The sequence below is a fragment of the Macaca mulatta genome, chromosome 13 (assembly GCF_049350105.2).
Source record: "Macaca mulatta isolate MMU2019108-1 chromosome 13, T2T-MMU8v2.0, whole genome shotgun sequence".
Lineage (NCBI taxonomy): Eukaryota > Metazoa > Chordata > Mammalia > Primates > Cercopithecidae > Macaca > Macaca mulatta.
In genome coordinates this window covers 71,793,109-71,865,197 of record NC_133418.1, presented here as the reverse complement: position 1 = coordinate 71,865,197, position 72,089 = coordinate 71,793,109, and positions in this window count along the sequence as shown.

Sequence of the window (72,089 nt, the reverse complement as noted above, 5' to 3'; positions counted from 1 at the left end):
GTTTCAGAGTGACAGAGTTCCCATCCATTTCTAATTTGCTAATAGCTTTTCAAAATTATGAATGATTATAATTTTGTTGTATCAAATTGATTTTACAAATTTTTATTTATTTGTACAAATGTATGAGGTACACATGCAATTTTCTATCTCTATAGATTTCCTTATTCTGAACTTTCCTAATGTTTCTGAACTTTCCTAATGTATTCTGAACTTTCCTAATTCATTCTTCAATTATCATAATGTTTTCAAGCTTTATTCATTTTGTAGTATTTATCAGTACTTCATTATTTTTTGTGGCTGAATAATATTCTACTTTAATAATTTACCAACCTTTGTTTATCCATTTATCTGTTATTGAACATTTTAGTAGTTTCCACCACTTGACTTTTATGAATAATGCTGCTATGAATATTTGAGTACCAGTTTTTATGTAGACAAATGTTTTCAATGATCTTCAGTACATACTTAGGAGCGAAATTGTTGGGTCATATGGCAACTCTATGTTCAATAATTCAAGCAACTGATAAACAGCTTTCCAAATTGTGTGTACAATTTTGCATTCCCGCCAGTAATGTATTATGCTTTTGATTTCTCCACATCCTTGACAGGACTTTTCACTTTCTTGATGGTCACCTTTGAAGCACAAAAGATTTTATTTTTGATAAAGTCAGATTCATCTGTTTTCCTTTTATTACTTATGTCTTTGTCTTTGGTGTCATATTTAAAAATCTTTTGATGAATCCAAGGCAAAAATATTTTACTTCATGATTTGAGAGTTTTATAATTTTATTCCTATATTTAGGTTTTTGATTCTTTTTTTAAATTTATTTTTTATTCTTTTTACTGGGATACATGTGTAGAACCTGCAGGTTTGTTACGTAGGCATACATGTGACATAGTGGTTTGCTGCACCTATCAACCCATCACCTAGGTTTTAAGCCCACATGTATTAGCTATTTGTCTTGATGTTCTCCCTCCCCTTGCCCCAACATCCCCGGTGTGTGTTGCTCCCCTCCCTGTGTCCATGTGTTCTCACTGTTTAACTCTCTCTTACGAGTGAGAACATATAGTGTTTGGTTTTCTGTTCCTGTGTTAGTTTGCTGAGATTAATGGCTTCTAGCTTCATCCATGTCCCTGCAAACAACATAATCTTATTCCTTTTTGTGATTGCATAGTATTCCATGGTGTATATGTACCACATTTTCTTTATTCAGGTCTATCATTGATGGGTATTTGGGTTGGTTCCATGTCTTTGCTATTGTAAATAGTACTGCAATAAACATACATGTGCATGTATCTTTATAATCTATGATTTATATTCCTTTGGGTATATACCCAGCAATGGGAGTGCTGGGTCAAATGGTATTTCTGGTTCTAGGACTTTGAGGTATCTCTACACTGTTTTCCACAGTGGTTGAACTAATTTACATTCCCATCAACAATGTAAAAACATTCCTATATCTCCACAGCCTCACCAGCATCTGTTGTTTCTTGACATTTTAATGATTGCCATTCTGATTGGTATGAGATGGCATCTCATTGTGGTTTTCATTTGCATTTCTCTGATGATCAGTGATGTTGAGCTTTTTTTCATATGTTTGCTGGCCACATAAATGTCTTCTTTTGAGAAGTGTCTGTTCATGTACTTTTCCCACTTTTTGATGGTTTTTTTTTTTCTTGCAAATTTGTTTAAGTTCCTTGTAAATTCTGGATATTAGACCTTTGTCAGATGGGTAGATTGCAAAAATTTTCTCCTATTCTGTAGGTTGCCTGTTCACTCTGACAATAGTTTCCTTTGCTGTGCAGAAGCTCTTTAGTTTAATTAGATCCCATTTATTAAATCTAGCTTTTGCTGTAACTGCTTTTGGATTTTTTTTTTCATGAAGTCTTTGCACATGCCTATGTCCTGAGTAGTATTGCCTAGGTTTCCTTCTAGCGTTTTTATGGTTTTGGGTTTTATATTTAAGTCTTTAATCCACCTTCAGTTAATTTTGTATGAGATGTAAGGAAGGGGTCCAGTTTCAGTTTTCTGCCTATGGCTAGCCAGTTTTCCCAGCACCATTTATTAAATAGGGCATATTTCCCCAGTCCTTGTTTTTGTCAGGTTTGTTGAAGATCTGATCCTTGTAGATGTACGGTCTTATTTCTGAAGTCTCTCTTTTGTTCCATTGGTCTATACGTCTGTTTTGGTACCAGTACCATGCTGTTTTGGTTACTGTAGGCTTGCAGAATAGTTTGAAGTTAGGTAGTCTGATGCCTCCAGCTTTGTTCTTTTTGCTTAGGATTTTCTTGGCCGTGTGGGCTCTTTTTTGGCTCCATATGAATTCTGTGAAGAATGTCAATGGCAGTTTGATGGAATAGCATTGAATCTATAAATTAATTTCTGCAGTATGACCATTTTCATAATACTGATTCTTCCTACCCATGAAAATGAAATGTTTTTTTCATTTGTTTGTGTATTCTCTGATTTCCTTGAGCAGTAGATTGTATTTCTCCTTGAAGAGGTCCTTCACATTCCATGTTAGCTGTATTCCTAGGTATTTTATTCTCTTTGTAGCAATTGTGAATGGGAGTTCATTCATGATTTGGCTCTTTGCTTGTCTATTGTTGGTGTATAGGAACGCCTGCAATTTTTGCACATGGATTTTGTATCCTGAGACTTTGCTGAAGTTGCTTATCAGCTTAAGGAGTTTGGGGGCTGAGATGATCGGGTTTTCTAAATAAAGGATCACGTCATCTGCAATCAGAGACACTTTGACTTCCTCTCTTCCTATTTGCATACACTTTATTTCTTTCTCATGCCTGATTGTCCTAGCCAGAACATTTAATACCATGCTGAATAGGAGTGGTGAGAGAATGCATCCTTGTCTTGTGCTGGTTTTCAAAGGGAAATGCTTCCAGCTTTTGCCCATTCAGTATGATATTGGCTGTTGGTTTGTCATAAAATAGCTTTTAGGATATGTTTCGTCGGCACTCAGTTTATTGAGAGTTTTTAGCATGAAGGGATATTGAATTTTATTGAAGGCCTTTTCTGCGTCTATTGAGATCATCATGTGGTTTTTGTCATTGGTTTTGTTTATGTGATGGACTATGTTTACTGATTTGCATATGTTGAACCAGCCTTGCACCCCAGGGATGAAACCAACTCAATCATGTTAGATAAGATTTTCAATGTGCTGCTGGATTTGGTTCGCCAGTATTTTATCGAGGATTTGTGCATTGATGTTCATTAGGAATACTGGCCTGAAGTTTCCTTTCTTTGTTGCGTCTCTGCCAGGTTTTCGTATCAGGATGATACTGGTCTCATAAAATGAGTTAGGAAGGAGTCCCTCCCTTTCTATTGTTTGGAATAGTTTCAGAAGGAATGGTACCAGCTCCTCTTTGTACCTCTGGTAGAATTTGGCTGTAAGTCCATCAGGTCCTGGGTTTTTTGTTGTTGTTGTTGGGAGGCTATTTATTCCTACCTCAATTTCAGAACTTGTTATTATTCTATTCAGGGATTCAACTTCTTCCTGGTTTAGTCATGGTAAGGTGTATGTGTCAAGGAATTTGTACATTTCTTCTAGATTTTATAGTGTATTTGTGTAGAGGTGTTTACAGTATTCTCTGATGGTAGTTTGTATTTCGAAGAGGTCAGTGGTGATATCCCCTTTATCATTTTTTTATTATGTTTATTTGATTCTTCTCTCTTTTTTTCTTTATTAGTCTAGCTAGTGGTCTACCGATTTTATTAATTTTTTCAAAAAACATCTCCTGGATTCATTGATTTTTGAAGGGTTTTTGATGTCTCTGTCTTAGTTATTTCTTGTCTTCTGCTAGCTTTTGAATTTGCTTGCTCTTGCTTCTGTAGTTCTTTCAATTGTGATGTTAGCATGCCAATTTGAGATCTTTCTAGCTTTCTGATATTGGCATTTAGTGCTACAAATTTCCTTCTTGACACTGCTTTAGCTGCATCCTAGATATTCTGGTATGCTATCTCTTTGTTCTCATTGGTTTCAAATAACTTCTTGATTTCTACCTTAATTTCATTATTTATCCAAGAGTAATTCAGGAGTGGGTTGTTCAGTTTCCACATAGTTGTGTTGTTTTGAATGAGTTTTTTAATCCTGAGTTCTAATTTGATTGCACTGTGGTCTGAGAGACTGTCTGTTATGACTTCAGTTCTTTTGCATTTGCTGAGGAATGTTTTACTTCCAATTATATGGTTGATTTTAGAGTAAATGTTCTGTGGCAGTGAGAAGAATGTATATCCTGTTGTTTTTGTGGTGGAGCCTTTTGTAGATATATATTAGGTCCACTTGATCCAGAGCTGAGTTCAAGTACTGAACATGCTTGTTAATTTTCTCTCTCATTGATCTGTCTAATATTGACAGTGGGGTGTTAAAGTCTCACATTCTTATTGCATGGGAGACTAAGTCTCTTTGTAGATCTCCAAGAACTTGTTTTATGAATCTGTGTGCTCATGTATTAGGTGCATATATATTTAGGGTAGTTTGCTCTTCTTGTTGCATTGATCCTTTTACCAACCATTATGTAATGCCCTTCTTTGTCTTTTTTAATCTTTGTTTGTTTAAAGTCTGTTTTACCAGAGACTAGGACTGCAACCCCTGCTTTCTTCTGCTTTCCATTTGCTTGGTAAATTTTCCTCCATCCCTTTATTTTGAACCTATGTGTGTCTTTGCACAGAAGATAGGTCACTTTAATACAGCACATTGATGTGTCTTGATGCTTTATCCAATTTGCCAGTCTGTGTCTTTTAATTGGGGAATTTAGCCCATCTACATTTAAGGTTAATATTGTTATGTGTGAATTTGATCCTGTCATAATGATGCTAGCTGGTTATTTTGCATACTAGTTGATGCCGTTTCTTCATAGTGTCATTGGTGTTCACATTTTCGTGTGTTTTGCAGTGGCTGGTACTAGTTTTGTCTTTCCATATTTAGTGCTTCCTTCAGGAGCTCTTTCAAGGCAGGCTTGGTGGTGATGAATTCCCTCAGCATTTGCTTTTCTGGGAGGATTTTATTTTTCCTTACCTTAGGAAGCTTATTTTGGCCAGATATCAAATTCTGGGTTAAAAATTATTTTCTTTAAGAATGTTGAATATTGGCTCCCACTCTCTTCTGGCTTGTAGGGTTTCTGCTGGGAGATCCGCTGTTAGTCTGACGGGCATCCCTTTGTAGGTGACCTGGCCATTCTCTCTGGCTGCCCTTAACAATTTTTTCTTCATTTCGGCCTTGGAGAATCTGCTGAGTATGTGGTGTCTTCAGGTTGATCTTCTCGTGGATTATCTTAGTGGGGTTCTCTCAAGTTCCTGAATTCGAATGTTGGCCCATCTTGCTAGGTTGGGGAAGTTCTCCCAGATAATATCCTGAAGTGTGTTTTCTAACTTAGTTCTGCTCTCCTCATCTTTTTCAGGTACTCCAATTAGTTCTAGGTTCTTTTTTTTTTTTTTTTTTTTTTACATAGTCCCATATTTCTTGGAGGTTTTATTTGCTCCTTTTCATTCTTTTTTCTCTAATCTTGTCTGCCTGCCTTATTTCAGCAAGATAGCCTTCTATCTCTGATAGTCTTTCTTCCACTTAATTTATTCAGCTATTGACACTTGTGTATGTTTCACGAAGTTCTCATGCTGTATTTTTCATCTCCATCAGGTCATTTATGTTCTTCTCTAAACTGGTTATTCTAGTTAGCAGCTCCTGTAACCTTTTATCAAGGTTCTTAGCTTCTTTGCATTGGGTTAAAACATGTTCCTTTACCTCAGCAAAGTTTGTTATCACCAACCTTCTGAGGCCTACTTGTGTCAATTTGTCCATCTAATCCTCCGTCCAGTTCTGCATCCTTTCAGGAGAGGCACTGAGATCATTTGGAGGAGAAGGGGCACTCTGGCCTTTCGGGTTGTCAGCGTTTCTTCATTGATTGTTTCTCATCTTCATAAGTTTGTCTAGTTTTGATCTCTGAGGCAGGTAACCTCTTGGATGAGGTTTTAGTGGGGATGTTTTGTTGATACTGCTGTTGATTTCTCTTTGTTTTTCTTTCAATAGTCACATCCCTCTTCTGTAGGGCTGCTGAGGTTTGCTGAGGGTTGACTTCAGGCCCTATTCATCTGGTTGTTTTCTGCACCTGGAGATGTCATTCAAGGAGGCTGGAGATCAGCAAAGATGGGTACCTGCTTCTTCCTCTGGGGCACTGACCTGATGTCAGTAGGAACGCTCCTGTATAGGATGTCTGACAACCTCTGTTGGGAAGTCTCACCCAGTTGGGTGGCATAGGAAGCAGGACCCATTTAGTGAGACACTTTGGCTGTCCCTTTTTGCAGGGGATGTGCTGTGCTGGTGGAAACCCACTTGTCTGGGCTGCCCGGGTTCCTTAGAGCTAACAGGAGGACAGAATTTGTCTGCTGCGCTGCAGAGACTACAGCCACTCCACCCAGTAGGACCACAGACCCAGGGAGATCAGAGTTCTGTCCCTGAGCCCCTGGCTAGAGTTGGAGTTCCTGCAGGGAGGCTCTGCAGCCACAGTGTTGGCTGCTGCTCCTCCCACAAGGAATGGAGACAGCTTAGACCAACAGCACTGGCAGCCAGCGTGGTGATGCCCCCCATTCCCCACCACCTCTGGGAACTCTACAGGCCTAGGCCAATTCTAGCCAAGTGGGTATTGAGAATTTATGCGGCTCTGTGGTTGGGGCCCAAGACCCGGGGTGGCATGGGCTCCCATGTGGGATATTTGGATCCGTGGGTTGTACAGTTCCGTGGAAAAAGCAGTTTCCCAGGCTGGGTAGCACGCTCACTCACCACCTCCCTTGGTTGGGGGTGGGGGCACCTCTGCCTTACGTGGCTCTCAGGTGGGCCACTGCTCCACACTGTTCTTCCTTCCTCTCCCTGGGTCACACCAGCTGCCTAGTCAGTCCTAATGACAGTACCTGGATACCCTGGTTGCCAGTGCAGGACTCCCAAGCTGTTTTGGATCTTTTCGATGGGAGCCTCTGATTGCTGCTGCTTCTAGTGGGTCATCTTGGCCCCACTTCCTGATTCATTTTGAGTTAATTTTTGTGCATGGTATAAAGTAAGGGTCTACCTTTATTCTTTTTTATCCAGATTTATAATTTAATTTTACTCTGGTCTCAGATAATATTTTTCATAATTTGAATCTTCTTAAGACTTTTATTTAGTTCAGAATACAGTCTATCTTAGTGAAAGTTCTGAATGTACTTGAAATAAAAATGTGTATTCTGCTTCATGCATTGTATTCTTTTTCCCCAGTCTTTATTTCTCTTTGCTTTTCAGTTTTGTGGTTTCATTGAAAAATCCTCAAACTCAGTGATTCCTCAAACTCAGTTCAACCATGCCCAGTCCACTAATGAGCCTATTAAAAGCATTCTTTATTTGTGTAACAGCATTTTTAATATCTAGCATTTCTTTTAGAGGTTTTCTTATAATTTTCATCTCTCTGCTTACATTATTCATCTGTTCTTGTATGCTTCTATCTTATCCATTAGACCTCTTACCACATTAATTCCTAGTCTGTTAATTCCCACATCCCTACCATATCTGAGTCTTGTTCTGCTGCTTGCTCTGTCTCTTCAAAGTGTAGCATTTTGTTTTGTTTTTTGCTTCAGTATGCCTTGAAATTTTTTCGTGACAACCAGATATAATGTACTCAGTAAAAAGAACAAGACACTGGTTCTTACATGAGGTGTGTACTCTGGTAAGTTATGATTCTCTATATTTGCCTTTCTGTCTCTCCAATTTGGGGGGCAGCAGTTTGCACAGTAAACTAATTTCTGAAATGGATCTAAGAATAATTGATTTTTCAGTTTGTTCAGCTTTTTACTTGCTAGAATGGTATAATAACTTCCAAGTTTTTTACATGCAAAACCATAAAGCAGAAGTCAGCCTCATTTATTTTGAAGCTCTGTCTTTAGGTAAACAAATATTCAAGATTATTTTGTACTTTTGATTGCTAGACATTTTTAGTATTTTTTAAAATCCCTCACTTACCTCTGATAATAATTCTTGCTCTGAAATAAATATACTTTGCCTCATATTAGTATCACTATTGCAATTTTCTTTTAATTCATGCTAGCATAGTATATTTTTTCATATATATATATAAAGTATGTATAATTTATTCTATATGTATCTATATATTTAAAGTAAGCTTCAGCTTCATGTTAAAAATACATAGGCAGGTCTCACTTTTTCATCTAATCTTGACTATCTCTACATAGAATTAGGTAGTTAAACAATTACTTCTAAGGCACTTATTGATTCATATGAGTTTAAATTTACCATCTTATTTATGTTCTATTCTTTTCATCATTATTTTTTGTTTTCTTTTTCCTGTTTTTCTGCATTTCTGTGCATTCAGTATTTTTTGTGATTCTATTTTACCTTCTTTACTGAATTACTAACTATACTTTTATTTACTTTTTAGTGGTTGCATTTTGGCTTACAGTTTACATCTTTAGTTTATCAAGTCTACTTTAAGTAGTAATATACACTTTCATCTATACCTTTTAAGCTTAATACAGTATACTTCCATTTTTCCTACTCTGGTCTCTGTACCACTGTTCTCATAATTTAACTTTTACATATATTATAAAACCCACAGTACATTGTAATTTTTATTTTAAATAATCAATTATGTTTCAAAGAGATTATAAAAATAAGAAAAGGTGTTTTTAAATTTATCCTTACTTTTACCATTTCTGCTAATTTTTATTTTTTTGTGTATGTATAGATACAGATTTTTACCGGGTATAATTTTTTCCCTTCATGAATCACTTCCTCTTGTAATGCTTGTGGTCTGCTAATGATGCACTAATCACTGGAAGACTCAGTATTACATATTTGCAAAAAATCTTTATAATCCAGGGATTGTGCTCTAGTTATTTACCCAGCTGGTATGAAAATGTATGCCTACACAAGAACCTGCATGTTAATGTTCGTAGAAGATTTACTTAGAATCACCAACCAAAAACTGGAAGCAACCAATATGTCTTTTAATGGGTAAATGGATAAATAAGTTGTGGTAAGTACCTAAAATGGAACACTACCCAGCGTAAATAAGCTCAGCCAAGAACAAATATAGGTAAATCTTAAATGCATACTGCTGATTGAAAAAAAATGTATATAAGGGGAACATAGCATGTGATTCCAATTTTGTGACATTCTGGAAAAGACATAGCTATAGAGATTGTAAACAGCTTAGTGATTATAACAGGCTCATAGGGGAAAATTTAATAGGTGAAGCAAAGAAGACTTTTGGTGAAAGTGAAACTATTCTATATGATATTATAATGGCAGATACATGAAACTATGCGTTTGTCAAGCCCTCTAAAAATGTACATCCCTAATGACTCAAATTAAAAAAAAAATGATTTAGATGGTCAGGGTATATGACAAATACATCTAATTCTATCATAACAGTAAGAATCAATGTTCCTTTAGAAGGTAGGGTTGGGGGAAGATGGTTGCTAAAACCCAACTTTTAAAATAAGTAGAGTCTGTAAGACTAAAAGGCAAATAAATGCATGTAATAAATATCATAATATAGTTGATAGTGTTGATGAACTGTGGGAGCCACGTTTCTCACTATTGTAGTAGGAGGCTACAAATAAGCGATGGAAGTTTAATATAGAAACAGATAATCACATATAAAAATATTTGTAGATATGTGTACATAAATATATAATTAGTTTAGAAAACACACACATATATTTTCTTGCTATGTCAACTGAGACAGCCTATGACAAATGACACCCCAGTAACTACAAGCACATCTAAAGTTCAGAACTTTTTCCTTGATACCATTCTCTAATCAAAAGAACCAGGTCTTCTTGTTGAAATGGTTTATTCCAGGACTGGGGCAGGAAATATACAAAATGAACTAATAATCCTGGAACATCTCGTGATACTAGAAATTAAGACAGGGCTTTAAAAAAAATAAAGAAAAGACTAAAACCTGCAATAATGGGAACATGTCAGAGTAACACAAGGGCCAGCTGAATGGGCTCTCAATGACTAAAGCTGGAACAATTTGATCAGAAAAAAAAGCTAATATTGCATTATAACTCAAAGCACAAAATTAATATCCATGAGTCTGTACTTATATAAATAAGTGAATACATAAGTATTCTTCTGTAGAGAAGTATGTATTAGTACATAAAAATTCCTAATAATTCTTCTATACAGAAGAATTGCAAATAATTTATAGAAATAATCTCCCCCTAAGAAGGTGGAGAAAACTTATCTGCTTTTTAAGCATAGGCTAAGCATAGAAAACTCCTTCCTAAGAATACAATACAGAAAAGGGGATGGGGGAATAGCTTTACGGTAAAGAAACCTGACAAAGCTACCTCAGCAAAGTGATAAAAGTAAATATAAGTAGTGATAAGTTATATTGAGTATATACCCTTGATATAATGTGATAGGTATGACACTTTATCGTGATCTTTCTCCCAAGAATACAAAACTGTAGTCTACACTTGTGAAAAACACCAAAGAAATACCACCTGGCAGTCATTCTATGAAATACCTGACTAGCATGCCTCAAAACTTCCAAGGTCAATACTTTAATTAATCACCCCACAATGTATAAGCATATCAAAACATCACATTGTATACCATAAATATATACAATTTTTATTTGTCAATTTCAAATATTTAAATTTAAATTTTAAAACTATCAAGGTAATCAAAAACAAAGACAGTTTGAGAAGCTGTTATAGCAGGATAGAGAAAGGATATTTATTAGGTAAAATCTACAGGATTCTGAAAAAAGCATACATTTTGTTAATAATGATAGTATTGGTTTATGAATTGTTACAGATGCACAATGTATTAGTCTATTCTCACACTGCTATAAAGAACTACTTGAGACTGGGTAATTTATAAAGAAAAGAGGGTTAATTGACTCACAGTTCCACAAGCTGTATAGGATGCATGGCTGGGGAGACCTCAGGAAACTTACAATCATGGAAGAAGGCAAAGAAGAAGCAAGCACATCTTCAGATGGCCAGCAGGGGAGAGAGACCGAAGGGAAAAGTGCCACACACTTTCAAACAACCTGATCGTGTAAGAACTCACTATCATGAGAACAGCAAGGGGGAATCTGCCCCCACGATCCAATCACCTCCCACCAGATCCCTCCCTGAACCTCCCACCAGATCCCTCCCCCAACACTGGGGATTACAATTCAACATGATATTTGGGCAGCGATATGAAGTCAAACCATATTACACAATAGTAACTTAAGACATTAATAATAATAAGGGAAACTGAGCATGGCATATAGGGGAATTCTTTACAGTATAGTTACAATTTTTATGTAGCTCATAAACTATTATGAATTTTAGAAATTTATTAAGAGACCTTATATCATTTTTCTTTTGGAAAGACATTTTACTGGGTATAGCATTTAAGGTTAACAATTTTAAAACTTTGAAGATTTCACTCTACAATCTTCTGACTTGCATTGTTTCTCAGAAGTCTGCCGTCATTCTTAGTTTTATTTTATGTATACATTGTGTCATTTTCCTCTTGTTGTTGTCTATTGCTGTTTTGTATACAATTTTATTATGATAAGCCTTGATTTATTCATTATAAGACTGTCTCTGAATGTAATAGCAGATATTCACACTTAAATGCCCATCAACAATAGACTGGCCAAAGAAAATGTAGTACATATACACCATGGAATACTACACAGCCATAAATAATGAGATTATGCCCTTTGAAGCAACATGGATGGAGCTGGAGGCCATTATCCTAAGTGAAGAAACACAGGAAGAGAAAACCAAGTACCACATGTTTGTACTTATACGTGGGAGCTAAACACTGGGTACTCATGGACACAAAGAAGGGAACAATAGACACCAGGGCTTACTTGAGGGTAGAGGTTGGAAGAAGGATAAGGACAAAAAAACTGCCTATCAAATGCTATGCATATTACCTAGGTGACAAAATAATCTGTACACCAAACCCCCACAACATGCAATTTACCTATATGACAAACCTGCATATATACCCTGAATCTAAAATAAAAGTTAATAAAATAATAATAATGCAGACATTTCTCCAAACCATAAATTTAAGTCTATAAACTAGAGCATGACGCAAATTAACATGACAGGAAACAGGAACCAAACATATTTTTATATTCACTGTGACCAACACATAAGATGGTAGCATTATTAGGCAAGAAAAGAAGTTAAACTACACATGGTCTCCTCCTTTTACAGATAAGGAAACTAAAGACCAAGGGTGACTTAAGCAATTTGTTTTAAATCTCATGGCAATTTAATAGCAGGAAGGAAACTCAACTTATTTTCCTGCTGGTTACTGGTGAGTACCCTAGCATCTCTACGCTAGAATATGCCTCCTCACCTTGGGTACTGAATATGTATCCAGGAGCAGATGCAAATAGCAGGATGTTCCCTGGGTTTGCCTTTCCTACCCTTCCTTCTGCAGAATTTCACACCTGTAAGAATGTAGGAAGTCAAAGACTTGCTGTGTTCTGGGTCCTCTGGATAAGGATACATTGGCTCTGTCTTCTACGACTTTTCTATCTGAATTGGCTCTGATTGTGGTATAAATTATAGATGCATCAATCCTTCATCTTCTGACTCTGACCCATGTCGTACTGCCTGGTTGAAGTTTGACTTTCACTTAACCATTGTCTTGGTTCTAATTTCTGACCTTGATCCTGCATTAGACTACCAGACAGAAATGATCTTCACCACATATGCCTCAAGTTCATTTCTTTTCCTTTTCCTTTTCTTTTTCTTTTTCTTCTTTTTCTTTTTTGAGATAGAGTCTTGCTTTGTCACACAGGCTGGAGTGCAGTGGAGCAATCTCAGCTCACTGCAACTTCCACTTCCTGAGTTTAAGCCATCCTCCCACCTCAACCCCCAAGGACTTGGAACTACAGGTGTGCATCATCACACCTGGCTAATTTTTGTATTTTTAGTAGACGGGGTTTCACCACATTGGCCAGGCTGGTCTCAAACTCCTGGCCTCAAGTGATCTGCCCACGTCAGCCTCCCAAAGTGCTGGGGTTACAGGTGTGAGTCGCTGGGCCTGGTTTCAAGTTCATTTCTTATAAGGGATGCAGATGTGTAGTTTTGATCATAAAACCTGACCTGTGAGGAAAGCTTCTGGAAAGCTTTCAATAACATTCTATACCTTGCTATGAGAAACAGCTCCGGAAAATTCACTACTACTGTGGTGCCATGGGATAAGTTACAATGTCTCTTTTTTCCCATAATCGCATTTCTAAAAATACCTCTTTACTCACAAAGAATAGCTATTTCTTTTTTAAAAATTTCAAAATTGGTATAGAACTACAAAAGATACCAAATAGCCAAAGCAATTCTGAGCAAAAAGAACAAAGCTGGAGGCATCACACTACAAGACTTCAAAATATACTACAAAACAGTAGCAACTAAAACAGCATGGTAGTGACATAAACACAAACACAGAGACCAAAGGAACAGAATATAGAACACAAAAACTAATCTATGTCTATAGCCAACTGATTTTTACAAAGGTGGGGGAAGGATAGTCTCTTCAATAACAGTGTTAGGAAAACCAGATATTCATATGCAGAAAAATGAAACTAGACCCCCACCTCACACTCTATATAAAAAACAACTCAAAATGAATTAAAAACCTAAATATAGGACCCAAAATTTTAAAACTACTAGAAGAAAACACAGGGAAAATGCTTCAGGACACTAATTTAGGAAAAGATTTTATGAACAAAGGTCTCAAAAGCACAGGCAACAGAAGCAAAAATAAACAATAGGAGTATATCAAATCAAAAAGTTTCTACACATCTGAGGAAATAGTTAACACTGTGAAAAGGCAACTTACAGAATAGGAGAAAATATTTGCAAACTACTGTTTCCACAGGGTATTTATACCTAGAGTATACAAGGAACTCAAACATCTCAACAGAAAAGAAATAAACAGTCCAATCAAAAAATGGTTAAATCATCTAAACAGATATTTATCAAAAAAAGACATACAAATGACCAAGAAATATATGAAAAAATGCTCAACGTCACTTATCATCAGGAAAATGCAAATCAAAAACACAATGAGATATCATCTTACCCTAGTTAGGGTGGCTATAATAAAAAAGATAAAAAGTAACAAATGCTGATGAGGATGTGGAGAAAAGGAAATCTTGTACACTGCTGGTGAGAATCTAAACTAGTGCAGCCACTATGGAGAACAGTGTGGGGATTCCTCAAAAAAACTACAAATAGAAATACCATAGGATTCAGCAATCCCACTACTGTGCATTTATTTACCCAAAGGAAAGGAACTCAATATATTGAAAAGATAGCTGCGCTCCCATGTTTAATTGCAGCACTATTCACAATAGCCAAAATAAGAAGTTCAACCAAGTGTCCAACAACAGATGAATGGGTAAAGAAAATGTGGTATATATACATAATGGAATACAATTCAGCCACAGAAAAAGAAAGAAATCCTGTCATTTGCAGCAACATGGATGAAAGTGGAAGACATTATAATAAGTAACGTAAGCCAGAAACAGAAAGTTACACACTACTTTCTTTCACTTGTATGGAAGCTGAAAAAAAAGTTGATCTCCTGGAAGTAAAAATTAGAACAAAGTTTACCAGAACCTGGGAAGGATAGGGAGAGGAGGGGAAAGGGGAATAGAGAGAGATTTGTTGAAGGACACAAAATTACAGCTAGATAGGAGGAATAAGTTATATTGTTCTATAGCACTGTAGGATAGTTACAGTTAACCAAAACATATCATATATTTTCAAATAGCTGGAAAGGAGGGTATTGAATGTTCCCAAAACAAAGAGATAATAAATGTTTGAGATGATGAATCTGTTAATTACCCCGATCTGCTCTGAATGTATCAAACCATCACCATGTAATCCATAAGTATGTATAATTATTACATGTCAATTTTTTAAAAATATAGCTATTTCTTATAAAAGTGGGCCTATGGGAAGTTTACTTGATATTTAACCAAAGGAATTTATTTAATAAGAAATGTATCTCTTTAGTCATCTACATACATTGCCTTTGCAAAAGATATTACATATACTAGGCACACAATAAAAGTCAAGGAAATAAATAAAAAGCAGATTGAGGAATGAGGAACACAACAATAAATCAAAATTGTTCTTGGGTAGTGAATAGCATAAATTAACAAAGTAAAAACTATTCTTAATAGGGAAATACTCAAAGCAGAAACATCTGTGCCTTTCCCGTTTTCAAAGAAATTCAGTCTAGCAACATGATACAAACTGAATGATGCAGTTTGCATGGATGCAAAACATCTGCAGCTCTTAACAGACCTACTTCTAAGAACTATATCTGGAGGTTAAGTGTTATGGAGCCTCCGGCTGCAGTCATCATTAAGTCCCAGATCTTTATAGAGAAAAAAAGTAAAAATGAAATTTGCATAAAATATTATTTATGTAATACTTTATTCATAATCACACATATAGATTTATAAGTACTTCCTATGCTGTGCTACAAAATTATTGTAATTAATCTTAAAGTAACCCTCTTTGAGCTATAAGTACTTATGCTCCATAAAGCAGAGAATTTTGTTTATTTCAGACAAAGGAGTGATTAAAAATGGAAATAAAAGAAATTTAGAGAAAAACAAAAGTGAAGTCAAGGAATTCATCAGCTAGAAATTAATATCTGTCTCCTGGCAGCTGCCCAATACTAAATTCCTAAGAATTGGATTTGTTACATTTACAGGCTATGTAGACAAATATCTATTCACATTGTGTGCATGTGTCTGTGTGTGTGTGTGTGTATGTGTGTGTGTGTATATATATATATATATAAACTTTGAAAAAAAAAAACAACAAAGAAATTCCTCTGCCTTGGAAACTCTGCAGAAATAATGTGAATAAACATATTGTCATGGGACTTGTGTTGCAGAACTCTGAAACTGATGAGTAATAGGCACCATATATAGCCATAAAAATACAGTTAGAAGTGGATTCAAAGAGATTTAACCATGTCTATAGATAGACAGCCTCATATACAACAGATAAAAACAGGCTAAAGGGGTAATGCTTGAAACAGTATTTGAATTTGAATTTTTAGCAAAATATCTCCCTCTGTGCAAAAAAAAAAAAAAAAAAATGGCACAAGTAAGGGAAGATAAGCTGCCTGGTGACCATTTCTAAGCCACACTGTGTAGCTGATCTGCACATTTTGAGCATGAGGATCATAACTACATATATAGACAAGGACCTCCAAAACTCTACCTTTTATTATCAACATGCACTCATATGTTCATTGCAACACTAGTCACGACAGAAAAGATCAACCTAGATGCCCAGTGATGATGGCCTGGATAAACAAAATGTGGTACATATACCCAAGGAATCCTACACAGTCATAACAAAGAATAAAATCATGTCCTTTCCAGCAACATGGATGCAGCTGGAGGCCATTATCTTAAGACAATTACTGCAAGAACAGAAATGCCAACTACATGTTCTCTAACTTATAAGTGGAAGATAAACATTGAGTACACATGGACACAAAGATGTGAATAGACACTAGGGCTTACTTGAGGGTGGAGGGTGAGAGGGTGAGAGTTGAAAAGCTACCTATCATGTACCATGCTCACTGCCTGGGTAGTAAGCTCATTTGTACATCAAAACCTAGCGACATGTGATTTACCCATATAGCAAACCTGCATATGTACCTACTGAACCTAAAATAAAGGTTGAAAAAGAAAAAAAAAATTGCTAGTAAGAAGCTGAAATGAAATGGCTACTTATTGGATATTTCTGGTCAGCAAGGTACTATGTTACATCCTTTTGTTATCTTTGCAAATTTTTCAAGATTAAATAAACAGAAACTACATCTAATCTATTCACTTCAGGGATGACACAGAAAGAAGAAAGAGGTGACACTTTAATGGGGTGACACAGAAAGCCATGCTTCTCCACTAAAGAAAATATTCATTTTCACTTTGATACCAATTAGGAAGCGACTCTCCCAATTTGCCAGATATCTACCATGAGTATATACAACATTAGTGAATTGATGATAACATTTCATGAGTGTTACAAATTCACAATTCCTTATCTGTACTTGTGAAATCCAAAAAGCTCTAAAAACAAAACTGCTTTATAACCTTTTTGGCAACAAAACCTAACCTGAACTGATATTTATATGTCCTTCTGAAAATTCTACTTCACATAACTATTCATTCATCTTGTCATAAACATGTTAAAATTAGATTGTGGGAAGCTGCTCCACACCTCACAGGAGCTGTTACACAATACACACTTTATGTCCATAATAATTTTCTAAAATCTAAAATATCTGCTTTTAAAACGCATTTATGTAACGAACCTGCACATTGTGCACATATACCCTAGAACTTAAAGTATAATTTTAAAAAAAATACACACACACACATTTAGCCCCAAAACTCTCACATAAGGGATTCTGGATCTCTACTACACATGATTTAAAACTCATGGAATCTTCATTTCTCTAGTAAAATTATTTTAAAGAAGGACAGTGTTCAGAAAAAAATATTTACTAAACTATCTAATCCATGTTAGATTTTTAAAAGGTTATATGGTAAAATAAGCTTTAATCCACAGATAATTTATCCCGCCTGCCAAATCCTTTATAATTATTTGTCAAGCCACCAAAAATAGTATTCACATGTTCAGACAAATATTAATCACATTTTTAATATTAACTTGCAATTTCTGATTTCAGATGGCTTGTGTTGAATTGGTTTATTGTCAAGAGCTGATTTTGTTTTAAGTGGCAAATAGTCATTTGGAAAATTGCTATTTATTTTCTTTAGGATGTAGACACACAGGGACTGGAGGCCAAATGATTTTTAAGCCAGGAATTACACTTCCTACTTAACCACTTTGACAATGAGACTGTCTCTGATGAGCATTATAGGCTGGCGCTATGGACCTTGAAGAAAACAAATGAATATCGACTTGTGGTGATAAGATGGCATGCCTCAGGAGGATCTCCAGTATTCACAAAAGACAGAAACTGAGAAGTAATGACATTGGCGTCACTCTGTGAATAAAAAGGAGCTGTGGACTGTCAAGGGAGGACAGGGATTGCTAAGTGGGGAGCACATCCTTCATGCTAAAAGAAATAGAAGAGATCTTTGAGCTCACTCCCTCTCAGACGTCAGAAAAGCAAGTGTGCAGTCCTCCAGACCCAGAGATTACAATGCTGTGAAGTCTCACCTGGAAAATACGGTCTTGAAGAACACCCGTGAATTTAATGAAATTGAGTAACATTTAACATTCTCGTCAAAACAACCTTGCAGGGATTTTTAGATTCTCGAATAATCCTATTTACTGACTTTTTCAAATGCAGCATGACTTACTTTGGAATAGTAACTTAGTTAAAAAGACAATACAGATCTTAATTTTCTTGGCTGTCCTTTCCTTGAAGTTTCAAAAGCAATTGCTAGCATCCAAATAGAATTGATTAAATGTGAGTCACTATAATGTGGACCATTAGACTTGATATTTATATTCTCTGGCAGCAGCCCTATGAATTATAGGTAAAAGGAATGAGACAACTTCAATTGTCTAGGAATCCAGTTTGCCTCGAACAAACACAAAAATGGTGACTATTGGAGCAGAATCTGAATTATCCCCACATTGTAAATTAGGGCTCAACTATTTCCAAATAGCCTGACATTCATTTTCCCTTTTTAGTTATTCTGTTTAGGTATACTGGGTACATCTATTTTTTCAATCAAAATATGCAAGACAGCTGGAAACTCCCAATAATAGCTCCACTTTGAGTTGAGCATTAGATGTAAATTGTCCTTTGTGGTTCACTGTGTGGCTTTTAACCAGAAGCAGCATCATTACCTGAGAATTTCATAGAAATTCTCAGGCCCCATCTGAGCTGACTGATTGCAGGCTTCAGGAGGTGAAACATGCCCTCCAGATGAAGGAGGCACGTTCAAGTTTGGGAACCACTGATTTGTATTATGAAACTTTATCAGGAACAGAGATGTAGATTAGGAAATTGTCTGACCTCAGGAATTATTGGCTGATTTGGGGTTCTCTCTGAAAATAATCCATGATGTGTTAACAAAAAAAATCTGAAGCCAATGTCCCCTCATGCCTTCTTGACTGGACACTCACCAGATGATCAAAAAACAGCGGGTGCTTTGTAGAACTGCCTAGCCATCCTTCTCAGAATGATATATGGATGACAAATTTCAGAAAGGCTTGGATATATGGAAAAGTGCTCTAGGCAGTGGGAAGCAAAGGGCCCATTTCTCAAAAAAACCACAAAGTCTGTGGCCCTGGGGGCCAAACTAATTAGAGGAGATCAATGCTCTCTAATTTACAAACTGGAAGATTACAGTCCTTGTAAATTCTGTATTTAACCTCCAATTAAGGGTCCTTTAGCATTTGAAATATTATTTTGTAAGTTTCAGCCTGTCTTCAACAGGTCAAAGAGAACTAAGGGCCGGAATGTAATAAACAGCCTCACCACCTCAGGCCAGCATGGTAGCGTGGAGGAAAAGAGTGTCACAAAACCTTAAGACAAAGTCAGAATTTAAGAAGGCAGGTGTCACAAAGTGAATGACCCTGATGAAGTAGATTTTTAATCCTGTGCCCAACCTTGTCTGTTCTGTTTTCTCCTATTTAATAGGAAAACATTCTCTAAAATCTGACAAAATCCAGTGAACCTGCATTCCCCAGTATTGATGGTTGAATCATCCTCTTAGTTTCAATGAAGAAGTAGAATTTGCAGTGAAGGAACTCAGCAAGAAGTTGAATGATGTAGCTTCATCCACTACCAGAGAGCAGGTCAGATTCCCACAGCTTACCATGACCTCATTGTACCCAGGTCCATGGCTGCTGGATGAATGGCCAACCCTCCCTAGATGCTGCCTGGTTAAAACTGACTCAGAGAAGAAGTGAGATTGAATCTATGGAGAAGTTGTGCACAGAAAAAATAAGAGAAAAGGGAGACACATCGACCCAAAAGGCAAAGCAGCCTTGAACCACATCACTTCAGAACAAAAAGAGCTCTTATACCAAAAGAACTTGGTGATATTATAGCATCACAGAACAAAAAAGCAACTCTTTAACAAAAATATGACTCTAATTAAGGTGACAAGAAATACAAATTACAAAATTAGAGAGGGGTATTGCAGCTCAGATGTAGGCTCCAAATCACCTTAATTCTAGAAAATTAAAGTTTTAAATTTTTATAATGTAAACATGATCTTGGTGTACACTGCATGTTTTATCAGGAACTTAATATATTTACAACAAATCATCGATATTAAGGTAAAATTAGGACCCAAAGAGAAATAACTTTTTCTAATTCTATTATTAAATGTGCTCAGCAGCACAGTATGTTTTTCTACCACCAATATTCATAAATGCACTCCCACACAGTTTTTGTCTTTCATTCTATTTTTATCAAAAGAAATCAGTGATCCTTGGAGAGTAGTTGCTTCAACGTCCTGCTAAGAAGAAAAATCAAGATGATCCTGGAGTATTTTATTATTGTCATAAAGCACAGAAAACATAATCTTGTACATGTTTGGAAAGCTGCCAAAGTGAAGAGTGAACTAAAGTAAATGGACACCCACTGGTCGACTTGACCATTTGTATATACACTTAATTAGAGTAGTTATCTGGACAAAAGCTATCAAAGTGGCAAATGAAGGAAGGGCAGGTAAAAGTTTCCAAAATATATTTTACAGGAAAAGCTGGATGATATGCAAAAAAAATTATCAGTATATCCTGTTCACTTTTTGGTTAGTACCTATGCCTATAAATCACAGAATTCAACCTACTGCCTTTAAAATAAACTTAAACATTAGGTCAGAGTTATATATAAATGACAAGACCCTGAGTTGTATAACCCTGATGAAGTAAAATCTAAAAGTACACTATTTCAAGAAAGAGAAAATAATGCAATTGACTAAGACTAGCAAACCTCAACATAAGGTCATCGCTTCAAAACTTACATTTTAAATTACTTTGCGGTAAGTAGGGAAGTCAGATATACAATGAATCATCTTGAAATTATCCTTGATCTAACATCAGCAAATCTGAGATAATGAGAATTCTTTCTCTGTGGGAATCGATAAGATTATTGTAACACTAAGCCTACACACACTCTCACACACACAATCAGTCTGAAGGCAATAATATTTCTGTTCTATATTTTTGCCAATGCTTTGGAAATTATTGTCAGATTTAAATGTTTTCAGGTGTTTGAAATACTTAAAATATATTTTATTAGTTTTGTAAGACTAATCTATTTACTTCATGAAATATATTTAAGTATTCACAGTTAATTTTAACTGATAGTTTTGTAAGTTGATTTTTAAGGATTTAAGAGTAACAGAGAATCTTACAGACTTATGATTTTAATTTAGCAGGATTTTATTAGTTAATTTAATAATCAGAGCTTAAAATTTAAGAAAAACTGATGTATTCGCTACATACTTAACATATTTTAATAATTAAACTATTGTTTACTGAAATTACAAGTCAAATTCATTGACCGTAAATTAAGATCCAAGTGTTTACAAAAAGCCCTCTGTGATGTACAAAAAGTCTTTGGCAGTAAAGAGCCTTTACCAGACCTGAATCATGAAGCAGAGTTTAGACTTCCTTATAGCTTGTTCTTTAAAGGATACAGGAATGTAGAATATGTTTTTGAAAAGCAATTCTATAAAAAGTAATGAAGACAGCTTTTTTTGTTGTTGTTCTTAAAGGAATATGTGTCAATTATTTGGAAAATGCATGCATGTGAAACACTTCATTCCTACCAATACGAGATAAATGAAGTGCTGCTGTACTGATTGGTTGGTTTGTTGAAGGCATCCATCATATAACGATGCTTTCTTAATAAATGTGCACATCTGAAATAACAACCTGCTACTTCTCTAGCGATTTTCAGACATAGCCTGAATTTCCAATGTGAACCAATTATGAAAAGCATGAACAAAGGTTTCTACTGAGAAATCAAGGTATTTTTCTAGGCTTGTAGAATCATAAAGCCGGAAGAAACTTTAGAAATCCTCCTAGCCTGATAACCTTATTTTACAGGTAAAAGAACTAGACAGGGGAAATTGATTAATTTATCTGTTTTTACACCTAGTTAGTAAAGAGAAGACCATATCAATATCTTATAACTCCCAATCTTATGGTTTTTTTCCAATTAGGAGTCCTCATTTTAGTTTATATACAGGTGTCATTTTAGTTCACAAGATTCTACTTCTCTCTATTGACAAGGAAAAAAAATCTGTGAGAAAATATCTACTCTGAAAGAGACTGTCTTTATAGCTCTTCCCTCCTGAATTGCATGTTCAAATTGCATTAGAAAAAAATGAGGTAATCATACTAGTAATGATGGTAATGGTTATTACTATTTATTTCTACGGACACTGCGACATTGTGCTTCCTTCATGCAATTCATGTTTCTGACATCCATCTTTGGATTTTAGCCTTCAAAATGTCTCATGAGATCACTAGCAGGCCTCATTATCCTCAGTTCACATAGGACACCAAGGCAGGTGGGCCTTTCTAAAAGACTTTACCAATTCATATGTCTATGGGGCCACAGAGTTAGAAATAAATATATAGTAACTCCAAGTGAAAGAAAGGGGCAAGTGATAGAAACTTGGCACCTGAAGAGTTTATGTCCATGTAAAATACATTCAGTCTAATTAAATATACATATACTCTGTGTGTGTGTGTGTGTGTGCATGTGTGTGTGTGTTTATGTGTGTGTGTGTCCACATAAATACTCATGGACCACATCACTATGCTTCAGTCAAGTGACTGATAGGGGATTTACAACACTGGGCCCTTAAGGTTGTAATGGAGCTGGAATATTCCTATCATCTAGTGACATCTTGTTGATTCTGACCCTATGTAAGCTTAGGCTAATGTGTGTGTTGGTGTCTTAGTTTTCAATAAAAAGTTTAAAAACTAAAAAAAGTTAAAAATGTTAAAAATATAAAAAAGCTTATCATATAAGGATGTAAAGAAAAAATATTTTTGTACAGCTGTACAATGTGTGTTTTCAGCTGTTACCATAAAAGAGTCAAAACATTTTTAAAAATTTAAAATTTAAAATGTACAGAATTTGTAGTAAGCTAAGATGAATTTATTATTGAAGAAAACAATTGTAAATAAATTTAGGGTTACCTAGGAGTACTGTGTTTATAAAGTCTACAGTACTGTACGATAATGTCCTAGGCCTTCGCATTGACTCACCATTCACTCACTGACTCATCCAGAGTGACTTCCAGTACTGCAGGCTCCATTCATGGTACTTGCCCTATACAGGTATACTATTTTTTCTTTTATCATTTATAGTTTTTTTTTTACCGTATGCTTTGTGTGTTTAGATATGTTTAGATATTCAAATATGTATCATTGTGCTATAATTGCTACAGTATTCAGTACAATAACACTGTGTACAGGTTTATAACCTACAAGCAATAGATTATACTCGACAGTTTAGGTATGTAGTAGGCTGTACCCTGCAGGTTTGTGTAAATGCACTTAATGGATGATGACATTGCCTAATAACTCATGTATCAGAATATATCTCTGTCATTAAGCAGCACATGGCTGTATGTAGATATGTTTATATATACATACGTATGTATACATTAAAGGTATATTACACAGAGAGAAAGATACAAAGATAGACTATATAGACTGTTCAGACCAAACGCTATGGTTAGCCTTTTCACACATGGTCTTCACTTTCTGCTTTAGAGTGTTATCCGAGAATAGCAACTCTCAATGTTTTTTTCCTCAAGATCTCTTAAAAATTATTGAGGACTCCAAAAAGCTTTTGTTTATATGGGTTACATCTGTAGATATTTACCATAGTAGAAATCAAAACTAAGAAACTGCAAAATATAAATTACTAATATATTTTAAATTATTAACAATTTCACATTAACACAAATAACAGTTGATGAGAAGTAACTATGTTGTTGAAAACAAAAACAAAGAAAAGTTGCATTGCATTGTTTATAGTTTTGTAAATCTCTTTATTTTTTAATTTTTTGTTTGTTTTTTGACGTAGAGTCTCACTCTGTCACCCAGGTGGAAGTGCAGTGGTGGCATCTCAGCTCACTGCAACCTCAGCCTCCCAGGGTCAAGTGATTCTCCTGCCTCAGTCTCCTAAGTAGGTGGGATTACAGGCACATGCCACCACGCCCAGCTAATTTTTGGTACTTTTAGTAGAGACGGGGTTTCACCCTATTGGTCAGGCTGGTCTCAAACTCCAGACCTCAAGTGATATGCCCACCTCAGCCTCCCAAAGTGCTGGGATTACAGGCCTGAGCCACCATGCCCGGCCACAGTCTCTTTAAAATATATGTTAATAGCTGGATTCTCATATCTGCTTCTGCATTAAATCTGTTGTTTGGGTTGACATACAGGAAACATTTTGGACTCTCAAGGTAGTAGTTGGAAAAGGGAGGACTTCATAGGCCCCCCAAAAGTGTCTGGTGGACCCCCTGAAAATGCTTCCAGATCCCCAGTCCTCAGATCACACCTCAGGAACTATTGTCTGTTGCCCTACAGTAAGGGAGGAAACAGCAGAACTTCATGTTAGCTCAGACCAGCTGCAGATGGTCGTCTGAACTTTGAGAATGGTCAAGTAAAAGTAAAAACTGATGGAACACCACCGTGACCATCTTTGCTTTCCTGTTTTGGAGAAAGGTCTGCCACAGGCCTTCGTATTTCTGCCAGAGATCCATGCGTACTTCTCTTTGTTCTATGTCTGCGCTATAATAACCAACAGCCATTGCTGCACACCCTTTGTTACCTGCATCAAAATTTCTCTCTATATATCTATGTCTATACCTAGCTATATCTTTCTATCTATATAAAATCATGGGCTGCAAACAGTACACAATAAACTAGAAAAACTTTGCATATATTGAAAAGAAAATGCCTCTGTAGCTCACTCTGAGTTGTTCATCGGTAAGGAAGAGGCCTACCAAAGTGAAGATGTAACCAAAATGAAGAGATGAAGAATGACACCTTAAATACATGTCAGCAGTGAAGGCAAATATAGTCCCTGCTCATCAAAATCCCACACTCCACTTTAGAAATAGAGCAAGTATACAAATACATGGTAGAAAGAGTTGGCTGTCGTGTCAAAAGCCAGGCAGGCTCATAGACTTGCACTTTCTTTCAGAGCTTCATTATGACAACCACAATTACATGCTTCCTAAGACTCAGTCAAGGCTGTAAGCCTTCCTGTAAAGATGAGCTATGAAAAAAAAAAAATTCAAGGCTGCTCAGAGATTGCAACAGATCATTAAATTTCCTCCCACTTCCCACAGACCATGCTTGACAGAGAAGTAGGATATTGATATCTTTCCAAACTATGCGTGCACGTGCACACACACACACACACACACACACACACACACACCATAAGCCTCAAAAGTAAACAACCTTCAGTGCTTTTGTCTTGGGTGGCAATATCAATTCCTCAAAGTTTAAAAGAAAAAAAAAGTCTCTACATGGTACTCTTCAAACTCCGAACAGCACTGGCTGGTCACTATTTCAAAAGAAAGTGTATTTGTCATTGTCAAACTTGTTTACGTGAATCAAGCAACAACATCACCACAGGAGTACTATCATCTTGTTTTCTTCTTCCACCTTCTCTTCCACGTTTCAAAGCAAGGTCTATGATATTGAAAATGCATTTATGTAGGTTTAAATAAGACTGTTTTTCCCCTAAAAGCAGGTGGAATTTAATAATATCCCCCAGTTCACAAGCACTCAATTCTGTAAGAGTTGTAAACAGAGCCGAGATGGGAGGCACAGTGTAGTATGTTTGGAGAGGAGTATCTACATTTTCCTTTTTTTCAGCTGAGCTGACACTTCATATTTTCATTTACCTTTGTTTATTTCTGCATATCTTCAGAAATGCAAAAACTCATGCATTCAGATTTTGCAAGCCACGGCTAAATGGTGGTTATTTTGTTATGTCTTTGGAAAAATATTTCTCAGCAGATTTAGATGATATGTAAAAGCTGATCTGCTATAACCCAGTCTTTCTTTGGCTTTATATTGTCTGTGATAATAACCAAGAAAAGATTCAAAACAGATTTGTCTGCCATAAAGTTTGACTGGATGGCCTATGGTCTGCAGAGTTATCTTTTTAAAAAACACTGAGGACACATATCAGAATTTACTGTCTAAAATTGGTGCCATTGACATAGACAAATGTTTGCAGAAATGATACTTGTGGTATCATTAATTAAAGGAGGGTGAGGTTTTAGTCCAGCCTGTCTCATAAGTTATTTTAAATGAACTAGAAGTTCAGAATAATCATTAATTCTTTTACCAAATATTCTAATATTGCTGAGCTAAATATCTGTGACCTATGTAAATTATTTAGCTTGTTTGAACCTCAGTATAAAAGTGACAATTGCTTTGATACTAACTGGATGTTTGACCTCAGACAATAATAGTAGATAAAAATTGCAATGTGTTTTGTGCTATAAAAATACTTTTGCCTCCCTTATCTTGGTCTTTTTAGAGATTTTGTCTGCTTTTGTCAGAAAAAAATGCAGAATGTCTACTTAAATTTGAATTTTATTCAATAAATTTTATTTTTAGTATAATTATGCCCCAAGCGTGGAACAGGCTGTATTTTTATTTGCCATATCTGACAACTCTATACTTGGAAGAGCTGAGGCAGAGAGTTAGGCAACTTACCTGACATCACCCAGGTTTCTGACCCCTTTCTACTGACTACATATCTAGTGGGATTTCACTATGCTACCACTGCACTCAGGCTCTCCGAAACTCAATTTTTTATTCTTTGGAAAGAAACTAAATAATTTTTAAAATATGATAAAAATGGGTCCAAACCAGGTAACTATGAAAGCTCCTTCCATTTGTGAGAGGCTATGTCCATATGGATGGATGAGGGTAATGTGGAACAATGCTATAGCTATTACAAAGACAGCATTAGTCAAGGTTCCTGGTTGTAATAAACAGAACCCATCGCACCTCATTAAGAGAAAAAAGAATGCTAAAATGCAAAGTGGCTTACAAGAAATCCTGGGAATCCAGAGAATAAGGTTTGGAGGCTCTAGAGCTAGGGGCAGTCCCCAAACTCCCCATTATGACTGCCCAGTGAAGACTGAGCACAAGCTTAGCAACTCATATGGTCAAGGCTGGGAAGAGGTTACCCTCACAGATACTGACCTCTGCTGCCTCCAAATGTGCCATATTCCTCCACCACCCTCACTATCGTCCTCACTAGGGTAGATCTCACTAAGGTAGATTCTGTGCATCATGTTCCTTTTTTTTTTTTTGGACATGGAGTCTCGCTCTGTCGCCAGTATGGAATGTAGTAGCATGATCTCAGCTCACTGCAAATTCTGCCCCAGACAGACAAAACTCACAGTGGGAGATTCCCCACACACAGGGAAGGTGCTCAGTAAGTACTGGAGTGCACAGAAAGCATGTCACACGTTGCCTTCTGATATGGTTTAGATCTGTGTTCTCCCAGATTACATGCCAAATTGTAGTCCCCAGTATTGAAGGTGGGCCTAGTAGGAGGTGGTTGAATCATGGGGATGGATTTCTCATGAATGGGGAAGCACCATCCTCTTGGTGCTGCTCTCATGATTGTGAGTGAATTCAAGATGTGATTATTTAAAAGTGTGTAGCACCTGCTCCTTCACTCTCTCTTGTTCCCAGTCCTGCCATGTGAGACACCTTACCCACACCTTTACCTTCAGCCTGTATTGGAAGCTTCCTGAGGCCTCCCTAGAAGCAGAAGCCACTATGCTTCCTGTACAGCCTGCAGAATTATGAACCAATTAAACCTCTTTCCTTTATAAATAACCCAGTCTCAGGTCTTTCTTTCTTCCTTTTCTTTTCTTTCTCTTCTCTCTTTTTTTTTTTTGTTTTTTTTTTTTGTTTTTTTTTTGATGGAGTCTCACTCTGTTGCCCAGGCTTGAGTGCAGTGGCATGATCTTGGCTCACTCCAACCTTTGCCTTTCGGGTTCAAGTGATTCTCCTGCCTCAGCCTCTGAGTAGCTGGGACTACATGCGTGTGCCACCATCCCCAGCTAACTTTTGTATTTTTAGTAGAAATGGTGTTTCAACATATTGGCCAGGCTGGTCTTGAACTCCTGCCCTCATGATCCACCCGCCTGAGCCTCCCAAAGTGCTGGGATTACAGGCATGAGCCACTGCGCCCAGCCTCAGGTATTTCTTTATAGTAGCACAAGAATGGACTAACACAATTTCAAAAACAGGGTAAAATATTAGACTCTCTACCAGAATAATTGTGCTCACTGTTAACAAATACATACTATATTCCTATTCCCACCAAAAATGCACATATTAGCTGTCTTAACTCAACTAGTCTTAACCACTTTCCTTTTCTCTTAAATCTTAGAAAAGATTGCGGATATTTTATTATATACTGAATCTTCATCTATCTAGAAACTTAAACCAAATCACCAATCAATGAATTCAAATTACCATACTAAGGTCAGATGCAGTGGCTCGCATCTGTAATTCCAGCACTTTGGGAAGCCAAGGTCGGGGGATCTCTTGAACCCAGAGGTCAAGACCAGCTTGGGCAACATAGTGAGACACTATCTCTACAAAAATTTTTAAAAATTAGCTGGCTATGATGGTGAAACCCTGTAATTTCAGCTGCTTGGGAGGCTAAGATGAGAGGATCCCCAGAGGCCAGGAGTTTGAGACTGCTGTGAGCTGAGATACAGCCACTGCACTCCAGCCTGGCTGACAGAGCAAGACCCTGTCTCAAAAAGCAAAACAAAAACAAAAACAGCAACAACAAAATACTATCTATCCAATAACACTGAAAATCCCAGCAAATTCTCCATGTAGCTTTTGCAGACTGCCAGGTTTCATTTATTCTAGAGAAGTCTAGTCTGTTCAAATTCCAATGTCCCATATGAATTATCTGCTTCTCAGTCAGCATTTGGAAACACAATTGAAAGCACTGAGAGTTCCTAACTCTTATTATGAATAAAGTGTGTGTTTTAAATCCAAGGCTATAATCTTCTCAAACTACTCTGATGTCTGCTATAGGTTTATTAGGTCTAGAATTGACATTTTAAGTGTCATGCATGAGTCATGAGAAGATAAAAGACATTGTAGAACACATTCATTGGTTTTCTAGAGACCAGGGAAATCCTGAAAGGAATGGCAAAGACTGGGTGCCCCATATGTAAACCATCCAGCCACCTCACTACTTAAGCTGGATCCACTAACTTGAAGTGGCCCTAACCTACATTTCTCAGAAGCACCTTCTTCACAGGTGCCCAGGTAAAGTATCTTGATCCAGTGATATCCTTATTGCTATAAACAGATTCATGGATTCCAATAAAACAAATCACCTTCAGAGAGGAACACATATTTTTTGAGTTGTATCCACCTCAAGTTAATTTTTTTAATTTTTAGAAATTACATGTGAAGAAGCTTAAGAAGAAAAAAAACTAGTTGGATTTGATAAGAGCTTACAACTTTCTTCAAGAGGTATTTATATCCAGCTTAAACTGATGTGTAGTCTTACACTCTAAAAGTAAACAAACTTGATTTCAACAGTGTTTAAGAAAAATTTCTAGTTTACATGTTTATTTCATCTACTTCAATTTGGGTGAAGAAGGTAGAAGAATAGAAAAAGATTTTCTGTATGAATATGCATGTTGTCCCAGTTAATAAGTTCTTCTCTTAATAGTACTGATTTAGTTCTTAATAGTTCTGATTTAGTGGGAGAACCTCCATCTTTTCCCATCTAAAGGGTTAGAATAATGGAATTTCTTTTAACAGTCCAAGTTCTCAAGTCATGCAAAATTAAGTCAATACTATGATACCACCCTTTCCCTAGCAAAACACTGACACTTTTCCTGTTTGTTTTTGTTTTCAGGTAGAAAACAGAATATGTAAAAGCTATTTATACTACACTTTACCACTCATATGTATTAAGTGATTCTCTAGGATAAGCAAGCTCAAGAAAATTTATATTAAGCATTTTTATTTCCCAATATAATATTGACTATAAAACATTGTTAAAATAAAAAATACAAGTAAGTCTTGAGGGCAGAAGAATTCATTAGAAAGCAATTGCTGAGATCTGCCACTCAATCCAGCAATCCCCCTACTGGGTATCTACCCAAAGGAAAAGAAGTCATTACATTAAAAAAAAAAAAAAAAAAAAAAGACCTGCATATACATGTTTATCACAGCACAATTCACAATTGTGAAGATATGGAATCAATATAAGAGTTCATCAATCAACGAGTGGATAAACAAAATGTGATATATGTGTAATATATCACACATACCATGGAATACTCCCCAGTCATAAAAAATAAATAAATAAAGTCTTTTGCAGCAATTTGGATGGAATTGAAAACCATTATCCTAAATGAAGTAACCTAGAGATCAAAAACCAAATATTGCATATTCTCACTTATAAGTGGGAGCTGAGCTACGGGTATACAATGGCATATAGAGTAGTATAATAGACATTGAAGACTCAGGAGAAGAGAGGGTGAGAGGAGGATAAAACATGAAAAATTACCTATTAGGTACAACGTGCACTATTCAGGTGACAGGTACACTAAAAGTTCAGATTTCACTGCTATACAATTCATCCATGTACCCAAAAATGACTTGTACTCCTAAAGGTATTAAGCTTTTAAAAATTAATTAAAATAGAAATGAATCAATTGCTAGTCTTTGGCATATGAAGGAAAGGAGATGAGTGTTTTTGCTAGCTAGCTGGCAAAAGTTTCTATTGTGACTACGGACTGCTGGTACGTGTTATTAGTACCCAATTCCTTCCTTCCTGGAAGATTTCTGAGCCACTGACCATCCCTGGCCCATTTATCTGTATAAAGTTTATAATAATCTAACAATTTCTAGGGATGTCTTCATATACCTCACTTGGACACCTTGACAAGTGCCTCACAATGTGTGTAAATTTGTTTTTCTGCCAACATATGACACTTGGTCTCCATTTGTGAAGTCATTTACTCTAAAGAAGAAACTATTGCAATCACTGTCTCTGCATGTAAAACCAAGAAGAACTTTAGAAAGTAGGTGTTCTCAGGTAGCTCTATTTCTGTGTAATACCAGTAACTCTACCTACTCAGATGTATTTATAGTTAATGTTTTCCTTGGTTTTGCTGTATTTTAACAAAATGTCACAAGTTTCTCAGAAAGCAATTAAAACAAAATGTAATCGCTGATACCTGTCTGTGTTCATTTCATTATCACATGTGCCAGACATATTTATAAAGATGACAATTATTTATCTCAGGAAACATGTTTCTGTTCAAGGAGCAATCAAGTATAGGAATAAGGTCACCGTATGCTCTAATATGCGGTGACAGCTAACACGGCTAAGCACAAAGTGCTTAGGCACTAGGGATGGAATTTAAATGTTGGTTCAGCATCCCATTTCTGAAGTTTGACATCTTGTTTGAAATTTTAAAGACATTACTACTAATGAATTTTTTAGATAAGTAATTATAATAGTTGGGATATTTTTGCTCTTGTTGTTAAACATTTAATTTAAAATATATTGGTACTCAATTGCTATCTTTTCCTCAAATAAACTAAAGAAAATATTTGTATCCAGAATAAGAGTGATAACAATATGTTAGTGACTGAGGGTTATACAGGGCCATACACGGGTATACAGAGGTACATAGCCTGTCGTCTGTACCCAACACACTCATGAAGGACAAGCAAGGGCTGATTGATTTTTAACAGCAGTGTAATGATTTCCTGGGCCTCTCAGTCATTTGTCTAACTATTCTGACTTCATGTTTATCATCTTACTGAAAGGAGAAGATCTGATTAAATGTGTACTTCAGAAAGCTCCAGAGATTATTAAAGTCCAGTTGTTGGCCCATAAATCATCCTAAGTTTTTACATTACGTGATTCGGAGGCATTCATGCTACTAATTACAGATTTCCTTCTAAGGCTTTTATGATAGCCAATGTGCAATTCTCAATCCCTGTGCGACTTACTCTGCCATTTACAGACAAAGTAATGTCACCAGCCCTGCGGTAAGAGGAGTACAATTTGTCTAGAAGGCTAGCCAAATTATGGTTGGCTAGTTTCCCAATAATCTATTTTCCCAATAATTTATAACATTAACGATATAATTGTAACCTGTATAAAATTCTCCCTTGTCTTCTCATTATTTCAATTATTTTCAAGGTCTTACTTTTAATTTTTGTCTAAAACACTCAACAAAACAATATCATACTGGTCAAGATAGCTGAGATTCAACTCAAAAAAACACCTATTAAGGCACTACTGTGTTCCAGGCATAATCCTAGAATTTTCCTAGTGCAAAACAGTGCATAATCCTAGTGCAAAACCATGTTTGTCTAATGAACAAAAGCAAACAACTCATAATATAGTTAGAACACACAGAGATACACTCACCATAGGCTATTCTGAAAGTGTTGAGTGCTGTAATACATATAGAAATACATATGCACATAAATGAATACAGATATAAATACAGATATACAAGGGGATATAGAATCATAGGAGCCTCCCTAGAGGTAATTAACTTTAAGATAGAAGATGAAAATTCTCCCTGGGGTAGAGATATAAGAACACTTAAAGGAAACATAAGCCAAATATAAAATACAGCAAGATCTTTCTTGGAACAGTAATCAAAGTAATTCTACAGAAAGGGAAAATTCAGAATAGAACCTTGAAAGGGAATCTGGGACTACTTACAACCAGTTACAGACTTTTCTTAGTCCTGTTCTTGTGGAATCATTCCAGACCAATCTATTCCCATCATAAAACCACTAAACCATAGTGGGACATTACAGTTTCCAGGTTGCCTTTTTCAGATAGTTTTTTGTCTTCATACTAGCTATTTGCTTTCTTCCTTCTTTCCCCTAACTGCATTCAACCTTCCATCCCATAGACAGAGTGATACACCTAAGGTGCAAATCTGATCTTGGCACTAAGCGTTCCTGTAGCTTCCACTTGCTTTAGTCTAAGTGCTCTAGCATGCCATACATAGTGCTCTGTGATATGGCCCTTACTCTCCTTCTAGTTCCATAATGAAGGCATCTCCAGTTAGCAGCCCCTGAAGTCAGTGTGCTCTCACACCTCTGTGCCTCAGTGTGAGCTGCTTCTCTAAACTGAAGGAACTCTCTTATTCTAATTATCTTATTCTCATCGCTGTATATCATTGAAAACTGGTATTCTTCAAGGACTCAACTCAGAGGGCTTACTTAGGGAATATTTTCTAGAACCTCCTCCCCTAACTAACACACAGAGTCAGCTTCTCCTTCCTCTCTGCCCACATAGTGCTCTGTAAATACATTAATAAAAGCATGTATCACATTGGTTATTTTTTATTCCTTTTTTACGTCGAAGTTCTAAAAACATCATCTAGTTTATTACTATGTCACCAGGACCTAGCAACAGTTCCTGGTTCATAACGCAGGATGAATATAGGAATAAATGAATGAATAAGTAAATGAATGATAACATCTAAGTCAAATAAGAGAGAATTTTAAGAATATGGGATGGAGTCAATAGTCATTTTATACGAAAAGGTCAAGCATAGTTAGGGTGGAAGTTATTAATGATCTTTGCAATAAAAATTTCTGTAAAGATTATGATGGATTTAAAAGTAAATTATACCAAGGAAATGGCAAAAGGGGATCTTCTGTGCAATATTTATGATTTGATCATATTTGTAAGACTGAAGAGAAGAAAGTAATATAAAGAGAAATATTGAAATTATAAGAAAGTTGGTATGATTGATGGGAAAAGATCACAAAGGAGATAAGGAACAGGATGAAACCCCACATGAGGAAATTTGTCTTGGAGAGCAGTGGTGTTTCTCCTTTTGAAACAAGTGGTAAGAAATATACTACAAAGTAAAGAAACAGGTAAGTTTAGAAGAAGAAGAAATGGGATTTGAGCATGTATGTCTTTGTGCCTGATATCTTTATTGTTTGCTCCAAAGAGAAGAGTTTACTACGGGAGAATGAGAACCCAGGAGAATCATAAAGATATGGAAAATTTAGAGTAGTGCAGCCAAGAGACCGCTTGGGCAGAATAAGGTTTAGCATTTCATGGTGTCTAGGGAGCCACCACCAAACTCAAGTAATGATAATGATAGATATGAATAATAGATATGAACATGGATGGACTGTGAACTGTCTCTCAATCTTAATGTAAGCACGACTGAAAGTCTCTTCAGATACTTCTGCTATTTTACTGATATACAAACTAAATGCAAACAAAATGCTATTATGCAAATGTACATTCAAGGTAAGTTCTAGGCTCTCCTTCCAACCAGATTACCAACCCTTTGCTCTTCCATATAGATATGTTAAAGCTGCTCCTAAAAATCCATATGTGGACATAATAAAATAGACTAAGGTGGAGTAAAAGAAAATTAAAAGCAGCACAAGGGCCCAGCTGAAAGTGAAACCGTTAAACCTTTGATGACATCAATTCGCAATGTTTTAAAATTGTCTAGTTTGAGTCATGGCAGAGCAAATGACAAGTTTCTGAAAGATCTGAAAGTCCTGGCTAGAGTAGCTATGGAAGACTATGAGGAAAAGATAATAGCCATGGAGGCATAGAACAGGATGGCCAGGTGGGGACTCAAGTAAGCACAGTTCATTCTGCTTACATGGGGAAATGAGGCTTTGAGTTTCTTTGATGTGGATGTCAGTGTGCAAGCTAGGCAATACTTGGGCAGAGAATAGAATGGGTTTAATACACTGGCCAGGAAAAACGTTTGTCTGGGTCTGTCTCTACCCTCTTTCTGACAGGTACCTGGTTGTTGTTATCTCCTGTAGCTTCTTGTACTATCCAGACTCAGAAGGACTCCTTACCATGGTTAGAGGCATCTGAAGTTAGTTTAGAATAGCCTATGAATACTCTCTCAGCATCCCTTCCTTTTGGTTAGATTTGTCCTAACTCATGAATTACATCACACATTCACTGAGCAAATATAGAGTGCTGACTCTATGTCACAACCTGTTCAAGGTGTTTGGATATAACAGTAACAGTAAACAAAGAAGCAAGATGACTGCTATTATAGAACTTAACATTCTAGACTGCAGAAAAGAGATCCTAAGTGACTACACACACACACACACACACACACACACACACACACATATATATACACACACATTTAAAAGATAAATCGGAAAACATTAAAAAGGATAATGTGAACTAGTTTACAATCCCACCAACAGTGTAAAAGTGTTCCTATTTCTCCACATCCTCTCCACCACCTGTTGTTTCCTGACTTTTTAATGATTGCCATTCTAACTGGTGTGAGATGGTATCTCATTGTGGTTTTGATTTGCATTTCTCTGATGGCCAGATGGGTGCAGCACAGCAACATGGCACAAGTATACATATGTAACAAACCTGCACATTATGCACATGTACCCTAGAACTTAAAGTATAATAATAAAAAATAATTTTAAAAAAAGGATAATGTGAAGATGAAAAAGGGTGGCTTGATTTGAGAGGCCAGGAAAGATCACTCTGATAAGTTCAAATGTAACTGAGAACTAATGGATACCAAGGAGTCAGCCATATGGCAATATGGATGTAAAAGGCAGAGCTAATAGCAGGAGCAAAGATCCCAAGGCAGGAATAAACTTTCAATGTGGCTGGGACACAGCAAAGAGCTGGCAAGGAGGTAATGTGGTTGAGGAGGAGTGAATGAGGTGGAAAGGTACTGGATAAGGGCAAAGGAAAGATAGAAAATTATTTTTTGAAAAGTTGTGCAGGCTATGATAAATGGTCCGAATATTATTCTGCCTGAAATGGGAATCTGCTAAAGGGTTTCAGCAGAGGTGTGATATAATCTGATTTGTATGTCAAAACAGCACTTTGACTTTTGCTTGAAAAAGGAAAGGATTCAGAGAAGAAATAGGGAGGCAATTGTTAGGAAACTATTGCAGTGGTCCAAAAGATGGTTGTACCATCCAAGATAATAGGGGTAAAAGTAGAGAGAAGTACAAACTCAAAATGTTTTTAGAGATAGAAGTGGCAGGACTTCGTAATTGATTTGGCTGTGAATATAAAAGAGAAAATGAGAAATGAAGAAACAGTTCTATGTTTTCAGTTTGACTCTGTGAGTAGGCAGTGGAGCAATTTCCCGATAGGGAAGAAAACTGTTCCAGTTCTACCAGGGCAGAACTGAGTCCCAAAGAAGAGACTGGGTCCAGCCACTCTAGAGACACAAAAATCTATCTGACACTCAAAGTATGCAAATTGTGATGGTAAACTGAAATCCATTTCGAAGTTCTTTCTCCTGTGCCTCTTTTTCCTGTGGCATGACCTAACTCCTAGTGACGGAAGTTGGAAATGCTGTAGTCATCTTTGACTTTTCTATTTCTTTTACATACAAAATCCAGTCTGATACCCAGCCATATGGATTTCACTTGAAAAATGTCTCTTGTTGATGTATCCTCTGCTACACTTCTCTCGTTTTATTCAGGTCTTTTCAGTCTTCAATGGATCATTACTTAGTACCCCAAAGTCTTTCCTCTGCTTCTAGGTTTCTCCTTCTCTGCTCATTCCTTCCAAGCTATAAGCTGCTGTTACAGTAATCTTTATAAATGAATGACTGAACATATTATGCACTTAAATAAAATAGAAATCAGGTAAAATTTGTGGTGACTCTTGACTTGTAGTGAGTTAAAGGTAAATTCCTGGGCATGTAATATAACAGGCTTTTCCAAGGGTACATGATTAGAAAAATGCCAATCTCTGGTCAATTTTAACTGGTCTGAGACAGAAGTAGAAAAATAGGACAATACTATATATATATATATATTTTTTTTTCAATTCAGTTGTATTCATTTGCCAACTGTCCTTTCTTGAAAAAGACTAGACACTATATGTATATGTACTTTGGATCTGTTCAAAAATTTTCAGTCCCTGGGCAGAAGATACACCCTGTAAAAATATGTCATGTCCAAGGGAATTGTAAACACCTGGGACATCGGTGAGGTTGAGTAATGTGAAACAATGTCTACAGTTTATATTCCAAACATAGTCATGTAGGGGGAAAAAAAAATGACCTCAATCAGTAGAGAATTCTTCACCCAGAGAATGTACACAATGCTGGAGAAAGGATCCCTTATGAGAAATTAAGACATCATAGTATATGTCTACTTCAGAGGTCTAATATCATGCACTGTCCTGTTTAATAAAAACTCTTCTGCCAAAGCCTTATCAATAGGCTTACCCATTCAAGGGATGCTTGGGTGTTCTGATGGGTATTTGAGAAGAGGGTACAATCGCTATAAAACATCGGGCATATTCTGTGTCACAGGTAACTAAGATAAATGGCATTTTATTATATGCAATTATATGCTTGAATTTTCATATGAAATTTTTAAACGTGCAAATATGGCTCTCCAAATAGCTTATAATTTTGTCAAACATTAATCTATTTTCCATAAATATTAAGAGAAAAATCACAACTACTCTTAAACATTTGTCAGTTTTAAACCAACTGTTTCCAGGGTCAATTAACCTAAATTAATATCAGTTAAAATATCATTTAGAGTTAGCAAAAACATCAGAAGGAGGTGAAAGGAGGAATTTTACTGAGGGGATCTAGTAGGAAGAAATTGAAAGAAAATATATCAGAAATAAATTTGTCATACTGGACAAGGTAGTAAGAGGTGAGCCTTGGGAAGAGATATACCGCCTGGTCTTTCTGAGATGACAAGGCATTAAGCAAGGTTTATAAATAATAAGCCCATAAGAAATTATATAAGCAGCCTTTGGAATTTAAAGCAAAATAGACTTTGAGTACTCATAAATTTGTTCCTAAGTTAACCTCACAAAATTACCTTTTAATTTAAAATTTCACATTCACTCCACCAATAGATGCACATTAGAAGTGCATTGGGTAATTACTATTTATTAGCAATACATACAATTTAGACCAGTTTCAGGAAATACCATATAAATTCTTTCCCTTGAATCTGACCTTAACCACAAAGTCTAATGATCTAACCAGAGCAGTGAGCAGGGCAGAACCCATTATCTAAAGAATGTTTTTGCAAAATGCCAGTTCACTTGTCATTTATAAGCTAAAAAGCAATCTGACCTTGAGTATGAAGTCATCTTTCCAAATTTCATTTTAGAATCCAGTAAATCTACCAAAAACTTAGCAGAAATTGAGAGTTGAGATTATGAGCCTCAAGCACATGTATCCTAGATATAGCCTGACGTGATAGTGCAGAATGCATTGCCTATTTTAATATTCTGATGCCAGCCACTACTGCAGAGATATATTTGCATTCAGAATGCACAGTCATAGAAGCAATGTGATCTAAAGGCTTGTCATGTGTTAAATGCCTCACAGTGTTTTGCAGACAACAGGAAGTTTCACTTTCACAAAGTACTAGAATTAATGAGTCAAGGTAGGTGACAAGCTCTTAAGCTGATACATACATCAAGGAACTGAGCTTCTCATAACCATCCTGCCATACTTGATTATGTTCTGGGAAAATGTCCCACATACAAATGTGACTTTGTTTATTAAATCTAACATATTAAATGCAGTCTGCTGCTAAAAATTACTCTCATTTTTATATAGAAGAATATATTTCCATAAACTATATAATAGAGAATAATTTAAACAACATTAACTATAAAGAGTTTGAAGCAAACACTGTTATAGCTTGCATTAAAATGTCATGAGATCAGAGAGGCTCAGAATAAATGATTTGATGAAGGCTTTTCTTGCAAGTCCATTTTATTTGAGGCAGCGTAAATTCTGCCTTGAAATATTCTCTGTCATAAACAGACCAACTCAATCTCAAGAGTTCCTAATGCAGATTCTAAAATTGTTTCATTTGGGCTAATGATATAGAATAAGGAGGAAGGAGAGCATCATGCGTTCTTTAAGCAAAAGAAATTGCCAATTGCTTGCTCTCTGGGGAGTTGGTTTTGAAAACCAGTGTGAAAGGCTTGAATGATGTGTACATTTGCACAAGGGCAGTAACAAAGACTCTGTGATAGTATGAGACAACATCGGCAAGTAGGTCCAGTATCCAATGACTCTTCCGAAGGAATGAGGACTGACTCATGAAAGCTGAGTGAACTATTAATGGTCATGTGTAAGGATCAAATACTGTGGAAGATGAGGAGCAACAGGACTATTTGTAGCCAAACGTTGAACTAGGGAAATGCAAAGGGGTGGGAGATATGCAGTGAAGAAAGCAAATGGACCATGGAGCTATAATAACTTACTTATTATTCCCCAAGCTAGTGAAGCAGACCGACTTTATTGTAATTATCAAATACAGGGAGTCAATTCAGTGCATTGTTATAAGAGCAGAAGTTTTAGTATCAGCAGAATAGTAAGCTCTGCCATGTATTACCTCTGTGACTTCAGGCATGTTACTTCTGAGAGAAGTTAAGTAACAAATTTCTTTATCTGTAAATGGGATGATACTCTCTACATAAACACTTGACAATGTAATTGGCATATGGTAATTTCACAATAACATTAACTTTTTTTGTATTGCCTTAATGCTCCTTATATTACTGCAAATCACATGGAATGAAGATAGAGTTGATCCCTGATTCTTAGTATGAGGCATGGCTCTGTGGTCTTAATAGACCCCAGTTGTGTTTAGAAACATATTGAGGAGTCCAAGCAGCTGCTAGCTGTAAAGTCTTTCTAGGTACAAGATTCTTAATCTTGGCTGCACTTTGCAGATACTCAGAGAGCTTTATAAAAACTAAGTTGTTAGTTTTTATAAAGACTATGTATCAGAATTTTAAAAGCTTTGCAGGCAAGTGATTCTAATGTAGTGGGAATGCTGTCGTCACTATGTTGGAGAATAACCAGTGAGTGGAAGGATTTCAAATGATGAATGACTTATCTAAAAAAGACTAAGCCCGGCCGGGCGCGGTGGCTCAAGCCTGTAATCCCAGCACTTTGGGAGGCCGAGGCGGGTGGATCACGAGGTCAGGAGATCGAGACTATCCTGGCTAACATGGTGAAACCCCGTCTCTACTAAAAATACAAAAAACTAGCCGGGCGTGGTGGCGGGCGCCCGTAGTCTCAGCTACTTGGGAGGCTGAGGCGGGAGAATGGCGTGAACCCGGGAGGCGGAGCTTGCAGTGAGCCGAGATCACGCCACTGCACTCCAGCCTGGGAGACACAGCGAGACTCCGTCTCAAAAAAAAAAAAAAGACTAAGCCATATACACAGTAACTGATTAAACCAGCCTAGTAGGGATATGAACCTAAAACTGACAATAAATGTAACAGAAAAAAATGGTCAGTGGCTGTGGATGTGGCTTTGGATGTGGATGTGAGTGTTAGCGTAGCTGTGAATGTGGGTGTGGATGTGGCTGTGGATGTGGATGTAGGTGTAACTGTGAATGTGAATAAGCATGTGGATGTAGCTGTGGACAAAGATAATGATGTGGATGTGGATGTGACCGTGAATGTGGATGAGGATGTGGATGTGGATGAGGATGTTGATGTGGCTGTGGATGTGAATGAGGATATGGGTGAGGCTGTGGCTGTGGCTGTAGATGTGGATGTGGTAGTGGATGTGGATGTGGATGTGACTGTGATTGTGGATGAGGATGTTGATGTAGATGAGGATGTTGATGTGGCTGTGGATGTGAATGAGGATATGGATGAAGCTGTGGCTGTGGCTGTGGATGTGGTAGTGGATGTGGATGTGGATGTAGCTGTAGATGTGGATGTGGATGTGGATGTGACTGTGATTGTGGATGAGGATGTTGATGTAGATGAGGATGTTGATGTGGCTGTGGATGTGAATGAGGATATGGATGAGGCTGTGGCTGTGGATGTGGATGTAACTGTAGATGTGGATGTGGATGTGGATGTGGATGAGGATGTTGATGTGGCTGTGGATGTGAATGAGGATATGGATGAGGCTGTGGCTGTCACTGTGGATATGGATGTGACTGTGATTGTGGATGAGGATGTTGATGTGGATGAGGATGTTGATGTGGCTGTGGATGTGAATGAGGATATGGATGAGGCTGTGGCTGTGGCTGTGGCTGTGGCTGTGGATGTGGCTGTGGCTGTGGATGTGGATGTGGATGTGACTGTGATTGTAGATGAGGATGTTGATGTAGATGAGGATGTTGATGTGGCTGTGGATGTGAATGAGGCTATGGATGAGGCTGTGGCTGTGGCTGTGGATGTGGCAGTGGATGTGGATGTGGGTGTGGATGTAGCTATAGATGTGGATATGGATGTGGACCTGACTATGGATGTGGATGAGGATGTTGATGTGGCTGTGGATACTCATGTTGCTGTGGATGTGAATGAGGATATGGATGAGGCTGTGGCTGTGGATGTAGCAGTGGATGTGGACGTGGATGTAGCTGCAGATGTAGATGTGGATATGGATGTGGACGTGACTATGGATGTGGATAAGGATGTTGATGTGGCTGGGGATACTCATGTTGCTGTGGATGTGAATGAGGATATGGATGTGGATGTGGAGACTGTGGAGGTGAATGAAGATGTGGCTGTGGCTGTGGATGTGCATGTTGCTGAGGTTGTAGATATAGATAAGGATATGTATGTGACTGTGTGTGTGGATATAGCTGTGATTGTGGATGTGGCTGTAGATATGGATGTGGCTGTGGATGTGGATGAGGATATGGAAGTGACTGTGGATATGAGTGTAGATGTGGAAGAGGGGGAGGATGTCACTGTGAATGTAGATGTGACCGTATGTGGATGTAGCTATGTATGTGGACGAGGACATGGTTGTGACTGTTGATATGACTGTACGTGTGGAAGAGGGTGTGGTCACTATGAATGTGGATATGACTCTGTAAGTGGATGTAGCTATGTATGTGGATGAGGGTGTGGATGTGACTGTAGGTGTGGATGCTGCTGGAGATGTGGATGTGGTTGCAGACAATAACAGAGTGAGAGAAAGTCAGTGGGTCTTGAAGAATGGCCCTATGACTATGTAATGCCTGGCTGCACCAAACACTTGAAGTTCTATTTTTGACAAGTTATATTCCAATCCTGACTATTCCCATGACTTTATAAAGAAATTTGTCTGTGAAGTACTTGAGGCAGAAAAGAAAAATAAAAAACATAAAAAGAGAGTTTCTTAGAAACAACAAAACAACAGCAGTGGCAAGAATAACAATGAAGATGGGTAGATTAAGCAAGGAGAAGAAATAGAGGAGTTGAAGGTAGAATGCAAAGAAAGTAAACAATATTACAGAAAGAAGCATGAAGAAAAATACAGAAAAGAAAGTGGGTAACAGTCTAAGTAAGAAATCACTCTTCTTGCTTTGGGAAGAGATTCTGATCAGAACGGGAAGTCTGCCCTCCCTCCTTGCTAAGAGGCCAGACTGAGGAACACAGGTGTCTTCTCCCTCATCAGCAAGTGCCAGGGGAATTAACAGTCCATTCCACATGTTCTTGTGTTTGAAACTCTAACCAGAAGCACTGATATTGGAGAAACAGTGAGTAAAGTCCAGTGGGTGAATGCTCCCTTAAAGGCAAATAAGAGGCTGAACCTGGGCCTCAGTTGTCAAAGAAGAAAGAAATGTGATCACTTCTTAATCTCTGATTTTGGCAGCCAGTACTTGTTCTCCCAATGGATTCTTCTACATGTCTCACAGCTATAAACCTTAAATTGCTATCAACAGCCTTGCCTCTATAGTCCATCTTTCAGCCACAAGGTCATGTGAGATTTGCATAATTAACAGTTCTAATTTAATTTTTTCTTCAAAATTCAGAGTTGTGATAAAAATAGAAATATGATAGTCTTGTTCTTCAAACAGTCTTCATTCTGGTTTGCAATTGTTTTTAGGTACTAGAAGAGTATAATAATTAGGATCCATTATCAAAATGATTGGAACACTGAATCAGTATAATGGCCTCTGTCTATATAAATCATGGTGGCATGATCATATAAACGATAGTTTTATAGCCATTTCTGGAATCTAAACTCAACGAAACAAAATAATGTTATCTTTCTGAGACAGCTTCCACCTCAAAGAATATTAAGTGGAATTATATTTTCTAAAGAGAAAGTTACAAGTATTTTCCTTCAAAATAGCAAGTAGAGGGTGACGACACTCAAACAGGGTCAGCAGATGTCAGGGCCCGCCCCTGCCAGATGTTCCAATACCCCAGGCACCTATTGAGAAAGGAGAGGGGGAGCTTTGTACACGGTTTACCAACTTCTTTACTAAATTACCAACTTCTTGAAAACCACAGCCCATTCCCTCTCTATAGGGAGCAAGCAATAAAAGAAATCCATGGAAGAAATTATTTTCCTTCATTCTCCTTTGAGCCTCTGTGCACAGCGAAATCAGAGTTTCTATATAAATATTTCTTTCTGACTTAACGTACTGCCCTGGTTACTGACTTCAACATTTTCACATGTCTTTCTTTTGTAACCCATGTAGAGATGACTTATTCAGGGATACTAAGGAAAGATAAGGAATAAAGGGTAGAGGAGTGCGTAGAACTAACTACCAGAGGATCCCACATTACTGCCATTGCTCTCTACCAAATAACAGCCTAGAACTCACAGACTCAGTAGCTTTCCATGCAATATTAACACAAGACAAAGGCCTCTGCTCTGGGATGCACCCCCACTCAACACGCAGACCTTATATCAGAAAGACCATACATACTGGTCTGCCTGAGACTGCTTTTTGTCAATTGCCCTGGCACATGTATTAATTGTACCACTTTTCCAAAGAGGATCACTTTCTGTAAAAGTGGCCCTGCTTGGAAAAAATGTATATATAATCACCCTACTTTATAGTTTTCCTTTATAATACTATCCCTTACCTCTACCTACACCACTGCCATAAAAATCTGACATGAAATACAAGATTTTACTAACATAATGGGAAAACTTTCAAAGAGCAAAGTATAAATTAAAGAATTTTAAAACACCACATGTGACCTTCCTCGTAGTCCAGAAGAAAGGACTGAATAATTTCTTTTAGAGATGCATGCAAGGTCCTAACCTTGCTCCTCTGACCTTAAAACCACACTGTGTGGCACCTAGTGGTGGCTGTGTGTGAGCATGTGTACAACACATATGCGTGAGTGGGAGTGGGGTCCATCTGCAACAACTCCTTTTATCAAGTTATTCTAAATATAACGTAAATAGCTTACCTATCATATATGCCATGCAGACACAACTTTAAGAAAGGTCCTATAGACTCCTCTTCCAACCATGTTGCCATAATGAGACCCTAGCACACATAAATTCTAGACTTTCCACTTTCTACACCTTCCCTGAGAGCACCCTGAACTCTCTATAGTGCCGGACTCCACACATCTACTCACAGGACTTAGATTCCCTCCAGGGTCCATCTCTCTTCTCCCATAAGCACTCAATAAACAAAAGTAGCAGATTTCCCAAATCTGACTTATTTAATACATTACAAAATTATCATATAAGGATAGAGCAGAGAGGAAGTGCTTTGGAAGTGCCACGTGAATAGTGCATCATACATTTAGGTGTGCTAAACCCAGCCCCTTTGAGGAGTTCTTATCAATATAAATTTACTTTATTGTTTCTCTAAGCACCTAGTAATTGTTGAAACACATTTCCGATGCATGAACACATGTACACCAAACCATCCCAGACAATTATCAGTTCTCAGAAATAGCACAATCTAAATTCAAAACGAGAGAGAAAAACGTGTTTCTAACTGCCCTATAACTGGCAATGTCACTGATGCCCACAGCATAGGCAGCATGCTGCATAGTTCATGCTGTGCGACGTCAGTGTTTCCCTACCCTGCCTGTTTTCACAGAGTATGTCCCCTGAAGCCTGCAAGGAATAATAAACAAACACAAAACTTTAGGGAGGCTCCAAATATCTTCTCCCATTGGATTCACAAAGATTCAGCTAACGCTTGAATGTACAACCAGGGAGGATCAGAAAAAGTACATACACGGAGTGTCCTCTGACCCTCCAGCCTCTGCATGAGGAATGGATTACTTCATTTCTATTGTCATAATTTTGAAGATAAAAATGTGAGAAAAGCTTACATTGCTTTCTCTCTCCATTTTCTGTTTAATTTTTTCACCTTCTCCTCCTTTAAACGATTCCTACCTTCTGCACATTTATATTACATCATATGTTACGTGTAGTCAGCAGGCAATGCCAAGAAAAATAAGAAAAAAGACTTCCAGTTACTCAATGCTTTTGTACAGAAAACACAATGATATAAAATACATGTCCAATCAGATAAGTCAGCCAATATATTAACACAGAAACTTTTCATTTCCACCAAAAGCTGAATCATACAGCAGAATGAATAAGATGCAATGAAATCAGGGAGATACAGTTTAAAATCTTGAGTCGGCCACTAATGTAACATTGGGCGAGTTACTTAAATTTCTCTGAACCTCAATTATCTTAATTGAAAATAGATTTAACTTTCTCTATCTTGGAAAGTTGTGAGAAGAGTTAAATAAAAAATCAAATAAAAAACATCAAAAACAGTATGTGGTAACTTGTTTAACTGCCAAATAAGTCATTGCCCAGTGCTGTCATCTGAATGCCAAACCACATCTTCAAACTCAACATGGCCAAAAATGAGCCTGTCGTCTTTCTTAAAATTCACTTCTTGAGAAAAATACCTCATGATCAACATTGGGACTCATCAGTAGTTCATCATTCTCTGCTATCTAATGTCATCTGATCAGTCATTGAATCTTCTGGGGGTCCACTTCAAAACAACCTTCATCTTTTTCTCTCCCGACTTATTTCCCTGGGCACTACCTTAATATAGGTTTCCACAGTCTCCCTTCTATACTGCCTTAATATAGGTCTCATAATTCTTCTAGATTATTACAGTCTTTACTGGTCTTCCAGTAAAGACCAGTACCTCCATTCTCTACCCTTCTAAATCTCCTCTCCCAATTATCCCAAGGTAATGTTTTTGAACTAAAAATGCGCTCACATTCGCGCTATCTCTGAAATAATTTAGTGACTCTCCTTTGCCTATTAGAATGATTTTCAGCTCCTTAGCATGGTATATAGTAAACCTTTTTTTTTTTTTTTTTGAGACAGAGTCTTGCTCTGTTGCCCAGGCTGGAGTGCAGTGGCATGATCTCGGCTCACTGCACCCTCTGCCTCCCAGGTTCAAATGACTTCCAGCTAATTTTTGTGTTTTTAGTAGAGACAGGGTTTCACCATGCTGGGCAGACTGATCTCAAATTTCTGACCTCAAATGATATGCCTGCCTCGGCCTCCCAAAGCGTTAGGATTACAGGAGTGAGGTACCACGCCCAGCCTATACTAAATCTTCATTGGCTATATTAAAACCCTCATTTTTCTGCCACTACTAAGCAGGTAATCTTCAGGCAGTACCCTAGTTATTCTTTCCTGAATGTATCTCATTTGCTTAAGCCTCTGGGCTTTTCTATATGATATTTCCTTTAAAATGATTTTTTTTCTTTTTGTTATTAATTATTGAAACTAAATTGCTCTTTGAACTCAACGGAGCAAAGGCTCCACCAGGGTTAACTGTTCAATCTTTTATAATCAGAAGCTACTTTTAAAAAGTTTACTATAGCAGTATATAATGATCTATTTAAATGTCTACTACCTAACTAAATAAAAAGCATGAGTTTTTTCTCTTTGACTCTTCAGTATCGAGCATAACATCTGGCACCTGGGCAGCCTCACTGTCTGTGCTGAATGGACACGTGGGTGAATGGGCAACTGGAAACGGAAATATTCATTTATTTGAACTGACATATGTCACAGGAATTATTGCAAAAGAAGGACTGGTGTTTGTAAAGTGAAAATGCTGTGGACACTTAAACCTAAAGAATGCAAAGAATGATAACTACCATACCAGAAAAGAAGTGTCAAAATGAGTTTGCAGTGTTTATTTTAAATGTGCCCAGCCTGTTTTGGTTCTAGGAGATTTTGCTACTGTGTCTATCAAAATGCATATGTCTAACAAAGAATACATGGGACTGCCATCAGTTACCCTGAGGTGACCTAGAAAGCAATTTGCTAGTGTGGAGAAACACACAAATGACCCAAAGGCTAAGGTGATCATCATTCATTTATTCAACAAATATTTACTGAGAACCTAATATATACCAGTCACTGATTTTCTATAAAAATGTTGCTTTTAATTGGACTAATGACAGTTGATGATGTCATTGCAAAAGAAAAAAAAAAAGTTAAGTGTCTGCAGAGTATTAAAGTGTTTACTTCCTGTATAAATTGATTTTCACACTTCCCTGAGCATAAGTTACCTTCCTAGGGAAGATTATACTGTGGAAATACCTTCCTCTAATTCAGCCTTATATATAAAGGAAACATGGCATATCAAAGTGGGATGGTATGTTGAGGGTTCACGAGACCATCCCCTTCATTGGTGCATTGGTAAATTCTGCCCTCCTTTTAGAATTTACTATATTTCGTACAAAAGGTCCCTTGTATGACTAACTGGAACCTAGACAACAGATACTACTTGAGTTCTCATAAGATAAAACATTTGTAACAACTATAGCAGGTGAAAGCAAACTACATCTTGAAGGCAAAATCTAGCCCAAAGTTTGTTTTTGTAAATAAAGTTTTATTGCAACATGGTGCATATCCATTCATTACATATTGTTTACAGCTGCTTTCTTCCTTAATGGCAGAGTTGAGTAGTTGTGACAGAGACTGTATGGCTTGCAACTCCAGAAACATTTACTATCCATCCCTTTAACAAAATTTGCCAATTTTTCTACTACAGGTACCAGATTGTATTGAGAAACCCATTTCATAATATAAATGTAATAAAGCAGATCAGATCAGTGAGCTAAAAGGAAGTTTAAATCCCACTAAACAACCTCTTTGTATCCTCCCCTCTCATTCACACACCCTTCAGGCTTTAATATCTATCATTTTATTCTCTACCTCTATAAGATCAGATTTTTAGCACCCACATATGAATGAGAACATGTGCCATCTGTCTTTCTGTGACTGGCTCATTTCACTTAACATCATGACCTCAAGTTCCTTCCACGTTGTTGCAAATGACAGGATTTCATTCTTTTTTATGGCTACTTTAGAGTGTGTTTTAGAGTATTTTAGAGTGTGTTTGTGTGTATTTAGAGTATTTTGTGTATTTCGAGTATTTATTTTGTGTATTTATAGAGTATTATGTGTAGAGTATTTTGTGTATTTAGAGTATTTTAGAGTATGTTTTAGAGTATTTGAGAGTGTGTTTGTGTGTATTTAGAGTATTTAGAGTATTTGTGTGTATTAGAGTATTGTGTGTTTTAGAGTATACACACACACACAAACACACACACATTTTCTTGATGCATTCATCATCTGTTGATTGACACTTAGGCTCATTCTATACCTTTGCTATTGTGAATAAGTGCTATGAGAAACATATAAATGCAGGTATCCCTTTGATATGTAGATTTATTTTCCTTTACATAAATATTCAACTCAAGATTGCTATGACTATTCAGCTTACTTTTTGTTCCATGAGAACTTTAGAATTGCTTTTTCTATTTCTGTGAAAAATGGCATTGGTATTTTCTTTTTTTTTGTTGTTGTTGTTGTTGTTGTTGTTGAGACGGAGTCTTGCTCTGTCGCCCAGGCTGGAGTGCTGTGGCTGGATCTCAGCTCACTGCAAGCTCTGCCTCCCGGGTTTACACCATTCTCCTGCCTCAGCCTCCCAAGTAGCTGGGACTACAGGCGCCCGCCACCTCGCCCGGCTAGTTTTTTGTATTTTTTTTTTTTTAGTAGAGACAGGGTTTCACTGTGTTCGCCAGGATGGTCTCGATCTCCTGACCTTGTGATCCGCCCGTCTCGGCCTCCCAAAGTGCTGGGATTACAGGCTTGAGCCACCGCGCCCGGCCGGCATTGGTATTTTCACAGAGATTGCATTAAATCTGTAGATTGCTTTGGTCAGTATGGTCATCTTATTGATATTCATTCTTCCGATCTCTGAGCATATGTCTTCCATTTGTTTGTGTCCTCTTCAATTTCTTTCATCAGTGTTTTGTAGCTTTCTTTGCAAAGATCTTTCAGCTCCTTTGTTAAATTAATTCCAAGGCATTTATTTATGTTTTGTGGGTATTTTAAATGGGATTACCATATTGATTTATTTCTAAACTAGCTCATTACTGGTATATAAAATGCTATTGATTGATGGACATTGATTTTGTATTCTGCAACTTTACTGAATTTATCAAATCTAGGAATTTATCAGTGAAGTATTTAGGGTTTTCTAAATGTAAGATTATATCAACAGCAAAGAGGGACAATGTGACTTTTTCTTTTCTAGCTTGATTGCCTTTTTCTTTCTTTCTCTTGCTCCAGATAGGACTTCCAGTACTATATTGAATAGGCATGGTGAAAGCAGGCATGCTTGTTTTGCTCCAGATCTTAGATGAAAGGCTTTCAGCTTTACCCGAGTCAGTGTGATGTTAGCCGTGGTTTTGTCACACATGGCTTTCATTATTTTGAGGTAAGTTTCCTCTATGCCTCTTCGTTGAGAACGCTTAACTTGAAGAGAGGCTGAATTTCATCAAATGCTTTTCCTGTGTCTTTTGAGACAATTATATGGTTTCTGTCTTCCATTCTGTTTATGTGATATATCATATTTATTGATTTGTATATGTTAATTATTCTTGCATCGCTGAGATAAAATCCACTTGGTCATGTTATATCACCATTTTGATGTGCTGCTGGATTCAGTTTGCTATGTTTTGCTGAGGATTTTTGTGTCCACATTCATCAGAGATACTGGCATACAGTTTTCTGTTGCGTCCTTGTCTGGCTTTGGTATCAGGGTAATACTGGCCTCATACAATGAATTAGTGAGGGTTCCCTCTTCACCAATTTTTTGGAATAGTTTGAGGAGAATTGGTACTAGTTCTTTTATGTTTGGTAGAATTTGGCTTTGAATCCATCCTATACTAGACTTTTCTGTATTGGGGATCTTTTTATTACTGATTTAATCTTGCTACTTGTTACTGTTTTTGCAGACTTTCTATTTAATTCTAATTTAATATTGGTAGGTTGTATGCTTTCAGGAATTTCTTCATTTCTTCTAGGTTTTCCAGTTTGTTAGTACATAGCTATTTATAATATTCTCTGATGATCTTTTGTACATCTGTTGTACCAGTAGTAATGTTTCATTTTTAAATTTTGATTGTATTTGAGTCTTCTTCTCTCTTTTCTACTTGGATAGTCTTACCAATTTTGTTTATCTTTTTTTAAGTACCAACTTTTTCACTGATCCTATGTATTGTTTTTCAGTCTGTGTTTTGTTTACTTTTGCTCTGATCTTTATTTTCTTTTCTTCTGGTTAATAAAGGGTTTGTTCTTGCTTTTCCAGTTCCTTAAGGCATATCATTGATTATTTATTTGAAATCTTACTGCTTTTTTTATGTAGGCATTTATTGCTATAAACTTTCCTTTCAGTACTGCTTTTGCAGTATTTCACAAGTTTTAGTAAGTTGTATTTCTGTTTTCATTTTGTGTTAAGAAAATTTTGATTGCCATCTTAATTTCTTTATTGACCCAAGGGTTGTTAAGGAGCATGATTTTTAATTTTCATGTATTTATGTAGCTTCCAAAGTTTCTCTTGGGGTTGATCTGTAGTTTTATTCCATTGTCATCTGAGAAGATACTTGAAATGATTTCAATTTTCAAAAATTTGTTGAGGTTTGTTTTGTGGCCTGACATACAGTCTATACAGCATGTTTCATGTATTGATGAGAAAATATATATATTCTGGAGTTATTGGATAAAATGTTCCTTAAAATTCATAAGGTCCATTTGATCTAGAGTTCAGTGTAAATCCAATACACCTTTATTAACTTTCTATCTAGTTGATCTGTCTAATGCTAAAAGTGAGTATTGAAGTAACCAACTATTATTGTATTGAAGTCTATCTATCTCTTTAGATATAATAATATTTGCTTTATAAATCTGGATGCTCCAGTGCTGGGTGCATATATATTTAGAACCATTATATTCCCTTGCTAGACTGATCAATTTATCATTATGTAGTGAACTTCTTTGTCATTTTTCATGGGTTTGACTTAAAGTGTGTTTTATTTAATGTTGGTATAGCTACTCCTGCTTGATTTTGCTTTCCATTTACATGGAATATCTTTTTCCGTCTCTTTGAGTCTATGTGTCTTTGCAGATAAAGTGCATTTTCTTGTGGGTAGCATATAGTTGGATCACGTTTCTTTATCCACTCAGCCAGTCTGTATCTTTTAAGTGTAGAATTTAATCAATTTACATTCAAGATTACTACTCATATGTGAGTCTTTGTTACTGTCATATTGTTAATTGTTTTTCTGGTTGTTTTGCATGTTTTTTCTTCCATTCATTTTCTCTTACTGTTTATCTTTGTGGTTTGATGTTATAATTTAGTGACACCATTTGTGTCCTTCCTCTTCTTCATTTGTGTGTTTGGTTTACCAGTGAGTTTTATACTTTCATGTATTTTTTTGATGGTAGTTGTCATCCTTTCACTTCCAAGTTTGAGACTCCCTTGAGCATTTCATGTAGGACCAGCATAGGAGTGATCAATTCCCTTAAAATTTGCTTCTCTGGGAAAGGCTTTATTTTCATTCATGAAGAATAACTCTGCAACAAGGATAATAGCATTCTTGGTTGAGGTTTTGTTGTTGTTGTTGTTATTGTTTTAGCACTCTGAACACATTAGCACATTATCTCCTAGCCTGTAAAGTTTCTGCTGAGAAATCCGCTGTTAGTCCCTTTATAGGTGACTAGACACTTTCTTTTCTTGCTTTTGGTATCCTTCCTTTTGCGTTAACTTTAGACAATTTGACTCTAATGTGTCATCAAGAAGACCTTTGAGCATTATATCTGTTTGGAGATCTTTGGGCATCCTATATCTGGAATCCTAGGTCTCTAGCTAGTTTTGGGAAGTTGTCACCTAATATTTCATTAAATACATTATCTAACCTTTTTGTTCTTTCTTCACCCATGGAAATACCGTATTTATTTAGTCATTTTATATCGTTGCAAATATCATGAAGACTTTTCTCATCCTGAAAATATTTTTTCTGCTTGATCTAGTCTATTAAAGCTTTCCATTGTATTTTACATATGATTTAACTTTATACTGTTCCAAATGTCACAATGACTTTTCTCATTCTGAAATTATTTTTTCTGCTTGATCTAGTCTATTAAAGCTTTCCAATGCATTTTATATTTGATTTAACAAATTCTTCAGTTTTAGAATTTCTATTTGGTTCTTTGTTTTATCTGCCTTTTTGGTAAATTTCTCATTCATATCCTGATTTATACATATTTTAAATTTATCTGTATTGTTTTTCAGAATTCTCTTGTATCTTTAAAATCAGTATTTTGAATTCTTTACCTGAGATTTTAACAATTTATTTTTGATTGGAGAATTATGAGTTCCTTTCAGGTGTCAAGTTGCCTTGCTTTTTACGTTTCCTTTGTCCTTACACTCATACCTGTGCATCTGTGTAATGATCGCTTCTTCGAATTTATACAATTGTTTTCATAGGGGAGGACTTTTTTTCAGAAGGTATACATATGTTATTGATTGGATATGGTGCTTTGGCTTTGACTTTGGGTGCATGTATTTGTGTGTTTTCTCTATGATTTTTCTCAGCTGTAAACTGCATCAGTGGTATCTGTCATTCCTTCAGTGGCTTAGGGTTTGGTTATTAGTGGAGGCTGTGGTGCAGTTTTGCTGGGGACTAGGGTGCCATATGGGCCAGTCTTCAGGCCTCAGTGGTGGCAATGGTGACTTGAGCATGCCTCTCTTTGGGTCCCTGGATCACTTATGCTGGCACCAGTGTTGGTGGACCCAGGAGGTCTGGTTTTTGAGCTTCCACATAAGCAAGAGTGGGATGAATATGTGGGCAGGTTTGATGTGATGTGGGTGATGACAGTGGCAACGGTGGAACAACCCACTGGAATCCAAGTGATCTATTTTAGTGTTGGCAGTGGCTACAACAGATTGGGAAGCCCAGGAACCTGTCCTGCTGGTAGCATGTGCAAGTAGGTGTCAGCTATGGTGATATCAGCCCAACCTCAAACCTCAGAAGCAGTTTTCTGGTGCTAACGGTAGTGAATTAGGCTGGGCAATTTTCAGGCCCACGGAAAGCATGTTCAATTACTGAAAGGGTAAGACCAGGCCAGCATACTAGTTCTCAGGCCCCCAGCATTGTGTTTACATGTTGGTTTTTACAGGCAGAATTAGAGTGGTCCCCAGTTCACTGGCAGAATGCTCAGGTGTGGGCAGTAGCAGCTATACTGTGGGCCTGCCACCAGGAAGGGTAAGGCCAGTCTCAGTGAAAGCAGCATAGGGAGGATACGCAGATTCCTTGTACCTCAGTCCCACAGCTGCCTGCAGCAGTGGCAATGGGATTTGTCCTCAGGGCATGGGAAGGTGTTCAGCCTTCCCTCTCCCTTCTTGGCTCATTGGTGGCAGTGGCATTAGCAGTGGCCTCAGGGAAGGACATAGTACTTTGTCCAAAGGCTTGGTCCCTTGTGGGTTTGGCTATCAGAATGGTACCAATTGCAACTGCTCAATACTCAGAAGCTTATGGGATTCCACATGTTCCAGAACTCTGCGCAATCTCTAGGTAGCTCCCTATGTTAGTCTTAGGGCCCACCTGGATAGAGAAGTTCTCCTATAGCAAGGATTGTGAAATACTGTGGCATGAGTGTGAACCCTGTGGGACTTTCTCATACCCTTTCCCTGAGTCTGGGAGCTTCCCCCACTTTCCAGCTGATCTTGGACAAGCAGTCTGCCTCAATCCCTTTTGCTCATTTTCATTGCTTCCCAGCACTTCTTTCTTGAATTCCAGTATTCTCTCTGAGATGATCTACTTAAAATTTGAGTATCTACTTGCTATTTCACTTCCTGCCTGTGGGTAAGGCACATACTAGTTGCATCTAATCGGCCATCTTGAGCCCCTCTCCAGTATATTTCTTAATGAGGAGAAAGAGCCGAAGCTTTATTAAAGATCCATTAAATATGAACAATATGTTCTTAGAAACTGTGTAGCAAGCAGAGCCTTTCACAATGCTCCAAGAAATTTTGACCTGCATTAAAAATTAAGGCTTTATTCTCAAAACAATTTTATTTTATGACTCTATGCCCATTAATTACCTCACAGAGTTTTGAAGTGCTAAATTTCAGAGGGAGATTACTTCCTCATTGCTCTCTTTAAAGTCTCTTTGTTGAAGCATGGCAGCTGACTGTCACAGACTGACTCAAAGCTGGTATTAATACTGTAATTATTTTGTGGACATTATTATGGATCTTGCTATTATTTTTAGAGTTTCATCAGTAATTTTAACAGTTGTAAGAACTCAGAGAAGCAAGTCAAACCATGTAACCCAAAAAGGGTCATTCATTCCAGATCCCCCACCAAGAATGGCTTTACTGCATGCTGTGATTTTTACTTTTCTAGCATCACTATGTATGACCTAGATTCTTCTTGCTAGAGCTAGACTTTCATCTCTTCTTTATATATCCTATTAATGTTTTATTGTAATAGTTGTACGTCAGAAATGCTGTGTCATGAAATAGATGCTATAGAAATTGTATTTGTCCTACAGGATAATTCAGACATTGCTCTAACACATGTTGCCACTGCCCACGATTTTTTAGTCTGCCCTATATTTGAGTCTCAGAAGAGTAAAATCTCTACGTTAATTCTGCCCACACACTTCTACACTGCTTTTCTGTCTCCTCACTGACAGATCTGGGTTGCCATTTCTCTGTACTGGTTGCACAACCTTATGGTATTGCTTGCATGAGGGAACCAAACAACAGTTTCATTTTACACGTTCAGCACCTCTGATCTTGAGCAGGAGCTGAAGTGTTAAACTCTGTTATTAGGGATTCATAGAGACTCCAAATCTTTTACAGGGCATTTCATCCTCAGAAGGAGACCTATCTGCCTTCCCCAGAACACCTCACAGTGCCCAAGAGAGGAACAGCCAGGAAATGAGGAAGTTCTCTTGTAAGTGGTGGTAAAGAAATCTCAGGAGATAACCCCAGGGATACCAGGAAAAGTTTAATTTTTAAAAAACTAAACAAAGAAATGATTTTCTTCACTCATTGACTAAATATGATAATAGAAATGATGCTAAAAATGAGAATAATGTCTGACAAAATGTATTAAATCATTACTCTCGGTCATACGTTATACCAAATGATATTGATCAGGGGAGGAAAACCATGGGCCCCAGGCTGTCCACTTCTTTTTGTAAATAAAGTTTTAGTGGAACACAGGCACAATCATTTGTTTATGTATTATCTATTGTTGTCTTCCTCTACAATGGCACAGATGCAGTAGTTCTAACAGAGACCATATGACCAACAAAGCCTAAATACTTACTTACCTGGCCCGTTACAGAAAACAAATCAATGATCCTTGATACACATTATCTCAGTTATTTCTTTTGAGAACTCTGTGATGTAAGTCCCACTACTATTCTCATATACATGAAGAAATTGAAATTCAAATGATGAGAGAATTTTCCCATGCTTACAAAGTAGGGAACAGAGCCTAGGATTTGGAATGTGTTTATTTCACAATCCTATATAGGTTCTCAAGGCTTTATGGTCACCTTAGGCAAACAATTTCACCACCTTGATCCTCAACACCCTCATGCACAAAGGAAGGGTTCACAATGAGCAGCAGTCATGGTGTTATGGTGTTTCCCATCTACAACTTTGTGCATGTCCAGCATGATATTCATTTATTCCAAAAATGATTTTCCAAATGCCACTCAAGAAAGGGATTTCACAGAAATAACTAGAGGAACAAAATGAAATCATCACAGGTTTACCAAGAAATTATGCCAGAGGACTATTCTCTATCATTAAATCACATAAATACCTTGCTCTCCAGAATACCACGAATCCAATTATCAGTTCTAGGAAAAGAGCTCCAATAAACACCTGTAAAATATAAAAATACAAAAATTAATGCTGGGTTTCATGAGATGTATTATTAGAGAATCTTCTGATGAGTTCCTCAGTAGTTGGAATACCCCATTGATCTGAGCAGGTTTTCTTTCCTAAGTACTCCCTTCATTTCGATTTGTAGGCATTCGGGTAGCACCACATGTACTTCTCTGTGGCCTGTTTGTTCCAAGATCTATTTCTTGCTCTTCTTCTACTCTGTTCTACATCACAGTGGTGTTGACCCCTGCAGGCTGCATTTTTTAGGCCTGGCATAATTGCTGCTGGCTGAGTTTTAGGCCTGTGTGGAAAAATTAAGGAACTTAAAAGACATAATTTTGGGGGTGCTATTCACAAACCGACAGCCACTGAGAGACTTCCAAGGAGAAATGGACTTATATGGCATCTGAGGTGCTGAATATTCTGTGGCCAAATCTCCTTCTCAGGGGACAAAGACAAGGGACAAAGAAATTAGTTGTGAATAGAATGTGTGAACAAGCCATTAAAGAAGAAGGTCTACTACAATGTCTTTAAGGCTAAAATTGAGATGTAGATATAATGGCCATCTTTGTTGTTTTAACCATCTCCCAGGGCCAAAGGTACTGCAGTTCCATTATTGTTAATTCTGCCAAGGGAGGAAATTACATCTTGACCTTTTGTCATTTAACCATACCTAAATGATCCTTGAAATTATAACTACTTTTATTTCTCTTATTAGGTCAATTACTGAGACTCCAGAGCTGCAGCTAAGAACAAGATGACACTATGTCATCAAAAGTATAAAATTTAGAGATCAATAATAATTGAGCCAGTCCCATAAACAGAACTATTAGTACACAGAACAGCAAGATAAAAATGTTTTAGAATTCCATTCTATGGAAACATGTATTCAGATCATGTGGTATAAGTGGATACAACTGCAGAAAGCCTATATGCAGGAATATGCTTTCAGTTATAATCATTTTGTTTCATCATTTTTAACTAAATCAAATTGCAAGATTTTTTAGTGTTGTATAAAGAAGAAATACTTGTCAAGAAATCATGTAAGCAGACTGTGTGTGAATACAGTGTCTATCTTGTGTGAAATACAAGAAGACATGTCATTGGACCTTATTTTTTTTTTAATTTTCATCTTTAGAAAGACAGGATTTGGACAAAATGATTGATATCACCTCTCATTCTAAGAATTCCCAGTGCTCTGATTCTAAGAATTTCCCCATTGGATAGATCATATCTCAATGTAATTCTACTACTGACATGTATTTCAAATGAAAATCTAAACATTTATAATTATTTTACGGTCCTACTCTATCATTGATAGTGGCAGGAGGCAGACAAATGCCTAGGCAGATAGGGGCAGGTCCCCAGCGAAACCCCACCTTCAAGCTGAAGACACTTTAAAGCCTAGCTACAAGTCCCGAGTAAATCCACAAACCAGACTGAGAATCTGTCTTCCCATTTGACATTCTTTCCTCTAATTGAGCCCCATCCTTCACCTATTTTACATCTATCTACTCTTTACTAACTGGTTTTCTGCACTGTTGTGCCTGCCTTTGAGTGGTGCCTTTGCGTTAGCCTTTCTTTGCATACTCACAAAACAATGAGCATGCACTCCCCTGTTCTGAGCCCACAAAAGTCCCAGACTCAGCCACAATGAGAGGAGAAACCATCCTACTGTGCAGGTGAGAGTCTACCCCTACTTCCCTTTTCTGCTGAGAGCTGTTCCATCACCCAATAAAGTTCTTATCCACCCTCCTCACTCTTCATTTGTTGGCATAGCCTCATTCTTCTTGGATGTGGGACAAGAGCTCAGGAACTGCCAAACACAGGTACTAACTATAACACAGATAAGCTGGGGCATGCCTGGCCCAATAGGAGGCTGGGCCAGTACACAAGCCAGACTCAGCCTGGGTGAGCCAAGTGGGTGGGGCACCTCCTGTAGCAGGTAGCATGCCCAAGAAAGGCCCGGGCAGGGACATCGCCAGCCAGAAGTCCCTGGCTGGCAAAATGACCAAGAAACATCCTGTGTCATACTGACTTACCTATTAACTCATTTATTCATTCAACATTTTGTCTATTAAAAATGCCTTTTTAATGCTAATTATGTTTATTGTATTGTGCTTACTGTTGTAAGACTGGAATTTTATTAGGAAAATATCAAAGACTTGCATTATATTCATAAATTGTATTGTCATAAAAAAGATTTAGATGTGAACTATATCAACCATTTGTTAGAAATGGAAAAGTCACAAATGACAATGTTCCAGCCAATGCCGAGCCAAGAGATGATAATCATGGAGGTTGCCCAAGATGGCCGAATAGGAACAGCTCCAGCCTCCAGCTCCCAGAATGAGTGAAACAAAAGACAGGTGATTTCTGCAGTTTCAACTGAGGTACTGGGTTCATCTTACTGGGGCATGTCGGACAGTCGGTGCTAGTCAGTGGGTGCAGCCCAACCAGTGAGACCAGAAGCAGGGCGAGGCATTGTCTCACCTGGGAAGCTCAACGGGGAAGGGAATTCCTTTTCCTAGCCAAGGGAAACTGAGACACACAACATCTGGAAAATAGGGTAACTCCCACCATAATACTGCACTTTACCAAGGGTCTTAGCAAACGGCACACAAGGAGATTATATCCCATGCCTGGCCTGGAGGGTCCCACCCCCACAGAGCCTCCCACATTGCTAGCACAGCAGTCTGAGATCTAACTGCAAGGTGGCAGTGAGGCTGGGGGATGGGTGCCCGCCATTGCTGAGGCTTAAGTAGGTAAAAGAAGCCACATGGAAGCACGAACTGGGTGGAGCACACCGCAGCTCAAGGAGGCCTGCCTGCCTCTGTAGACTCCACCTCTGGGGACAGGGCATAGCTAAACAAAAAGCAGCAGAAACCTCTGCAGATGTAAATGTCCCTGTCGGACAGCTTTGAATAGAGCAGTTGTTCTCCCAGCACAGAGGTTGAGATGTGAGAATGAACAGACTGCCTGCTCAAGTGGGTCCCTGACCCCTGAGTAGCCTAACTGGGAGATATCTCCCACTAGGTGCAGACCGACACCCCACACCTCACACGGCTGGGTACACCTCTGAGACAAAGCTTCCAGAGCAAGAATCAGACAGCAACATTTCCTGTACAGCAATGTTCTATCTTCTGCAGCCTCCGCTGCTGATGCCCAGGCAAACAGGGTCTGGAGTGGACCTCAAGCAAACTCCAACAGACCTACAGCTGAGAGTCCTGACTGTTAGAAGGAAAACTAACAAGCAGAAAGGACACCCACACCAAAACCCCACCAGTACGTCAACATCATCAAAGACCAAAGGCAGATAAACCCACAAAGATGGGGAAAAAGCAGTGCAGGAAAGATGGAAATTCAAAAAATCAGAGCACATCTCCCCCTCCAAAGGAACACAGCTCATCGCCAGCAATGGAACAAAGCTGGATAGAGAATGACTTTGATGAGCTGAGAGAAGAAGGCTTCAGTCGATCAAACTTCTCAGAGTGACAGGAGGAACTATGTACCCAGCTCAAGAGACTAAAAACCTTGAAAAAAGAATGGAAGAATGGATAACTAGAATAATCAATGCAGAGAAGTTCATAAATGAACCGATAGAGATGAAAACCACGACACAAGAATTACGTGACAAATGCACAAGCTTCAGTAACTAACTCGATCAACTGGAAGAAAGAGTATCAGTGATTGAAGATCAAATGAATGAAAAGAAGTGAGAAGAGAAGTTTAGGGAAAAAAGAGTAAAAACTAATGAACAAAACCTCCAAGAAATATGGGATTATGTGAAAAGACCAAATCTACATCTGATCGGTGTGCCTGAAAGTGATGGGGAGAATGGAAACAAATTGGAAAACACTCTGCAGGACATTATTCAGGAGAACTTCCCCAACCCAGCAAGTCAGACCAACATTCAAATTCAGGAAATACAGAGAACACCACAAAGATACTCCTCGAGGAGAGCAACTCCAAGACATATAACTGTCAGATTCACCAAAGTGGAAATGAAGGAAAAAATGTTAAGGGCAGCCAGACAGAAAAGTCAGGTTACCCGCAAAGGGAAGTCCATTAGACTCACAGCAGATCTCTCAGCAGAAACTCTACACGCCAGAAGAGAGTGGGGGCCAACATTCAACATACTTAAAGAAAAGAATTTTCAACCCAGGATTTCATATCCAGCCAAACTAAGTTTCATAAGTGAAGGAGAAATAAAATCCTTTACAGATAAGCAAATGCTTAGAGATTTTGTCACCGCCAGGTCTGCCCTACAAGAGATCCTGAAGGAAGCACTAAACGTGGAAAGGGACAACAGGTACCAGCCATTGCAAAAACATGCCAAAATGTAAAGTCCATCGATGCTAGGAAGAAACTGCATCAACTAACGAGCAAAATAACCAGCCAATATCATAATGACAGGATCAAGTTCACACATAACAATATTAACCTTAAATGTAAATGGACTAAATGGTCCAATTAAAAGACACAGACTGGCAAATTGGATAAAGAGTCAAGACCCATCAGTTTGCTGTATTCAGGAGATCCATCTCACATGCAGAGACACACATAGGCTCAAAATAAAGGGATGGAGGAAGATCTACCAAGCAAATGGAAAACCAAAAAAAGGCAGGGGTTGCAATCCTAGTCTCTGATAAAACAGACTTTAAACCAACAAAGATGAAACAAGACAAAGAAGGCCATTACATAACGGTAAACGGATTAATTAAACAAGAAGAGCTAACTATCCTAAATATGTATGCACCCAATACAGGAGCAACCAGATTCATAAAGCAAGTCCTTAGAGACTTACAAACAGACTTAGACTCCCATACAATAATAATGGGAGACTTTAACAAGCCACTGTCAATATTAGACAGATCAATGAGACAGAAAGTTAACAAGGATATCCAGGAATTGAACTCAACTCTGCACCAACCGGACCTAATACACATCTACAGAACTCTCCACACCAATTCAACAGAATACACATTCTTCTCAGCACCACATCGCACTTATTCCAAAATTGACCACATAGTTGGAAGCACTCCTCAGCAAATGTAAAAGAACAGAAATTATAACAAACTGTCTCTCAGACTACAGTGCAATCAAACTAGAACTCAGGACTAAGAAACTCAATCAAAACCGCTCAACTACATGGAAACTGAACAACCTGCTCCTGAATGACTACTGGGTACATAACGAAATGAAGGCAGAAATAGAGATGTTCTTTGAAACCGATGAGAACAAAGATACAACATACCAGAATCTCTGGGACACATTTAAAGCAGTGTGTAGAGGGAAATTTATAGCACTAAATGCCCACAAGAGAAAGCAGGAAAGATCTAAAATTGACACTCTAACATTGCAATTAAAAGAACTAGAGAAGCAAGAGCAAACACATTCAAAAGCTAGCAGAAGGCAAGAAATAACTAATTTCAGAGCAGAATTGAAGGAGGTAGAGACACAAAAAGCCCTTCAAAAAATCAATGAATCCAGAAGCTGGTTTTCGGAGCAGATCAACAAAATTGATAGACTGCTAGCTAGACTAATAAAGAAGAAAAGAGAGAAGAATCAAATAGATGCAATAAAAAATGATAAAGGGGATATCACCACCGACCCCACAGAAATATAAACTACCTTCAGAGAATACTATAAACACCTCTATGCAAATAAACTAGAAAATCTAGAAGAAATGGATAAATTCCTGGACACATACGCTCTCCCAAGACTAAACAAGGAAGAAGTTGAATCCCTGAACAGACCAATAGCAGGTTCTGAAATTGAGGCAATAATTAATAGCCTACCAATCAAAAAAAGTCCAGGAACAGATGGATTCACAGCCGAATTCTACCAGAGGTACAAGGAGGAGCTGGTACCATTCCTTCTGAAACTATTCCAATCAATAGAAAAAGAGGGAATCCTCCCTAACTCATTTTATGAGGCCAACATCATCCTGATACCAAAGCCTGGCAGAAACACAACAAAAAAAAGAGAATTTTAGACCAATATCCCGGATGAACATTGATGCAAAATTCCTCAATAAAATACTGGCAAATCGAATCCAGCAGCACATCAAAAAGCTTATCCACCATGATCAAGTGGGCTTCATCCCTGGGTTGCAAGGCTGGTTCAACATATGCAAATCATTAAATGTAATCCAGCATATAAATAGAACCAAAGACAAAAACTACATGATTATTTCAATAGATGCAGAAAAGGCCTTCGACAAAATTCAACAGCCATTCATGATAAAAACTCTCAATAAATTCGGCATTGACGGAACATATCTCAAAATAACAAGAGCTTTTTATGACAAACCCATAGCCAATATCATACTGAATGGGCAAAAACTGGAAGCATTCCCTTTTAAAACTTGCACAAGACAAGGATGCCCTCTCTCACCACTCCTATTCAACATAGTGTTGGAAGTTCTGGGCAATCAGGCAAGAGAAAGAAATCAAGGGTATTCAATTAGGAAAGAAGAAGTCAAATTGTCCCTGTTTGCAGATGACATGACTGTATATTTAGAAAACCCCATCATCTCAGCTCAAAATCTCCTTAAGCTGATAAAGAACTCCAGCAAAGTCTCAGGATACAAAATTAATGTGCAAAAATCACAAGCATTCTTATACACCAATAACAGACAAACAGAGAGACAAATCATGAATGAACTCGCATTCACAACTGCTTCAAAGAGAATGAAATACCTAGGAATCCAACTTACAAGGGATGTGAAGTACCTCTTCATGGAGAACTACAAACCACTGCTCAGTGAAATCAAAGAGGACACAAACAAATGGAAGAACATACCATGCTCATGGATAGGAAGACTCAATATCGTGAAAATGGCCATACTGCCCAAGGTAATTTATAGATTCAATGCCATCCTCATCAAGCTACCAATGACTTTCTTCACAGAATTGGAAAAAACTGCTTTAATGTTCATATGGAACCAAAAAACAGCCCGCATTTCCAAGACAACACTAAGCAAAAAGAACAAAGCTGGATGCTACCTGACTTCAAACTATACTACAAGGCTACAGTAACCAAAACAGCATGGTACTGGTACCAAAACAGAGATATAGACCAATGGAACAGAACAGAGCCCTTAGAAATAATACCACACATCTAAAGCCATCTGATCTTTGACAAACCTGACAAAAACAAGAAATGGGGAAAGGATTCCCTATTTAATAAATGGTGCTGGGAAAATTGGCTAGCCATAAGCAGAAAGCTGAAATTGGATCCTTTCCTTACTCCTTATATGAAAATCAATTCAAGATGGATTAGAGACTTAAATGTCAGACCTAAACCCCTAAAAACTCTGGAAGAATACCTAGGTAATACCATTCAGGACATAGGCATAGGCAAGGACTTCATGTCTAAAACACCAAAAGCAACAGCAACAAAAGCCAAAATTGACAAATGGGATCTCATTAAACTAAAGAGCTTCTGCACAGCAAAAGAAACTACCATCAGAGTGAACAGGCAACCTACAGAATGGGAGAAAATTTTTGCAATCTACTCATCTGACAAAGGGCTAACATCCAGAACCTACAAAGAACTCAAACAAATTTACGAGAAAAAAACCAAACATCCCCATCAAAAAGTGGGCAAAGGATATGAACAGACACTTCTCAAAAGAAAACACTCATACAGCCGACAGACACATGAAAAAATGCTCATCATCACTTGCCATCAGATAAATGCAAATAAAAACCACAATGAGATACCATCTCACACCAGCTGGAATGGCAATCATTAAAAAGTCAGGAAACAACAGGTGCTGGAGAGGATGTGGAGAAATAGGAACACTTTTACACAGTTGGTGGCACTGTAAACTAGTTCAACCATTGTGGAGACAGTGTGGCGGTTCTTCAAGTATCTAGAACCAGAAATATCATTTGACCCATCCATCCCATTACTGGGTATATACCCAAAGGATTGTAAGTCATGCTGCTATGAAGACACATGCACACGTATGTTTATTGTGGCACTATTCACAATAGCAAAGACTTGGAATCAACTCAAATGTCCATCAGTGACAGACTGGATTAAGAAAGTGTGGCACATATACACCATGGAATACTATGCAGCCATAAAAAGGATGAGTTCATGTCCTTTGTAGAGACATGGATGAACCGGGAAACCATCATTCTCAGCAAACTATTGCAAGAACAGAAAACCAAACACTTCATGTTCTCACTCATAGATGGGAATTGAACAATGAGATCACTTGGACACAGGAAGGGGGAACATCACACACCGGGGCGTAGTGTGGGGAGTGGGGAGGGGGAGGGATAGCATTAGGAGATAATGTAAATGACGAGTTAATGGGTGCAGCACACCAACATGGCACATGTATACATATGTAACCTGCATGTTGTGCACATGTACCCTATAACTTAAAGTATAGTAAAAAATAAATAAATATACATATCCTTGAAATTAAATAAAATTTTAAAAATCAAAACCTTGGCTTTGCAGCTAAATATTAATTATCCTTTCTCCAGAAGATACTCCAATAAACAGTTGTTTCCCCTATGAACTGCGAACTGCTTTGAGATTGATTTTTTCTTTGAATATTCAATATACAAGAAGCTCATTAAAACTGAGAGATCAAATAAATGAGTAATAGAGTAAGTGGACGATGGAAATAAAGTTATAAAGATGTTTACCTAGCAACCTGTAGGAGGAGAATCTTTCATTTTCTGAATTTTAGCAGTGAAAATGCATATATCAAACCATAAGCTCTCAATAAGCAACTTGCTCACTAATTGTATATAATGGAGGGAAAATATTTTCGACTACATATCAGCTAGTAGTACAGGTTAAAAATGTAAAATACTAAAAATAGGGAGCCACAACTATAAATGCAAAGCAGAAATAGAAACACGGTTATTTCTATATTAGCCTAGTTCAAGCTGATTGATGGTATATTGGATTTATTATACTCTTTTCTCTACTTCTGCATATGTTAAAAAAATTCCGTAATAAAAAATTACAAATAAATAGGTATGCTGAACAGCAGGTATTATTTATGGTATCTGTCATGCTTTGCCTTGGCAATCACAGTCCATGGAGCACAGAAATTATAAAACAAAAAAGTCAGTCTTAGTGGTATTACAATGTAGGATTACCTTGGACCTAGGTGCTAATATATCTCATATTGGTACCATTTTAATTGAAATGATATTGACAGTAAGAAATGCAAGATAAGGATCTCATGAGAACATATATGAACACTACCAGCCACAGCAGGAGTCCAACTAAAATCAGGAAAATTTGATTTAGAACTATCTATGAAGGAGGGTTGGAAAGATAAAGGAATGCTTTAAGAGTCCTATCATGGGCATCTGGATGACAGATTACTCTCTCAGGCCAGTCTGTGATGTTCCAAGGGAGATTATGTGGCTTTGACATTTATTGACAACCAGTATTAATGGGGCTGGCTTCAAGTAAGCTAGTTGATAATCTATGACATAATTAACTTTTAAAAAGCTAGCTTTTTCAGCTTACCAGCCCAAAAAGCCCAAGATCAGATGGATTCACAGCTGAATTATACCAGATATAAAATGAAGAATGGATATCATTCCTACTGAAACTATTTCAAAAAATTAAGGAGGGGGTGCTCCTTCCCAACTCATTCTGTTAGACCAGCATTATCCTGATACCAAAACCTCACAGAGGTGCAACAAGAAGAAAAAATGTCAGGCCAATATCCCTGATGAACATCGATGCAATAATCCTTAGAAAATACTGGCAAACCGAATCCAGCAGCACATCAACAAGCTAATCCACTACAATAAAGTAGACTTTATCCCTGGCATGCAAGGTTGGTTCAACATACACAAGTCAATAAAAGTGATTCGTCACATAAACAGCACTAAAAACAAAAAACGCATGACCATCTCAATAGATGCAGAAAAGGCTTTTGATAGAATTAAATATCCCTTCATGTTAAAAACGTTCAATAAGTCAGGCAGTGAAGGAATATACCTCAAGTCAATAAGAGCTATCTATGACAAACCTATGGCCAGCATCATACTGAATGGACAAAAGCTGAAAGTATTCTCTTTGAAAACTGGCACAAGACAAGGACACCCTCTTTCACCACTCCTGTTCAACATAGTATTGGAAGTCCTGACCAGAGCAATCAGGAAAGAGAAAGAAATAAAAGGCATCCAAATAAAAAGAGAAGAAATCAAACTATCCCTGTTTGCAGACATGACTCTATCTAGAAAACCCCATAGCCTCTGCCTGGAAGCTCCTTTAACTGATACGCAACTTCAGCAAACTTTCAGGATACAAAATCAATGTACAAAAACCAGTAGCATTCCTATATGCCAAAAACAACCAAGCTTAAACCCAATTCAGGAATGCAATTCCATTCATAATTCCCACAAAAGGAAAGAAATACCTAGGAATACAGTGAACCAGGGAGGTGAAAGATCTCCACAACGACAGTTGCAAAATACTGCTTGAAGAAATCAGACAAGACACAGATAAATGGAAAAACATTCCATACTCATGATTAAGAAAATTCAATATTGTTAAAATGGCCATATTGCCTAAAGCAATTTACAGATTCAATGCTATTCCTATCAAACTACCAAAAATAGAAAAAAAATTAAAATTCATTTGGAAACAAAAACGATCCTGAGTAACCAAGGCAATACTAAGCAAAAAGAACAAAGCTTTCAGCATCACGTTACTCAACTTGAAACTATGCTACAGGGTTACAGTGACCAAAACAGTATGGTACTGGTACAAAAACAGATGCATAGACCAATAGACGAGAACAGACAGACAAAAAGTAATCCCACATACCTACAACAAACAGATCTTTGACAAAGCTGACAAAAACAAGCAATGGTGAAAGGACTACCTATTCGATAAATGGTGCTGGGATAACTGACTAGCCATATGCAGAAGATTGAAACTGGACCCCTTCTTTATACCATATACAAAAGTAAACTCAAGATGTATTAATGATTTAAATGTAAAACCTGAAACTACGAAAACCTTGGAAGATAACCTAGGGAATACCATTCTGTACACAGGACCTGGCAAAGATGTCATGATGAAGATGCCAAAACCAACTGCAACAAAAGCAAAAATTGACAAATGGGATCCAATTAAACTAAACGTTTGCACCACAACAGAAACTATCAACAAAGTAAACAACTTACAGAATGGGCAAAAATATTTGCAAACTATGTACCCGACAAAGGTCTAGTATCCAGAACTTATAAGGAATTTAAGCATATTTACAAGAAAAAATAAAACAACCTCATTATATAGTAGTCAAAGGACATGAACAGGTACTTTTCTAAAGAAGATATACATGCAGCCAACAAGCATACAAAAAATGCTCAGCATCACTAATCATCAGAGAATTGCAAATCAAAACCACAATACGATACCATCTCACATCAGTCACAATGGCTTTCATTAAAAAGTCAAAAAAATAACAAGATGCTGGTGTGGTTACAAAGAAAAGAGAATGCTTATACACCGTTGGTGGGAATGTAAATTAGTTCAGCCATTCTGGAAAGTGGTATGCAGTTCCTCAACTAAAAACAGAATTACTATTTGACCAAGCAATCCCATTATTGGGTATATACAAGAGAAAAATAAATCATTCTACCAAAAAGAAACATGCATGCATGTGTTCATTGCAGCAGTATTCACGATAGCAAAGACATTGGATCAGCCTAAATATCCATCACTGGTAGACTGGATAAAGAATATGTGGTATACATACACCATGGAATACTATACAACCATAAAAAAGAATGAGATCATGTCCTTTGCAGGGACATGTGTGGAGCTACAGGTCATTATCCTAAACAAACTAATGAAGGAACAGAAGACCAAATACCACATGTTCTTATTTTTAAGTAGGAACTACACTGTGAAAACACATGGACAAAAAGAGGGCAACAATGGACACCATGACCTCCTTGGGTGTGGGGGATTGGGAGGAGGGAGAGCTCAGAAAAGAAAATACTTGTTAGATACTATCCTTAATGATAGTGATGATGAAATAATCTGTACATCAAACTCCCGTGACACAAGTTTACCTATATAACAAACTTGCACATGTACCCCTGAACCTAAAATAAAAGTTTTTTAAAAGCTAGCTTTTTCTACCTGTTCTCTATGCTTCCACTCCCATAATTCTCTTAATTTATTAAAGTGAAAACTATTTTCCCTCTGACACATACAACACGTTGAAGGCCCAGTCATCTAAAATGTTATTTAAAACGTCACGCTTTTCAGCCTTTATTTGAAAAAACGTGATTTTCACCAACATGAAATTTCACGAATTCTCTACTATTTGGCTTACCTCTTGATTTTAATTCAGTCTATGAATTAAGCAAATGGCACCTGCTAATACCTACCGTAACTCAACAGAACAGTATCTTGGAGACCAATCAGGAAAGAAGATAGCAGCTCTCCCAGACGTTGCTCCCCAAGGTTCACAGACATCCTGAGCTCATACACCTCCCCGAATCACCACTGTATGCTTTTCTCAGCTTTAAATCTTTATTGGAATAACTATCCTCTTGTAACTCATTTTTCCCTTTAAGGCTGCCTTTGATCTCCATTTGAAATAATTACTCACCTGGATACAAATGACAGGTACCCAGAAAAATACAACTGATCTACACAAATAATTGCACTCCTTCCATACAATTCATAAAGATAAATTCTCTAATGCCACACTATTTTAGAAAACATTTTTTAATGTTAAATATATGCTGTTGAAAATGATTTGGCAATACGTGTTCTAAGACACAAATGTGGTAAGAATAAAAGATGATTAAAGGTGTGAGAGTTTGTGTTTGTGTGTGGGAGACAGCTGTATCACACTTTATATAATAAATTGTAACAATAGGTTTGATATTAGGAAGATTAACTTTCTGGAGTCATAATAAGAGATTTTCTCAAGACAGACATTTCAAATGAGATAGGACTGTAAACCCTAGGAAAGCTCTAAGGGATCCATGTTCTGCCAGCGGAGGGTAGACTTCTATGTTTCTTATCCCCTTCAAATTGATTCTCCAGTAAGATCTAATGTAATTTTTTAATACATTTAAAAAATGGATACATACCAGAAGCTTAACTTTGTGCAATTTTATTTCCTAATTTATTAGGAAATAGCTTGGTGTCATGGTACCTATTCTAAAAGGCCTCTGCTTCTAGTCTCTCCCCTCTCCTGTCTGTCTAGCTCACAGCTGCTGGAACCAACTTAGTACTTGAATCCTGACACTTCCCTGCCCTTCGTGGCCTAATCTCACAATATGCCTGGCTTTCTGTTCTGTGGACCTCCACAGCTGGGGCAATTTAACATCCAACTATAGGTTCAGCTCCATTCCAGACTTTAAGACTAAACTAATTCCAGGCCAAGATGATTTTTTATAAAACCTCACATGAAAAAGATAAAAATATCTCTTCAACAGGACTAGGTTATTGATGTTATTTTGACAGTGAGGACTCCTTAACAAGGCTTTCCACATGCCTTGGCCTTTTATAATCCAGATCATGTTACTGCCTTGCCCTGCATAAAACATTTGAATCACTCCCCATTGCATTTAAAATTTAACCCAGCCTATTTCTAAGGATTATAAAATGTAGTGCATGATCTGCCCTCCTGCTTTTGCTCTTTAACCTCATCTCCACACCTGCACACAAAAGCTCACCAAACTTGCCAAACTCCTTACATCCTTCATAGGCAATGTTAGCTCTGCCTGTGCTCTTTGCATGCCTCATTCTTTCTTTTTCTTCAAGTCTCATTTTTAAATACCACCACTTGGACTTCTCTTTTTTGGATCACTCTATCTAAAAATATGTCCTCTTTGGTCATATTACTCGCTAGTGAAGTTCTCTTTTTGCTTCCTTTAAATCAGTTATCATTCTAATTTTCAAGTGTATGTTTCATATCATTTGCTTTCTTACTAACCGTTGTATCTGCAGAAACCAGCACATGTCTGAGATCATGTCGAACAAACAGATGAACGAATGAATTCCAAACATCGCAGATGCCAAATAACACTAACCTAAATATACTGTGCTTCTTCCTCTAAATATCTTCTAAACATGATTTATCTGGTCAAGAAGTTATATTCCTGTCCTATGCAATTAATCATGCCATCAACCTTCAAAACGAAGCCATTATAAGTCTAGCACTTAAGTTAGCATGTTGTCAGACCCCTAAACTCTCATGTCTGTCTTGTTTCCAACTACTTCTCAATATAAACTAGGGAGTCCATCTGGGTTAGTCCACTCCTTCATCAACAAACAGGCCTGGGGGTTTTTGACTACCGACTTACCTCACAGAGATAACATCTGGCCAGAGTGTACTTCCCTGTCTTCTAACTAATGAGCCCACTGATGTACAGCTCAAATCTCCTCCAACAAATTCCAGACTAATAAGTGTTCAGTGATCATACTATTTTAACTGTCAAGATTTATGTAATGTTGTGCTCCTTTCAGTACTTTTCATGTACTATTTTGGATTACATTCTTATTTTTATCTTTTAAATGTTTACCTTAAAATGTTATTAAAATAGTCATATCTTCATTGTTTCTCCACAGCTACATTGTCACAACTTGAGAACAACCTGTCCTGTTTGTCTTTGTCTCCCTGAAAATGTTTTATACACTGTAGTTTAAAAATACTCAGTGTTTATATAATTGATTAATTCACATAAAAAATATTCTGGCAGCCTTAATTGAAAAATCTGTTTCAGTATGAAAAGAGAATTTTGTAACTTAACACTTGTCATATATGGTCACATTTTGTATTTTGAAATATTTTGGTTGACTCAAAAACTCTAATGTAGTATACAAATTAGTCTTATTTGGTACTAAATAGCCTTCACACAGGCTTACACACAGACTTTTTGTTTTGTTTTAGAATGTAGAAAAAATAAATTGCTATGAACTATCACAATTAATGAACTGTAAATGGACATAGGGAGTTGCTAAGTAAATAATTCTCCACTGGGTCTAATGTAATTTCCTAAGCAATTCCTGAGCTCTGTCCCTCTTCTGCTCAAAATGTACATTTTTATATTTTGTTGCCTGGTGATTGGTCTATTGACAATTCCATGCTAAGTTTACTCAGCAGTACATCTATAAACTAGAGAGGAACTGGGAAACTTTGAAACACAGAGCGATAATACACTTATTATGTCTAAAAACAATCTGATTGAATTTCTCTTTTAATTATTTGAATCGAAGCTTTATAGATAACGAACAAAAAATCTAGTAGGGATGTAATATTTTAACATTCTTCTCTTATAAACTAAGCAGTGACAGTAAATGGATCTTAAAACCTGAACTTGAAGAATTGTTGGTGGACCCCTATATTGCCCAGTTTCTCTAAATGCCAGGGTTACTGATGAATACAACCACTATTATAAAACTCTTCCCATTGGATTCACAAGGAAAAATAAAAATGAGATTTGGAACTCTGAATATGGTAAAATGTACTTCTGGTTCAAGGTGGTAACTTTGCACTGTCTCCTTCTATTTTCATGCCAAATCCTCTGAAATGATAGAAGACTCATTAAAATATGTATATTCCCATAGATTACAATGTTCACAAAAGAGAAGCAAACTGAAACTCTGAGGAATCTCTAAAAGACACAAAGCAGACAGGATGAATATAAAGGAGATTATATCTTAAAATGAACAAAGAAATAATACCTCAAATACTTTATGCACAGAAGTGGTGAATGCTAGAAATAGGAGTTCAAGATCATGTAACAACATACTTTGAAGGAAAAAACAAAAAAACAAAGTAACAAAAACAACAACATAAAAACTTCAGCAAAGCTCACCCTCTTTGAATCCCCCTTCTTGTTCTTGGGTAAAGCAATGATCATGCTGCTAACTCTTCTCAAATGGAAAACATGGTGTGTGTAAGAATGGCTGTACTCTGGAGCAGCCATAACCAAAATCATGGCTGCACAAGTACCCATCTACTAGCCTCATTTTCTCTCAAATCAGGTTA